Genomic DNA, 72,089 nt, shown 5'->3' on the forward strand with positions numbered 1-72,089 from the left:
GCTCTTGTAGTGTCTGTTGGTGCCCATTGGGACTGGTAGGGCAGAAAGCAGGGAGCTCAACAGTAGGTGGCGCCAAAGCCAATGACAGGCAGAGCCAGCTAATGCTAGTTTAGCCTGCGTCCTCTTTTCTGCTGGGTTCTACAAAGGCATCACTCAGACTAAGGAGCTGAGAGCCAAGGCTGTTGCCGTTGCCACCCACTGGACTGGATTTAAGTAAGAAGGCAGAGAGGTGGGGGTTGGTTAGAAGTTACTGAAGTTGGTGGGACAGTGCCCCATTTTCCTGAATGGACCAGCCACTGCTAGTAGTTCTCTCCTGCTAAGGAGATTTGCTTCTATTCTGCACTCTTTCCCACTTGCAAAGGTTGCATTGCAGAGAAGAAGGGCATGTTACAAGTAACATGCCAGAATATGGGCTGGACAAGAAGAAAACCAGTATTTGTCTGGGAACAAACATACCTGAGTTTGAGTGTTTCTCTGTATGTCACAGCAGAATTCTATTAGTGTTCACTATTATCAAAAGATGAAACCTATTTAAATAGGGGTTTCAAATTGCAGGTGCCAAAAAAGGCGAGAGAGAAGGTGCCCGTTTGCCATCTTAGGGCCTGATTGTGACATTGTGCAGAATGGTTTTCCTGATAGGATGGTATCTGCAAGCCACCCTCTCCTGCATAACAAACTGTTCATGTAATGAGGAATACCCTTTGTTCAGATACCCAGCAAAATCCTTACTGTTTTACAATAAATACAAAGGCTCAGTACCGTATTGTCTTAGTTACAGAACATAAATAAAGCTGTGAGAGTCTGGGACTATGAAACTTCTTGATATATAATGCCATCAAGCTTGAACAAGGGAAATGCCTTGAAGGAACACTATAAAGCAGCACCACTGTCTACCATTGATTTTGTCAGCTATGTTTACTTCAAAAGGGTGCCAGATTTCTATACAATAACCCATTGCCACATAAGACAGGGCTCTCTGTTCAACAAGCAGTCACAGCTTTTCATCCAGAATTTTAAATACCTGACATTCTGAAGTGAAAGAAGAAAATAACTTTGTGTGGCCTTGTAGTACAGGCGACTTCATTGATATGAGCAGGAAAGTGACCCGAAAACGTCATAAGGATGTCACTGAAATGCTGCTAAAAGGGCAGGGTGAGGGCAGGGCAGAATGGGGTGTTTGCAGGCTTTTTCGATGGGTATCCAATTTCACACTATTTCACGCAGTGACCCAGAACCCAACCCTTGCAGATATGGGGAGTTGCCTCCTTTTGGCAAATGACATTTGAGAAATATCAAATGAAACTTTTATGCTGAATCGTATGAATTTTATAACAATAGCTATATACCAGCTACTCTTTGTCCTGTGTGTCATGAGATACAGCTCTTCATCTGGACATTAGAGTAACTGTACAAACCATGGATACTTATGCCCCAGCTTAATATACACATAGTAAAGCCTGGAACAGGCTTAAACTCATTGACATTGTTGGCATACTATAAATAACAACCTATGCATTACATTTACCTGCATGGATGACAACATGATGAGACAGCTGCCCTTCACACTTCTTGTGAACTGGTTAGGTATTTTCAGTACTTGGGAAATTCAGTTCATTCAAGTTCATCCAAATGATTTGGAGGGCGGGGAAAGAATCGGCATTCAGAAAATTACAAGCTGCTAAGCTGAAGTATAAAATATACTTAAGAAGACTAAGAAAACATCAACAACACACAGTCAGGGGAATGTGAACTGTTTAATGTATTTTCCCCAAAACAACATGTTTATTACCTGCCCTTTACCTCCAGGTTCCAGGATGGGCTGCAGCAATTTAAAATTCAATATCTAAAACGTTTGAAACAAATTATAGCCACAGAAACTACGTGTGTCCTGAAAACATATCTCAGGTGTCAAAGGTCAGGGTAAAGAGGGGCATCTTCATCTTTAAGCTTAAAGGCCCAAAGAGTCTAAAGAGATTTTTTAAAAATAAAAAAAACACTTGCAAGAGAATGAACTTGCAAATGAATTGGAAATCATTCAGAGTTCTATCCCAAAATGAACTTAATTCATATTCAATTCACTACCATCTCTGCTGGAGAGCCAGCCCAGGGTGCTCTCGCTTCTTACTTCAGGGGCCAGTAGAACCCACCCATCCAGGAATGGTGTGGTCTGGTGGGGGCACCTCCATCAGCCCCACGGAGCTGACTCAGCTCACTCTGCAGACCTTTCCTCCCTCTGCCCCTGTAGCAGCTGCACCATCAAGGCAGGCGAAGATGTACCTCAACACACTTGCCCAGGTTGGAGGGGAGGGGTGTGGAGTGGTGAGGCCACTTCCGTCACTACCACTGAGCATGCTCAGAATGCTCCCCTGTCTGTAGACTCACCCTCCCTCTCTCAGTCTAGCAGCTGCACCATCAAGGCAGCAGCCAAGGAAGCAGGATGTGCACTGCAGTACAGTGTGTGCACTGCAGCGCAGTGGAGAAGGGTAATTTTGCAATCTTGCCTAACCTGCCACCCAGGGCATGTGCCCATCTCCAAATCCTGGGCCTGGTTTTGGTTTAGAACAAGTTGTGAACATCCAAACGAAGGAGACATGGCTGAAGTGAATTTTTTGTTTTGTTTTTTGTTTGGTCCCCCTAGTCTGAATGGGCATTTTGCATTGAAATTGCAGGTAATGTCGAACTGCTATTAATCACCCACTGCTGTCAGCCAAGATGATTAGCACTTTTGATCTCTATTGCTTTCCTGAGTGCAATTACCACCTAATTACCTCTCTGTCACTTAATCAAGGGCACTTTTTCTTTAATTTTTTTTTTTTATAAAGCTGATTGTGCTGAAAGTTGGCTTTTTCTATAAACTCAGGAACAATACAAGGCATGGCTTGTATTAACACAGAGAGAAAGATGTATACAGATACAGAGTTTCCAAATTTTAGAATGTTTGCAAAAATGAAATTGTAGTAAATGGAATGTTATTAAGAGCAGATCATGCTTCTCAGTGTGGCCACAGGAGATACAGGAAAAAATGCATTATATTGTCTCCTTTACACTTTTTAAATCTACTTTTACAACACTAATAGAACACTCCACACCTCGCTGCCTTAATAGGCCAAGAAACATGGCTACGGGAATCATATATTATACGCAGAGATTTTATAGTAAACTGTAATCCATCGGGAAAAACTGCCTTTAGCTAAACAGTTATTTCTGTGTTTTGTGGTTTAGGAATTAGCTTTTGATCTTCTTGTTTCACCTCATCTCTTTATCCAGGCTGCTTCAGTAGGAAAAGTGTGGGAGGTTTTTTTTTAGCATCTTCCTTTAAGAGAGGGGGAGAAGTGAAGAGGCTGATTCATTCCTTTTATATCCTAGCATTTTAACAGTCATACATGCTAAAAATGGAGCACAGACGCTTTTCTCATGTTTATTTATTTACACAGGCTTGTAGCCCATCCTTTAACAAATGGTCTCAGAGTGGTTTCCAAAAATATTGCAGCTAGGAAGAAGACACACCATCATTAAAACTGTTAACACTAAAATTGCAGGACCGGCGAGGACCCAAAATCAACACAGCAGCAGTAGAGATAGTAAGATTGATCAAGGAAGACCCAATCCTCCTCGAATGGGTCCTGCTCCTCCCCCCACCCCAAAAAGAACAGTCAAGCTCTTAGGGAAAGTATTAATGCTTGCATCAGGGTGCTTCCAGAGGGAATGCTCCTTGTTGTTGTTGTTTAGTCGTTTAGTCGTGTCCGACTCTTCATGACCCCATGGACCAGAGCATGCCAGGCACTCCTGTCTTCCACTGCCTCCCGCAGTTTGGTCAGACTCATGTTAGTAGCTTCAAGAACACTATCCAACCATCTCATCCTCTGTCGTCCCCTTCTCCCTGTGGGAGAAGACCAACATCAGGGTCTTTTCCATGGAGTCTTCTCTTCTCATGAGGTTGCCAAAGTATTGGAGCCTCAGCTTCACGATCTGTCCTTCCAGTGAGCACTCAGGGCTTAAGAATGGATAGGTTTGATCTTCTTGCTCCTAGAGCTTCTAATTACTTCTTTCCCCCTGTAAGCTACAATGCAATTTCAATTGATCATCCATACTTCATGGGTTCTAGCGCCTTTTTAGGTGTGTGCATCTCACTATGTTCTCACCACACAGCATGTTAACAGCATTGTTCCCTTCCATTCCCTGTCCCTCATGATCATCACTTACCCCTTCTCCAGACATTTTGAAGGGGCTGCTTCTCAGGCATTTTAGCACTGTGTGCAAGTGAGAGTCAACAACAACAACAACAACAACAATTTATTATTTATACCCTTCCCATCTGACTAGGTTTCCCCAGCCACTCTGGGCAGCTCTCAACAGAATATATCAAAAAGGAACAAGACATCAAATATTAAAAACTTCCCTAAACAAGGCTGCCTTCAGATGTCTTCTAAAAGTCGGATAGTTGTTTGTTTCCTTGACCTCTGATGGGAGGGCATCCACAGGGTGGGCACCACTCTGCCTGGTTCCCTGTAACCTCACTTCTTGCAGTGAGGGAACCACCAGAAGGCCCTTGGAGCTGGACCTCAGTGTCTGGGCTGAACGATGGGGGTGGAGACGCTCCTTCAGGTATACAGGGCTGAGCTGTTTAGGGCTTTAAAGGTCAGCATCAACACTTTTAATTGTGCTTGGAAACTTACTGGGAGCCAATGTAGATCCTTCAAGGCTGGTGAACTGTGACCTGAGTTGGTGTGTAGGCGTCTGTGGAAATATACCTTTTGCAACCTATGACTTTGGCACCTGTGACACCTTCTCCCCAGACAAGATGTTTAAGTTTGAACTCAGAGGGATAGACCTGCAGGCACCAGTGAGAGAACAGCTCCTCAGAACTGGTTGTTGAAATTCCAATGTGTCTTCTGCATGCAACAATCAATGGGAACAGGGATGGTTTGTATCATTTGGGCTGCTGGGAACAAAATGGCTAGGTTGTGCTCAGCTGAGCAAAGGGTAGAGATGTGGCAATGACCCATACATTGGGTAGGAGGTTAGTTACGCTTGTAGCTAACCACCTACCCAAAGTCATTCCATTAATGAGTTTCCCCACCAGTGGGGACCTCAGATGTATAATGGGCTATTTTTACTTAACAGATTTTTTGTGACAAGATGAAAGCCAGATTAAAAAAAAAGAAATAGGGGCTAGCATTGATGATGACAACATCTTGTAGAAGGTGCAAAAAACTTAAATGCATGAGCAGCACTGATTACACAATAAACCTTTATCAGGAAGCAGCAATGTCTTTGTAAGGACAGTGCCTTTGCATGGATGGTAATGCTGCTGTTTTCAGTGGGAGCGACCCTAACAATACATGCAATCATTTAGAAACACCAACAAAGGCATGGTTGGCTCCCCTAATTAAAGAGCTAATTGAAGTGTGGGGTTAATTTCAGGATGCAATTAGCTGGACAAGGACTGGTGCTGAAGCAGCTTTAGATTAAAGGAAAGGAAACAAAATAGCTCTGTAATGGGCAAGCAACAGAGAAGGAAAGGACATTCCCAATGCATCATCCACATTCCACAGGGACAACTCCTCCCATTGTGCCCCATTCCCATATCCACACCTGCAAACATTGTGTGCTGCTGCCCCACTCCTTGGCTCCGTAATGGAGTTTCTGCAAGTAACAAAATTATGGATGGAGTGATGGCAAATTATGGGAGGGTGGCAATTGGTCGTGATATCATGTGGTCACTGTAAAATTTTGTAGTGGAGTCATGGCAACTGTACATTAAAAGTCTTGTCTAGAAGTACCTTCAGTCTGTCTAATGTTGAAGGGCCAGTGCAAACACTGGTAACTTTAATGCCTGGTGACTTCCCCTTACATGCTGCACTGAGCAGAAAGGGACAAGGAGCACAAATCCTGATCAGTGGATTGTGCTCCAAGGTGCACACTTACTGGAGGCAGCACAACTACTGACAAACTTTCTACATAATAAAGGGTGAATATAGAAAAACAAGAGGCCTGGCGGGATTTGTACCTAATTTCATTTGATGCCATTGCATAAAACTGGAAAATTTCCCTTGAGACATCTATTAGTGCAATTTCCAGATAGCAAATTGAGAACATATTGCTTGTATGGTATACCTACCAGAGAGCATATTTCTCTAGAGGAAAATATTAAAGGGCCAAAGTCCACTGTGGGCTGCCACCTACTGGGTATTCTAAATGCTGCTGCTTGTTATGGGCTATTCTTCAAATTAATGGCCATTAAAAGGTGGCAATAGCTGAAATCCTCTAGGAATAGACTAGAAAATAAGCTGTCTGGCACATAGGGTTATCTCTCTCTCTCTCTCTCTCTCTCTCATATGTTTGTGTGTGTAGTGCTTTATTTTATTAAAAAATGAGATGCTGGTACTTATATTTAGAAAAAAAGTGTTGTGGGTGCAAGCACAAAATGGTGCTTGTACATTGTACTAGTGAGTAGAATCACAAAAAGCAAACATACTGATAGATAGCTGTAGAAAGCTGATAGACAGACAGATAGATAGATAGATAGGGCCATCAATGGATACCAGCCATGATTCCTATTGCTCACCCCCCCCCCCACGATTGGAGGCAATAATGTTTCTGAATACTAGTTGCCAGAAATCACAGAAAGCAGGGGAGAGTCATCTTGTGTTTGGGTGCCACTTGAGGGTTTCTTACAGGCATCTGGTTGGTCACTGTGAGAACAAGGTGCTGGAGGAGATGGGCCACTGGCCTGATCCAGAAGGCACTTATGTTCTTAAAAGAAAATGGCAGAAAACAAAATTACAGGTTACAAGTTACAGTGATCTAAATAAACTGTCCCTCCAATGCGGGGATACCTCATGTTGCATAATCAGATTTGCTTTGCTTCCTGCAACAACCCAGTCTTCCCAATAAGCTCTAAAGAAACTCTAAATCCTTGAAATCAGATTGTTTGGGGGTGAAAACATCTGCAGTAGGGACGCAAGAAAATGAAAAACCCCTTGTGTGAGTAGCAATCACCCATAAACCGACAGAACTGAGAAAGGTGATGGACATGTGTCATCTCTGCTTCCAGCCCACTAATGCATATTACATTCTTCTTAATAATGAACCATTAATATCCTATCCTGCAAGATGTTACTTCTGACGGAAACCCACCTGAAGGCAACACAATCACAGAATGAAACTGTACAATGGAGCATTATACTTAAACGAATGTAGAACAGTGTCATTTGCAATAGAATCACTTTGTGGTTTTGCGTTCCCTGTAGTAATTTGTGCTGACAGAGTAACATGACTCTGAGGCCCAGGGCAAGGTTTTCTGCAGGACTCCTTAGAGCATTCTGCTTTTATATATTTGAAATGTACACAGGTCTGACATAGCTGCCCTCTGCATTTCTCCTAGTAAAGAGCAAGCCAAGGCTTCTGAGCAGTGTTTAATATAGAGCTGCTCTGTTGCTGTGCTATATTTAGAGCCAAGATTCATTGGAAATCAGTACCAGAGACAGCAACCCTGGAACTCCAGACACCTTAAAGACCCATTGGAAACAGCCTCTGGCTCAGAGCAAAGGCAAAGAGAGCAGAGACAGTCCCCAAAGCCTTGTATAACTGCAAGAATTACCTGTAACAAACAAGATCTCATAGTGTGTATGTGTGTGCACAATGGAAAATGGGGGTGGTTTGCGAGTGGTATTACACTCTTATTTAATTTCTGAAGTCCCTGACCAGCCAAAGCTTTTACAAGGACAGAGACAAAAGTAAAAGTGCTTACAATAAATGGATATTACTAAATGTAGTTATAAATATCCATTCTTGAGCTGAATTGAATGCTCTAAGTGGTCTGTTTACATGAGAGCTTGCTGATTTCATTGGGTCACATCAGGAGATGATAGATAGATAGATGATAGGTAGATAGATAGATAGATAGATAGATAGATAGATAGACAGATAGATAAATGATAGATAGAGTATATAGATATAGATACAGTATATAGATGTAGATACATACCTAATGGGATGAAGTGGGGTGGGAGGAACAGTTATATTGATCATTTATAATATAGTTGAAACCCTATACAGACATCTTTGAAAATAAATCCTACTGCATTCAATGAAGTGTGGTTAAGATTAGAAGGGTGCAGCCTAAAACCAACACAGAGAGAAAAAAGTAGTAATGTAGTAGTAATGGGAGAAGAAACAACATATACCATCCATCAAACAAAAAAGTGAAAAGTTGTCCCGAGCCTTTTCATGAGACTTTCCACCTCTTGTTAGGATTGGATTTCCCCTGAAAGGTCTCATTTGGGGTGCCTATTGGAAACATGGTTTTAAAAGCTGGGTTGTGACTCTATTATGTGATCACCTCATTGCTGCAAACTCTATGGAAGGGGTTTCAAGTCCCCTAGCCCTACATGGAACCTTATGTTTGTTTTGGGGTATCATGTATATAACTTATGTTTTTGACTATTTCAGTGTCCCCGACCTGTAGGAAGAGGTTTTGACTTCCTCCAACCTACAGTGTGAGAGATGGAAACGTTTCTTGTGAAATGTGAGTCAGCTCCTTTGCCAATGGATATGTTTTGAGGCCTTAGTGTGCCTCTGGTCCTTCTGAAGCCTTTGCAGTTTCTGCTGATATAAGCTAATGTTATAAGCTAAGTTTCCCAATATGTGTAGCTATTATCCTGACTCCTGTCCCTGTCCCACCAAAGCACAGCTAAAATTCAAGCTCTGACTTGTGTAGCCTTATTGGAGTTCACTGATTGGGTCTGCGTTGCTCCGGGACAGGAGGAAGGAAGTCAAAATGACACCGAGGTTGATTCAAAGAAAGAGTTTATTCTGCTCTCCGGATAGCAGAAGGCACTTGTGTGGTCAAGTCCACAGCAAGTCCAAAGAAATGACAGGTTTCATGCAGTTTATATATCCTCCAGGCACCCTCTCACTCCTCCCCTAGGAGCCCAACCACGTCGGCCTACGTACACAGGTTGACATCACATATGTTCCTGCTCTCGTACTCTCAACCATAAAAGGATCTTCCTTCCTGTACTTCTGACCATAAAAGGATCTTCCTCTTCCTACTCTTATCTGGGACGCAGAGGTCACCATTTCCGAGAACAAACTCTGGCGTTATTCCCAGACGTGGGTCTGCGCGCCTTTGTGGTCAGCACATAAGGTAAAGCACACATGCATCATCCCTGCTGTACTGGAACTTGGCAAGGTCACTCATTGCTGCCACGGACTGATAAGGGAGAGAGCTTTGTTCTTGTTATGGATTTACTCAACGGCTTGAGTTTATGCATTTTAGCTAAGGGAAAATAGGAATTTTGGTGCAGTTTAAAACTGCCTGCACAGTCAGTTTTTGGGTTTCCAACCCATTCCTTCACTTGCAGCTATTCAAAGTCTAGAGTTTCAAAATGCAATTGCATCCTGGAAATTGCATGTGAGCAATTGCCAAATGTATAGGAAACATTTGCACCTTTGCAAGGAACACAGGTCTATCCCTCTGCTGAGATGTATACATCTCTGTTTTGACCTCCTCACAGAGAAGAAACTCTAGTTGTATACTTTGTGCAACAACTGAACCCCTTTCTCTCTCATCTGCTCTCTGCTGAGCAGCTGGTGGTTCTAAGGAGACCCAGAGGGCTGGTGAAATTCATATTTGGACCACATCTACCCTGCAGGTCTGACATTTCCCATCTATACTGTATAATATTGCAACCTAAACAGATTTTCAGTTGTACAGTGGTACTTCTGGTTATGAACTTAATTCGTTCCGGAGGCCCGTTCTTAACCTGAAACCATTCTTAACCTGAGGTACCACTTTAGCTAATGGGGCCTCCTGCTGCTGTCGCACCGCCACCATGCAATTTCTGTTCTCATCCTGTTCTTAACCCAAGGTACTACTTCCGGGTTAGCGGAGTCTGTAACCCGAAGTTTTTGTAACCTGAGGTACCACTGTATATAGAAAGCCGCTGCAAAAAAAGAAGTAAATTACACATGCCCTTTGACTTGCTCACATCACAAAGTTCACACCACAAATTACTATGAAATTAATCATGGTCAGTATGGCAATGATGGAGATCATATATGAACTTGAACTATTTTCCAGAAGTCCAATAAAGAGCCCAATTGGGATTTTAAAGTTTTGGGGTCTAAGCACTGAGCATTTTAGACCTCTGCCTCAGCTGTCATATATCACAGCAATATGTCATCTTCAGGTAGAACAAGGGCAACATATTTTTTATAACTGCCTGTCTTGATTTTGCTCAGCTACTGCTTTTGAAATGGCCTTTATAATGCAGGCTGCAGTAAATGTCATTCTCAATTTGGTTTTTCTTGACCAGAGCTGATCATGCTGAATTTCTATATATGGATTTCAGTGTTACCACCTGCCTACCAATTGGGCTGAATGACTTTTCACTGCTTGCTTGCCTTTCATACTTTGCTGCCTCATTGAAAGTCCTCGAGAGTACTATCTTTGTGGAACATGGAAATCATACCACACTTAGCAACCCACTTTTCAAACCTCTCTCTCTCTTATGCCACATCCCATATAAATCTTCATATCCCATCCCATAAGGGTGAATGAACTATGCCTCACATCCTTAGTTCCATAGACAAATATGGTCACCCTTACCTGTAAATTGCACTTCAACATATAGGCTTTGGTTATGTATTTGTGTCTGTCTATCTATCAAGACAGGAATGACGAAAACCCCTCAGAGATATTCAGGCCCAGGTGGGAAATGCAGAATTATACGATGGGAACAATGATTGTTGCCAGCAGGCCTAACATCTGTGATCTGTCATGCTGCAATAAAGAAAACATGAACAACAGATGCTGTGTGCATGCAACATGAGCAAGACTATTATAAGATGCCATATTGCAGTATACCCAAAGTATACTGTTACCCAGGGGCTTTTATCTTTTCAGGATACATTGCCAAGACTGCTGGGAATCTGGAAAGAACCAATACAAATTTGAGTTGTAGTGTGGATTGCTGTTAGGTTGTCTCTGATGAGTAAGTAGACAATAAGTAAATATATTGCTGAAAAGATTTGGGGGGGGATGGGGGAGGGAAAACTTTACATTCTCATCAAGTTTATTCATATGCCATTTCCCCAAATTATGGTCTCATTCCCTATAAACATTTAGTGAAAGATCTCTACTGTAGTTCACTAACAGAGTAAATGCTTTACATTCATAATGTTCCATTCCCAGCCGCTCCTGTTCCAAGGTAATTTGGATGCAAAAGACTTTTCACCCAGGTCTTGGAGAGTGCTGCCCACCAGAGTGCATAGTAGTGGCAATAGATGTATCCTTTGCCTAATTCTGTATAAGGCAGCTTCATACGTTCACATGCAGGGGCAGCCCACATTTCAGTGAACACAGCAGATCTGCATGCACTGTACAGTGGTACCTCGGGTTACAAACACTTTGGGCTACAGACTCCGCTAACCCAGAAGTAGTACCTCGGGTTAAGAACTTTACCTCAGGATGAGAAAAGAAATTGTGTGGCGGTGGCACAGTGGCAGCAGGAGGCCCCATTAGCTAAAGTGGTACCTCAGGTTTAGAACCGTTTCAGGTTAAAATCGGACCTCTGGAACCAATTAAGTATGTAACCAGAAGTACCACTGTACATTCATTTGCACAAAGGGCCCTGCTCTTCCACTGAAGTGAATGAGACAGCTGTAAAAACAAGAGCTCCTTGGGTACTTGGGAGTAGTAGCGCTCTAGGCCAAGACATAGGAGGAAAAATATCCTGTTTTCTTCCAGAAGCTTTTTGTCTAAGGTCCCATGAATTACACGTATCGCCAGTGTGTGATACACTTCTCCTATATATAACTGCCTGCTATTGTGTTCTGTTGGGGCTTGGTGCCCATAGGGAAAGTGATAATGAATACCAACCGGGAGAACATCAGGCCATGGGTGTCTTCCAGTAGGCCCCAATAGCTGAATTGACAGAAATGCTCCCTCAGCAACAGCTTAGAGGCATCAGAAGCTCCATTCATAGAAGCTGCTTACCACATTTGAAAGATTTGTAGCCTTTTCTGCAGGTGTTTGATCCTGTGTAGCGTGGAGCTAGGCTGCAGGGGAACATGTGCAAAGGGGGGCAACCAAGATGATCAAGGGTCTGGAAAACAAGCTTTATGAGGAACCGTTGAGGGAGTTAGGTATGTTTAGCCTGGTTAAGAGGAGACTGAGAAGAGATAGGATCATCGTCTTACAATATCTAAAGTGTATGTTCACTAAAACGATGGGCTATGTAAAGGTTAAGAGCACCACGACTAGCGTGTTTTTCATTTCAAAGTGGGGAAAAGATGTTATTGATACAGTGAACAAGGGGGTGTACTAAAAGGTTCATTTTCATGCCACATAGGTATTGCTGAAATATGGACTACAGATGCAGCATGTTTGTAAACCCCTCTTGATTTTTCAAGTGCTTTCTTCTAGTCCTTGAAACCTTTTACAGTAAGGATATCTTGTTTTGACATACAGGTATTTTTTTTAGAAATCCTGGGAAGAATAGCAGAAAGCTACATCAGCTGATGGAGAATACTCTGTCCACTCACATTTCTGGAACCATTTTAGTCAGAAATTATGCCTGAAATATACTCAAGAGTAGAGTGTGAATTTCATGCTCTTTATTCAGCTCATAGTAGCAATGAATGAATCTTTCCCCAAAATGTTTAACTATATATACATTATTTACACAATGGGCCCCGCATGATTGGCTAATTCTGGGCTGCTCCTGTAGGCTAATCAGGTTGCAGATTCACCTCCTCCAGAAGCCTGATTTGCTGCTCCTGCAGGCCAGTCAGGTTGCTGATTCATTTCCATCTGGAGCTGGATTGGGTGGCTCCTGTGGACCAATCAGACTGCTGCATTCAGGATCCTATTGTTCTAGGATTCAGCTCAGTACATAACAATGCCTCTCGCTTTTTGAGGGGTATGAATGAGATTTAATCTGTCTTATTGTCTCTGCCTTCTAAAGAAATCCCAGGAATGCCAGGCTCAAAAGCCTGACTTTGCTTATAGCTACAATCCTCTTTTCACCTGTGTTCTGTCCCTGCATTCTTTGGTCATGACAGTGAACTCTTGAACTTTGCTTTAATGCTGGATTAGGTATATTTCCTTTGGAATCCACCTAAAAAACAAACATGTCCATACTATAAGTTTAGGAAAGGTCAGAGAGAAAATACATCAGGTGTGTTTGTTAACTGCTTCTTGACCATCCCTCCTTTTAAATCTTGTTCATGATTTTCCTTCCTGCTTGGACAATCAAGGCAAATTTTTAACTGCTTGCTGTATAAAGACTAACCAAGGAAATGGAAACTTATTGTGGAAAGCAATTGGTCCCCATCCTCCCCCCCCCCCCGAGAAACCCTGCCCCTCTAATGGAATTGGCTCCCTAAAAGGCTTGCTATTCACACAATAGTCATCTAGGCACCAGGGAAGATCTTTTTGTTCTCCCAACCATTTTCACTCTGATGGGTACATCTATTTAGTGCTTTTATATCCTTGTACTGCTTTTCCTTGCTGGCTCTATGGTGGTTTGAAATAGTTTTCAGCTGCTTTGCTTGTGCTCTTTTTCACCGCTTTGATTTATTTATAATTGGTTTTTATTTTTTGAGTTGCAGTTTGGATTCCATTTGATATCTTAATGGGCTTCAAATTGCCAAGAGAATTCCATTACATGGGCAGTTTACACACACACACACACACACACACACACACACTCTTACACACTGTGTGTGTATAAATACACACACAAACAAAAACACACACAATATACTTCCTTAATTAATTATTCCATTTCCTGAAAGTTTAGCCCACATGAAATTACTTTCATGTGCTATTATATTGACTGCTATTACATTCTGTCTTTTATATTTTATGTTTTAAATAAATACAGCAAATATGACAAGCATTATAGGAATAGAAACTATTTCCCTAATTACTCTATTGGAAGATATTAAAACACTGGGGATATGACTCTGGGGAAGATTGCAAAGTTCTTAATGTATATTGTTTTACAGCTGAAAACTATCCTACCAATGTGGGCAAGACTTAGAAACTTATCAATCAGTAGACCAAAAACTTGTTCGGGTGTTTCCATGCACATGTCAATGGTTGAAGCAGGGATGGAGGTAGGATGGGCACACAAGCTGCAACCCCCCATCCCTCAAAACATAATTTGCTCTTGATATTTTTGCATGATTAGTGATTTATTTAGTGCTTGAACATGCTTATTGAACCTCCTGAGGGTAAGGAGAGTACTGAAGCACCTTCCACTGAACGTTCTTAAAAACTTTCTTCAGATCTTTGTGCTAATCCTGCAAAGATCTTGGGAGCAGCCACTACAACAGAGACTATGGGGGCAGGTCTTGAGTGTGTACCCCTGCCCCCATTTAACCCTTCATGTGTTCAGGCAAACACCTGAGCATGGCTACAGTTAACACTTGAACCATGGTTAAACAGCCATTGTCACTTTGTCTACCTAACATAAATAGATACATGGACCAGCCGAACTCATTATTTGAGTGATAAACATCTTTTGAGTGATAAACATTTGTGAAAGCCTTCACAAATGACAGAGTGCCAAGGTGAATGCAACTGTTGAATACAAAGCTGCAACTGACCTTTCCGTCTTGCTGTACGGTATAGATAACACCTATTTTTAGCACATTTAAGTCAGATTTCTATTTTGATTGTCACTTGATACCCAAATTTTATCTGATCTCACCCTGGTGAGATTTCCTTCAGCATCTATATTTCTCATGGCTTAAATTTACTGTATCCCCAAAGAAGGACTTGCTCTGCTTAAGATCCTTTCCCAAACCTTTCTCTCTGGAAAAACATTAATAGGAAGTGTTATGATTTTCTTCAATATGCCTTGAACACTCCCTGTGGAACAAGTGCCACTGAAAACTTGCCTGTGAATATATTTAAATTCGGGTGGAAGCATATGAATTTGAGATCCGCTTGCCTTGAAATAGACATGCCAAAGCCCAAGGTTCCTTGTTAGCACAGTAGTTCTGTGACACATGTGTAGGAATGTAAGAAGTTGCCTAGCATCAAGCCATTTAGCCATCGAGCTCAGTATTGTTTACATTGACTGGCAGGAGCTCTCCAAGATTTCAGACAGGTTCTCTTTAAGCTCTACCTGGGCACCTGAATGCAAAGCAGATGTTCCACTACTGAGCTACAGTCCTTCTGTGCTTTCACTACAAAGCAACATGCAACAGACCTCCTATCCTCCATCTCACCATTGAAGCTAACTGGGATTTCTGCTTGTGCAAGAGTTGCTTGTTCCCAGGAGACTGCAGAGAACACTGCACACTGAAATCAGTAGGACTTAAGTCCAAAACTAATGTTCAGTCTATATTGCCAAACAATGTGCTCAAGTGTCTTGCCAGATTTCAGGGAGCCTGAACGTCACAGAAATAAATTGAGCTCTATGACATTGTGAAGTCGCTCAGTTCTACATGTATTTCACAGAAGGCACCCTGCAAAAGCGAATGTAATCCTCTGAGACGAGAAAATTAGACAGCATGCTGCCAGATGTTCAGAAATGTAACATTAATCCTGATTCAGCAGCTTTCTCTTCAGTGCAACTGCTGACAGAATGATCAATAGAGAGGTGAAATTTGTGGTTGGTGGTAAAGTAATGAGTATTTTATGTTTTGAGCTACGGAGTGACCTTCAGAGATCAGGTTCAGGGCCAATGGAAAGCACAAGTATAATCGTCTAGGGTTTTACATGTGATTTGGACATGATGATTAGCAGGGAAATATTTTCAGCCTCCAGAGTCTGCAATTTCAGGCAATCATGGTTACTGCAGGCAGCAGTAACTGCTGTGTTCTGCCAATGTGTTTATTATTTAATAGCTATGTTTTAAGCAAAATCATATCCAATAAAGAAGGCAAATGCATTGCCCTCAGAATCATCAGTTCGATAGGGTGGAATTTAACAAGCAAAATAAAACAGTTAACGCTTCCAAATCACAGGATTATACCACCTTTACAATTGCTAGTCTTCCACACTGTTGTGTATGCACGCGCACACACATTCACATTCATACACATATGGATATGAGTCTGTGAGGCTAATGATCTGGAAGTTGGAACTAGTACCAAATATGGTGGCCAGGGTGTTTAAGGGAGTAGTGAGCCAGTTCTCAGACAGCTGCATTAGTTTCCAGTTAACTTCTAGGCCCATTTCAAAGTACCTGTGTTAACATTTAAAGCCATGAATAGTCTGGGACTCAAATAGCTGAGAAAAGCTACCTGTTCAACAGAAGCAGCTCTGTATTAAATGAAGCATATAGCGTGCAGGCCTGTGGAAAAATCTTTTTATTGGTGAAATTAACAGAAGCTAAGACTTCGACACTGTTAGCCGCATAATTACCAGGCATTTGCATAGCTGAAATTTCAGCTCCATGGAATTAAAAAGTATCAGTTCATTCCTGGGCTATGACTCTGAACCATTTTTGACTTTTGATCCCGGTCTAATGAGTGCAAACCATTTTCTTTAAGAAGGGATGGCTACATTTCCCTTTTATGTGTGACAGCTTTTGCTTTACTTTGATTTCTTCTTGGTATAGTTGACTTCCTTTCCTTCAACTGCATTTTATGATTTCTGTTTCAGCAGAACTGAAAGCCTGAGAAGGACAGAAAACGCCTTAACATTCCCAGTGCAGAAGACAGCAGTGCAGGTAGAAAGCTCACAATATAGTTCTGAGATCTAAAAGTGCATTGATTGTGCAAATTAGGCATTCACAATAAGAAAGCAGTGGAACTTTGGAATGAGGAAAGGGGAGGAATATGCTATGCGTGGGTTACTTCACAGCTTGCTTGCAGTTGACTGGGCAATCAAATTCAGTATCAAAGACGTAAATGATACTTTTTTAAAAAAATTAAAGGATAATTTAGTTCGCAACATTTTTTTGGAAGTATCTCCATGCTAAATTAGAAAACAACCCCCCCCCCATAACCTAAAGTAATGTATTCATTCTGTGGTTCTGTTACAGTTGCTTGGATAATATTATTTCTTCTTTATTGTACAACTTACATTTATTTTATTAGAGTCATTTCCAGGAATGTTTCTGATGATTCTGTAACAGTCATTTTCAAATTGTTTTCTGGAGAATGAATGAGTTTCTTGGATTCTTGTCTGAGGGTGTTCAGTGAGGAAATCATTAAAAATGGTAGATAGGGTTCTCTGAAAGACAGTTTGTCTTCACAGATCATCAGAGACTTTGTCTAAGTGTGTGTGTGTGTGTGTGTGTGTGTGTGTGATATGAAAGAATCAATTCTATCACAAAACAGAAATAATATTAACCTGTTGATCTACTGAACCAACCTATACACATGTAGTTCTGACACTGGTTCACAACCCAGATGAGACTTCCAGGTTGGCTGCCTGTGAAAATCTGTAATATGCATAAAAGTCACTTACCTAAGAATAGGCCCCATGGAATTCAATTTGCTGCTGAACAGACACACTTAGGATTGTCCTTTCACACAACATAAGAACATAAGAAAAGCCTACTGCATCAGGCCAGTGGCCCATCTAGAAAACCCTCAAGCAAGGCCTAAGCACAAGAGCACACTCCCCTCCTGCAGTTTCTAGCAACTGCTATTCAGTTGACAAAGGTACAGCAATGGGTACACTGTCATTAATGCCAAGCTAAATAAGCACATCATCTTAAACAGCATCTTAAAAAGCAGAGACATCACCTTGCCAACAAGGGTCCGTACAGTTAAAGCCATGGTTTTCCCAGTAGTGATGTATGGAAGTGAGAGCTGGACCATAAAGAAGGCTGATCGCCGAAGAATTGGTGCTTTTGAATTATGGTGCTGGAGGAGACTCTTGAGAGTCCCGTGGACTGCAAGAAGATCAAACCTATCTATTCTTAAGGAAATTAGCCCTGAGTGCTCACTGGAAGGACAGATTGTGAAGCTGAGACTCCAGTACTTTGGCCACCTCATGAGAAGAGAAGACTCCCTGGAAAAGACCCTGATGTTGGGAAAGATGGAGGGCACAAGGAGAAGGAGACGACAGAGGACGAGATGGTTGGACAGTGTTCTCGAAGCTACCAGCATGAGTTTGACCAAACTGCGGGAGGCAGTGGAAGACAGGAGTGCCTGGCGTGCTCTAGTCCATGGGGTCACGAAGAGTCGGACACGACTAAACAATAACAAATAAGCACAGCTCTTTACATTACCTCCACAATTTTAAACAACTTGAAGATGCCTTCTGAAGGCCATTTGCTTATAGCCTTATTAATTACATTTCTATCCCAGCTTTTCCTCCATGAGTTGGCAGAACTAGGTATCTGCTGACCACCCTGCACTTTCAGTTTAATGCCTGAAAGGGGCTTATGGGTTTTCCATTGTTATTTCTCTTAACTCTGAATAAAATACACGACTGCGAGACCAGGTCTTTCATTAATCCTAGCAGTTATCCAAACAGCTTAGGCATTTGCTTTTTGAAATGTCAGCAAAGCATGGAGATTCCTGTGCCTACAAGCCTGACCCAAGCTTCTAAATGTAAGGAAAATGACACTTTCCTTTCTTTGCTATAGCATTAGAATAAAATCTTCCATTCAGACTTTCCCAGCTGAGACCTATTAATACTCACAACAGGGCAACATTTTAATTTTCCTCTCTATTTCCCCTGGAGCAACCAGGTCCTGATTTGTTTGCTTGTTAATTTTATTTTCTGAATCATCTCACTGCTGTATGAGGAAGCCAGAGATTTGAGATGCCATGCTGTGTTTCCATAGCAATGGCTTGAGTCTCTCAGTATGGCTCTGAAGGCCATACCCTAGTCAGCCACGCACTGCACATTTCCATTTATATAAAAACAAAACAAAAATGTATTTTTCTGCATAGACAAGCGATGGCAGAGCTCTCAAGGAGCACCATGATGAACAATGGAAAGGGAGCTTCAGACATTTACTTCTGTCTCATTCTGAAAAGCAGCATTTGAACAGCAGATCCAAATTCAGTAGGACAGTAGATAATTTCGTATCTGGGTACAGAGGGGTGGTTGTTTTAGCTCTTGCATGTATTACAGTACTGATTCAACTGTGTATACGTACAACTATAACCATTTTTCTAATGACACTTAATTGGGATAGCGAATGCTCATACCACATCCATTTAGGTGTGCAGTTCCTCATCTAAGTAAAGATTTGTACATGGAAACCTGCTTTCACATTTAACTACTGTACCTCTCTATCTGGACTAGCGCTTATGAAGTCATTGTGGTTCTATTTTTATTAGGCTGAAGTAATGAAATTCAAATTTGAACTTGACACATTTATTGGACTTAAAAGTGCTGAAACTCTCATCAATATTTAAAGGTACGCTGTATGTCTTGATCAGTTTGTGGCTTCGTAAGTCAAATTCAGTGTTCTGCCATGAAGGATTGAGTATGGCCACTGAAATAATGGGTTTAATATGCTCTCTGTTATTCACAAAGTGAGGGTTTGATCCACCATGTTCCACATAACTGTAGCCTAGACTTGAAGTTATTGAAGCAACTAGGGTTGGCATTGGTTGCAGCTACAGAGGGTTGCAAAGTTCTCCTGAGCAAGGCTTTGAGTGGAACTTCTGGGGCTGGTTAAAGCAAAGTTCAGAAGCAAGGTGAGCTTTACAAGCCTATGTTCTCCTCCAACTTTGATTTTGATCTGAGCTGGAAAATTCCTAGCTCTTCCCCTCTCCACACTCCAGCTCTTGGCTCCCGTATCCTAGCATGGTATTATACATCATAACCTTGGAAAGAACCCAAAGGCAACACAAGGAGAACCTGAGAAAGTTCACCCATCACTGGTTGTGTCAGTCCCATAGTTGGTCATTTTTGGAAAAACCATGTTCCATCCAAAACAAATTGTTCTATATTGAGTTGAAATAGCCTAGGGTCATTTTTATTTGGCAAAGCATTTATTTTAAGCTATTTTTTAAAATCTTGTCCTACATTGCAAAAAATGTTTCTCTTCAATCCTGCCATCTCCAGCTGAAGGACTTCAGACAGTAGGTCTTGGAGAGTCCACAAAACTCAGAGCATCACTGCCAGTCAGAGTAGCCAGTACAGTGGTACCTTGGGTTAAGAACTTAATTTGTTCCAGAGGTCCGTTCTTAACCTGAGGTACCACTTTAGCTAATGGGGCCTCCTGCTGCCGCCGCGCCACCACTGCACGATTTCTGTTCTCATCCTGAAGCAAAGTTCTTAACCCGAGGTAATATTTCTGGGTTAGCAGAGTCTGTAACCTGAAGCATCTGTAACCCGAGGTACCACTCTACAGTGGTACCTTGGGTTAAGTACTTAATTCATTCTGGAGGTCCGTTCTTAACCTGAAACTGTTCTTAACCTGAAGCACCACTTTAGCTAATGGGGCCTCCTGCTACCGCCGCGCCGCCGGAGCACGATTTCTCTTCTCATCCTGAAGCAAATTTCTTAACCCGAGGTACTATTTCTGGGTTGGCGGACTCTGTAACCTGAAGCGTATGTAACCTGAGGTACCAGTGTACTGATATGTGGACCAATTATCTTAATTTGCATAGGACAGTTCCATATGTTTCTGTGAAGCAGGCTCAGCTGAAATATAGTGATTGGCCCAATGTAATCTCCATAGAAGGGGGATGGCTTGAAACCCAATCTCTCCAGTCTCATCCAGAATTCTAACCAATACACATACCTGGTGCCTCGTTTATAGGACAGAAAATTCTTCTTATTTTTTGCTTAAGAAGACCATTTAGTATTCATAAAAGGGAGGAGAGGAGCCACATTTAAAACAACAACAAAAAACCTGTTCAGATACCTCTAGCCCACATGCAGGTTCTTTTCTGTCACCCAATAGGTTTAAAACAGACATTGCCTAGTTGTGAAAAATACACTGGAATCAAAGGATGCAAAATACCTATTTTCAATGTCATTACGTCTAAAAATTGCAGGCTATTCTATTCAGTATGCTAGAGCAGTTTCTTTCTGCTCTTACATTTTACAAACATTTTATCATTTAGTTTTTAAGATTTCAAGCTACAAAGCTTGTCCCTTGGGAAATTATTTTGCACAATAATAGCGCTACCTATCATGATGCCTTCTCTGACATTCAGCCAAGTTCTTCTTTTAATTTCACTTATTAGATTCACATATAATGCTATTTACTTTTGCTCAATAACTCATTGCCATTTAATGTGCTCAGCTATGTGCAGACATGCATTCCTCCTTTATCAGCAGCAAACATAGCCTGCACATATTTAAACTCGTATTTCCTTCTTAAAGCAAGTTTGACCATTTCTAGCTATTTTGTTGCTCAGTCTCACCTCTCATTCCTCTGGTTTTTCACTAGTGAAATCAGCACCACACTTTCACTTTAAAATGTTCTCAGTTACACACATTGTCAAAAATTGTGGCTAACTTTTCACAGTTTAATTTTATGGTGTTTGTGTCTCTTCTTCCCCCGCCACTGCCCCCCAATTGTCCTACCAAGCTTCCTGCTTGCTCCCATCTCAGTGTCTTCTGAACAGCTTATATAAATAGTGGCAAAAACAGAAACGATAAAAAGGTTAAAGACCCACGCAAATCCTCACTGTCAAATGCTATTGAGATATACATCTGTAGGATGATTCATGGACTAGAATCTCTACAGAAGATAGGAAAAAGTCAAGTGGTTTGTAAGAACATTCACCATTTGACCAAGTGTCAAGCCCTGTAGAGCATGGGTGGGGAATCTATGGTCCTCCAGATGTTCTTGGCCTCTCATTGTGTTTGACCATTAACCATGCTGGCTGGAGCTGATGGGAAGCAACAGTATCTGGAAGTCTAGGGTTTCTTCATCCTGGCTTAAACCTTGCAAAGGTATGACATCTAACCCCTGTACCATGGAATATTCATGGAACATGTATGTTGTTTATTTTCATCCTCCACGATGGGGGCCATCAGTACCTCCTATCATGGTTGTGGAAAGGTCTCAGTAGATATCTCATCAAACATCCACAATGCATGAGAGACTGTTTGCTCTTTCTGCTCAGTATGCGTTTGCCCTGGGTTGGCCTCTTCTATATCAAACATGCCAACATTTACATGGATGCCAGGATTAGATACCTTCATTCCCTTTGGTTCTGATGGTGGAGAGGTACAAAGAGCTTCTCTCTGTGAGCAAGTGTGGCAGCGGTTGTTGGGAAGTGCCTTTCTTTCCATCGATGAGGGCACAGCCACACCATTTCCATTAAAACACACACCCTCCTCTTTCTGCAATCCTAACATTTTATATTTGCACTTAATAGCACTAACGTAGGTCTTCAAAACAAAAGTGTGGGAATGGAAGCTTCTTTGGATTCCATGATATGGTCTGCCGATTGTCCTTACCATAATACGATACAAAGTACTGAACACTCTTCAGTGCTCGGAAGGGATGCCCAGTGGCAACTATGTCATAACACAGCATCCGTCTCTCTATTCTAATTAAATTAGCAGTTTAGATGTGTAGACAGTGTGATCAGATCTGCACTGTTTGCTAGAATTTGTAGCCAAGAGGGAAAGAGGTGAATTCAAAATGTGTGGCAGGGACTTGTAAGCCATGGGGAAAGGGAACCGAGACAACAGGAATGCAAGCTGGAAGGGGGCAGCTATTGTGGGCAAGCCTGAGATGATTCTGGAGAGCAAGCTGATCAAACTCCAAAAGGGGCAGGAGTTGGCAAATGGAAGCATTCTCTTGTTGGCTACTAGTTGAGGGAAAACTTTATTAATTTAAGACTGGAAGCAGGACAGCTAATCTCTGAAACTTTGATAACCTTGTATAATGCACTGAAGAATACTGGATATGTGCTAGTTGCAATTCAAAAGGTAGCTATCTGAAATAATGCCCCACTAAGTAGAAAAGTACACATTTTCCAATTACTTCAGTCAAATATTATGAGACTATGCAATAACAGAAACATGGTAATGAAAATTTTATTTGTTAAAACACATAGCCCAGAATTGTTTGCAGTCCTTAGTTCAAGTGATAATTATATTACATACTATTTAACAGGATTTTACAATTTTTGAAGTGCATTTTCTGTAAATTACATTTCCTGAGACATGCATAGTATTTTAGACTTATATATGTTTTACATATCAAAACACTGTACATAATCAGTGGTGCTCAGTGATGCACAAAGTAAAGTACATCAAAAATACATTAACAGTTTAACAGTGATAATGTGCCACAGAAAGAAATGTACACACCTTGCATAATTACATTTTTAAAGCAAGTATTATTTTAACTAAGGATGCAAGTAGTTTATGCTTCTAAATTGTATGAAAACACAAGGGGAAAATAATTATTTTGTTCTCCCTCTGGGTTTACAAACACTTATAGATTACATATTAACAAACTGAATCAAAGAGGAAGACAATCTTCTTTTTTTATAGGAAGCTAGAAGGTGACACTTTGAATTGCCCTTGGTTAAAGTTTTGGAGCCTATAGTTTATTTCAGTAGCTTGTAAGATATATAGGTCTACAAGAGAGTGAACTTCCACTCTACCATAGGAATTCATGAACCTACAAAGTTAAAATAATGTCAACCAACTTAGATTCTTGAGGCTCTTAACTTCAAGCCTTCACAAAAACTCACTAAAGGATCTGGACAAGATTCAGGTAGTTAAATGAGGCTAGCAGATCCCAATGATCTGGTTTTAAAAGTTGGAACACCATATTATTGCATTCCAAGCAGATATACCTCAGATATTTCCTATGCAGAAAATACTTCTACAAATAAATGATGTAATTATTTAGTTATATGGCAATTATTCAATTGTATATACATTCCTTTTTAGCCATGATTGTCCAACGTTTGGCAGTACTATCATATTGTGGGTAGAGTGTGTAACATCTGACGCGGCCCTTAGGGGATATTTTCTGTATAATGCAGAACAGGGCTCATTCACCTTTAGCTCCCATTGTGGGTGTAGTATAATTAAGGAGTTTTATCAGCAAAAGATACTAAGATATTAGAGTCTGCACTATTTTATAGATTGGAAGAAGCTAGAAAATTCTAATCCTCAGGCTCAAATCATACCTCACATTTTCATACCTATTTCTGCCTTTCACAAGTTTGCCAACTCGGTTTTATCAAGCTTCACAAGCATTAATTGCACATATTTAAACCTTTAATAACAGATTGACAATACATTCAATGTGTGTTTATAAAAAAACAAGTCCCACTTTCTTCAATGGGGCTTACTCTTCAGTAGGTATATTTAAAACTGCAGTTTAAGAAATGTGAAGTAATTTCAGCCAGCTGTTACTGGACATAAAGTCCATGTAGAAGAAAATCTGTGGCAGAGTGGGAAGATGCAGGGGAGAAGCTTTTAAAAAACCCAAAGCTTAAGGGAAATGTTTTATTTCACATCATCCATTGGTTCCCCAATGAGCTTTCAAAGATGTATATATTGAAATGTATTCAGCTAAACTATAAATCTTGGAAATAAGAAATGTTGCTGTTATACCCCATTGCCTTTGTTTTTTAGGGCACATAAACTGAAGAGTAGCTATAGAAAATGGATTTCAGTGTAAGTGAATGCTACAAAGCAAGTCAATAAAGCAGGCAACTCGGAAGATTAAACTCCGTTGTGACTGTTTCGTGTGCTTTACTTTTTGTAGTCAGGTACAGGAACTCAAATACAAAATAAAAGCATGCCACATCTATTGTGAATAATGTATAATGTTAAGTTGAAGTAGGAACTCAAGTCTTTCCCCAGGGGCACATGTATACTTTCTGCAGAGGAAGGTGTTTAAATGAAAGTATGAACGTGTCATTGTGAACATGCATGCACCATTTGTAACTGACATGCAACTGTGTGGGCCTTTTACTCAGAAATGCATTGGATGCCCATCGAAAAATTAAACAATGCTTAACAGCACTAAGGGTCAATATCTAGTAAAATGCACACAGTAGTTTAAAAAGGCACTTATTCTCCATAAAAGCCTCTAACAGTCAAGAAACATTTGCAAACATAACAGTACATAAATACAGTTCATAATTATTGTTCATATTTTGGAAAAATGCTGGAAAAAAGTCAAGCAATTAATAGTGATTCAAATTACATATTAAACTAAGAGAGAAACTCCATGTGTGGTGTATTTGTTGCTGGACCGTCACCACTGGAGACTGCTAGTTGGAAACTGAATTTTTGAATATGTCTCCACATAAACACACCAGAACCTCCCTGTACATACCAAAACCAGAACTCTCCCTAAATTCTATTTTTGAATGTGCAAAAGATTTGTTTACTGCAGGTAACTTACTCTCCACCTGCAATATAAAGAGCTACAGTTCTGCAGCAGCTGGATCATACAAGTATGCTCATTGTACTTTAAAAAAAATGGGTGGTGCTTTATGTTGAACAATTAAAGAATAATGTCATATGCTTGAAAATTCCCAACTACTGCAGCTCCAGCTATCATTTTAAAAGAAAGAAATGGTCTAGCATTATCTTGTTTAGCTCTCCTCTCAATCCCACTGCTATAAACTTTCAAAACAAACCCACATATTTATATACCTGTTGATGAGTTAGTGACTTTCCCGCACAATGGAGCATGAACCAAATTTGTTAACTTTAAAATTAAATTGCACAGGAATAACTTCAAAGTTATACAGTTGGCAGGGAAGGTAGACAAGAGAAGGAATGATATGACAGAAAAAAGAAGAGGACTTTTTGAGCTAAGGGCATAATTTGTAGCTCACTTGGGACTTTTGCAATGCTCTTGCATATTATATCTTCATCCCAACTGACAGAAAAAGAAAACACAGTTGACAGATATCCATCAGCGGGCATGAACACTAGAAATTATCTGCAACATTCAAACCCAGGAAAATGATCTTCCACAAAATCCCAACTCACCAATTGAGCTGAGAAAGAATTGCAGCATTCAATACAACAAATTTAATTCAAGGTGGATGTCAAATTGTTGTTAAAGTTCGTGATGCTCATGGAAGCATAACACGTAAGGATTGTTCTGCACTAAGAAAAACTTTGGATCCAAATATCATGGCTTAGACAATGTAATTTTGACTCCAATGCAAGCCATAGCCTATGCTACACATATTTCACTGACTGGTTCTTGAGCAACCTACCAAGCATCAATCTCTTCCATACAAACTCTTCCCTCTAGAGCAGGAGAGAGTGATCTAAATTAGTCCCAGAAAGAAAGAATGGGTTGTTCAATTGGCTCATTAAGGCATACAGTGGGAAAATTAACACAATTTGCTTAAGCCGGAACACAATCAGCCTAATGTTTACAGTATGTATGCACAATATTATTTTTTACGTGGAGGGTTCTTCCAACACATTTCTCCAGAAAAACAAAAGAAAGCAATTGTGCCTTATTTAGCTAAAACAAAGGGGGAAAGGTAAGAGAAACCTATCACAAAACATACCACACTTTTCACTCAAGCATTATTGTACCAATTACAACACATGGGCAGAAAAATCCTATGGTAATGGTTGTGCATGTGTGTGGCTGTGAAGATTCTTTGGGGAAGCTCCAACCACTTCCTAAGCCCCATCAACTTGCTGAAGTCAGGACAGAAGGTGGCTGGCAAGCTTTTCTCTCCCTTTCCCCCCAACCCTTTCAATGGGAATGATTAACCACACCAGCTCCAGGACTGGTATAATTAAAGACTCCTCTGGGGAACCTGTCGGGGAAGGAGTGTCCTGTGGACTCCTAGCTGCCGCACCACATCCTGACCCAGTGTCCCACACCTCTCTGCTTGGTGCCAGAGAACCAGCATAAATTCTATGCCCACAGAGTTTCCCACAGGTGTATCAGGGGTCCTCCGGGAGCATAAGTACCATGCCTCCAGAATGGCACTTACGTCACTTCTGGTGACTCCTCAGCCCTTAATCAGCTGTAGGATCCTTACATAGCTTTTGATGGTTCAGTTTTTTGAAATGTGAGCTGGGCTTCAAAAACAGCTTCAGCATATATTAACAAATGTTTCACCAAAGAAAGTATCTATTAAGCTATTCAGTATGCTTTCCACTGAAGTTCAAAGAAATCCCTGGCAAATAAGAGGCAGAATGAACATTTCAGAAAATACAAATCACATGAACTCTTACTCCAAGAACAGTGTTCCTGCAGTGTTCTTTTTTCATAGCATACAGAGTATGTTTCATATTTTCAATATAGGTGTGTACAAAACACTGTCTAACGTCTCATTCATGTATTCATACTAACACTGTGCACATTAAAAGCCTTACAACTATTTATTTAAAAGTAAATTAGAATAATTTCATTTCTCATAAAGCAGACCTTATTATCGTATAGTTGAAACAACTGTTGACACACACACTTAATTCGGACAGAAGAGAATGGAATTTGCAAGCTAGGTTGCGATTTGTAAAAACCTGTAGCCCTGCAGGTGAGCCCTTTAAGCTCTAAATCAACCACTCTGGAATTCAGATTTTCCTTCCTCATAGTTACCATGTGACAGTGGCTTACTATGGTATGAATCATGCAGTGAGGTCTGTTCCTTAGTCTGCAGACAGTATTATTATCTTAAAAACCCTGGTGCAGGGTTTTAAAAGATTACTGAAGAAGTGTGATTCAAACTTATTTGACTGTACTTGCAACAGTTGTCTGCCTAACTCATTGCAAATCCAAGTGGAACTATACAAGTGACCTGAACCTAAGTATATGAAAATGTCTTGAGTACAAGCTTCCTTTATGTGCTTTCCAAGCCTTGGTGTACTTGGTGAAGCTCTCACTTCTCAGTGGTATTCACTATGTAGCCAATGGACCAAATTGTATTATGTAAGGATACTCCTTGCAAGTTACTTCCCATCACGTATCCTACATGCCCTCTACCCAAATGTCAGATCTCCCTCCTCTGCCCTGTCCCCCCCCCAATCCCCGGTTACAATTTCCAAACACTCTATGCACCCCAACTACATATTTAGCAGTGAAAGCAAGTGTCAGACTAGATCCACATTCAACTCTCCATATTATGTATATGCTAGGTGAATATAACATTCTATGAGATAAGGTGAAGAAATCTCATTGCGACTAGAATTGCAAAAGCAAGTAGAAACCATCTGCTAAGCAGCAGCAGCAGCAGCAGCAGCGAGAAGAACTATGTCTGAAAAAAATATACTTCAAATGAACAAAATACTTCAAAGTTGCCTCCTTTCAAAATTTCAAATTTGGAAAGGAAAATGATTGCCAAAAAATTCTCTAGCTAACACCGGGACCATTTTGCAGATGCCCTGAAGCTCTAGGTGGGAAAATAGTGAAGCTATTAGGGTATCCTGGGGAGAAGTGTGCACACTTAAGCTGGAAGCTCCTTCAGATCCTGAACTGCTCCCACTGCTGTAAAGACAAGCCAGTTTTCACCTTAAACGCAGTTATTTGAGCAGAGCTATAGACTACAAGTTGCAGCTGTGTATGCAGCACTACATCTGTTGCTTTGGATCACAGCCCTTAGCAGAATTATAATGAAATAAATGGAGGAAAATATTTAAAAGCTTATGTTGCGATTTTCTTTTAAGAAACGCAATATGGTTTTTAAACAAAATTGATTAGATGTCTAAAGTGCCTAAGCAGTAGTAGCAAAACTGGTTTCAAACCATTATTACTCCTAAATTTTAACTGATCATGAGAATTTGAAAGCATTACTTTAAACACACCATAAGCGCTGTGTGTTTAAGGCAAAGAAGGGGCCTTCTAGATTTTGCTGCACAACAATACCACATCAACTTTGGACTGCTGGCCATACCGACTAGGGCTGACAAGGGTTCGGGCTGAACAATATCTAGAAGGGTATAGGTTCCCCAGCCCCAGGTTTAAGGACATATAATGATTCTAGGAAATTTGAAGGCATCAACATCGAAATTCTGTGCATGCCTATTCAGCTCCACTGAACTCAGTGGGATTTACTGCTGAGTAAACAAAGACAGGATTGTGCTGTAAGAAAATCAAACTCAATTAATGAGTTGCCATGCACAGAATTTGGGACAAGTTCCAAGTTACTGTCTTACTTTTGAGCTTGATTTTGTTTCATTTTGTTACTATATGGGACTTCATACAACTAATTCAAATAGTAATTAGTAAGTGCCACGATTAACAAACAGCCATCAATTCATCCCCAAAGGTGAAGCCAGTCTTAGTAAAGCTCTTTCACTGATGAACACTGAGTTTCACAACAAATTTTAAAAGTTAATATTGACATATGGGAAGCACAATGCACCCAAGTGGATGTGTGTGCCTTAGCTCTAAACTACGGCCTATTTGTGATGGATAAAGTGCAGCTCACAGTATTTTCCATCGTATTAGCTACTCTTATAAATTGCGTGGATGGATGAATGAACAGAACTTAAGTAATTAATCTTCACATTCTAGCTATACCATCAGTGTATGGATACCCATTCATGGCCCTGCAGTGAAGGTCTGCCAAAAAATCAGTTTCCATGACCTGAAAGGCAGAGAAGTGCATGTACCAGAAGATTTTTAATTTAATTTTGTGCAAATTGTTACAAAAGTGGCAATAAACAATCCATTTCAGTTTGGCTGGTGTCCTTGGTTCAATCTGCTATCTATCTATCTATCTATCTATCATCTATATCAAAAAGCCTTGAAATTGTCAGTATTTGCAAAGTCACTAACAATGGGTGAAATAAACATCTGGATCTCATCTGCATGAACTCCAAAAACCATTTATCAGTAGCTTAAAAAGGGATGGGCCTCACAGAACTGGTTTGGATTATACCTCTACAAGTAGTTTTCCAGCTTCTCCTTCCTTCCCTCTTACTTGGCCTGGCAGCTACAACAACAACGGTACAGAGGTCTTCAGTAGGCTACTCCTATTGAAACTGTAGGATGTTTCCTGGGCACACAATGGCTGTTCAAAGGACTTGGGCTTCTTGAAATAATTACATTTCTTAGCAAGATGCTAGGAAAGAAGGAAAGCATACAGGAAGCCTTCCTATGTTGCAACCACCAAATTACATAGTGGACCAAGCTACAGGGGCTTGTGGAGGAAATTGCTTGAGCTTTGTCACACTCCATGTTACTGGAAGCACAGTAGCTGCAAGCTGGGCTCAGAATTTGCTTCGGAATAAAAACAAATTAAAAACAGAAAATAATTTGGTTTGTTAAGCTCAACTTCCAATAACACCATAGGGATGGGGTTGCCCACCCCTGGGCATAAAAGGGAAGGGCAAATCCTTTCGCCTGCAGCATAATATAGGTTTTTTTTAAAAAAAACAAACAAACTGCAGAACCAAACTCATAAAATAAGACAATGAATCCAGCTTGTGTGTTTGCTATATTAGCTTTGGATAAGTGTCTAGGGAGCACATTAGAGAGGCACTTTCAATTTGGAGATAATAAGGCACTCACTGAAAATCACAACATCCAGTAGCCCATTAGTGAGAAATGATTCAAAGCACAGGTGCTCTCGTGTTATAGTCCGCTCAACCCAGACTGCAGCTGGCAGTGTGTTTGGAAGAACATAGTCTTTGCTATCCAAAGTTGGGTGTCTCCAATTTCACGTGGAATAGATATTAACACCACACTGGGGAAATACAATTCTTTTAAAAGGACATTTTTAAAGCTCCTACAAATGCTCACAACCGACAATTTATACTATTCCAAATTATTGTTTTCTGAGTCTGTACTCTAAAATGTTAAATCCTGCTAAACATTCTAAGCACTCAAAAACATTTTTCTTCTTTGAAAATGATTCCTGTATTTAGGATCTAAAGCAAAGCAAACTGAGTGTTCTGCTCATGCGGCAATGCCAAACAAAATGAGTAAATGTGCCTTTAAAAAACCTAACAAACAATTACTAATTATGATTATCATGATCATTTTAGTTCACTCATTATTTCTACCAAAATAAGTGCAAAAAATAAGGAGAACATGTTTATTTTTCTACAAAATATATAATATACATCACGGGCACCTACCACCAATTCCTGTGGTTTGAATTGCAATGAATGGGAGTAGCATAGGAAAATCAGGCAATGTTCTTCTGCAGCTCCAATACATTTTAAAAAAAGTGATTCTTGTTCTGGAAGGTTCCTTGGTGAGTTCTCTACTTTCCCACTGGAAAAGATGCTTCACATATACAAATTAATATTTAAGAAACTGTTGTAAAAGGTTTTGTTCATGGTTCTTTAAAGGGCCTGACCTAAGGAGCACAGTTAAGTGCACCACAGTGGTTTCCATTTGAGTGCTAGGGTTTATTTTGTTTTTGCACACCTCTTCACCTTGCACTGGAAGTTGTTTCTGAGGTTTTCTCACTTTGAGGGAATTCTTCAGGAAAGGGGAAAGCTCAGAAGTCCAACTGGGTACAGAGACCCTAAACAACTGTTTTAGCTGGAATAAGCTCTGTATCATTCTACTAGTGTTATAAATCAAATATTCTAGACAGTGTACTGGTAATATACAGAACATTAAAAGGGACAGTATTTAGCACTATCAATGTATTATAAGAACCCGAGGGGCTAATATTGCTTGCCATTGTTATCGTTACTCTAAAAGTGAACATTTTCTCTTCGGAAAGCTATAACAATAGTGTAGACGATATCCTCACAAATTAAAATGTTCTTGATTTATCAGTGAGACACAGCGATGGGCCCATCGTGGAACTGCCAAGTGGAAATGCACCTCATGTAAGCCACTGCTCTTTTTCTTTGCTGTACTTTTCAGACCACTTACGAGTGAGCTCTAGATAAATATTTGACTTATGTGGCTGATAGTCGAGGTAAACTGCCTTTCCAGTCCTCTTTGGAATGGCCTTTTCAATCTGAGTTCCTTCATGCCATTCATTGAAAGAGGTGATAGAGATTATTTCAGGGCGTACCAGAAGCGCAGCGCTGAACGCAGTCTCATAGTATTTGCCATTGACGCGGTTCCGTGTGTTGTGGCTGTTCCATGGTCGAATGCTGGTGTCTACATAGCCTGGGCCCACGCTTGGAATAAACAGCAAGTTTTTCGTGTCACAAAAGGCTTTCAAACTTGGCCAGTTGTGATGGCTTGAGCCGTAGGAGAAGCCGTTGGTGGCAAAATATGTATAAATTCCATCAAAGCCACTTCTATGGATTTCATGCTTGTGTTTTTCTTCCACAAGAAGGGCAATGAATAAGCTATCATAGGCTGTATTGCGTATACTCTGGGATCCAGAGACAGTAAGCAGATTTGCCCACATTTCAGGGATTGTTATATAAGAATCGTAGACATAAAACATGGGAAGGGTTCTACCTGTGCTGACTTTATGTCTGTAAAAGCCTGGATGGGCTCCATATCTAGAAAGGAAAGAAAGTAACCAATATAAAGTAAATAACATTCATTTTTATAGCATTGGGTATTAAGCAGTGTTGTTTGCTCTTCCCAAATTTATTTCCATTCAAATGTGTCATCACTATCATTAGATATAGTAAAGGATGTACACTTGCCAATGTAGTTATGCACAATTAATTTTATTTAAATTAGTCATTTCCACACTATGAAGAAAAAATATATTCTATTGCTCTGCTTCTAATTTCATATTTCATGATACTTCAGCTAGTAAAGGCTAACTAAGGGTCTAGCAAGGCAGGAAGTTTGAAAAACAGCCTTAAGACACAGCAATAAATATGAGAAAACTGGCAATTGAACCAAATCTCTCTGACTTGAACAGGCAGAAAAAACTCAGGGGATTTGAACAAGAAGCAGAGCTATTTGTGTGGATTAAGAACGTTAATTGATAGTGTACTGCACAACGAAACAAAATCACATGAAAAACACTGGACAGAGTTAAGTTGTAACATCAACATTCAAATACTTGAGGAAGTGCTTACTTGTCTATGATATACTTGATGTTGCTGTACATACTGCGATCATCTCTATCTTTGTATGGCTCAATATGGAAAGTGACCTAAAAAAATGAAATATTAGATAGGTGTTTTTAAATAACTGAATAATCTCAACATAGTGAAGGTCAAACACTTCTATTTATGAAGTTCAAAGGTGAGTCAAAGGTGAGTCAAAATCACCAGTCAAAACATTACTGTCTATAAACAGAAGGGAGATATCAGCAGGCTTAGGGGAATACCAAGGTTTGCAGAAGTTATTCTTGAAATCTCCATTTTGAGCCTAAATATTCTGAGTTTGAGCCATAGTTGCACAAGCAGAAGCTGTAAGGTTTTCCTGCCTTCTCCTCCCCAGTATAGAACCCCCCGAGGATCAGAAGACTGCAGGAAACCACTGAAGGCTGTTTGCATCAAAAGCTTGCACAAGCCACCAGTTTAGTACATCTTACCACCCACTCCAGAGGTAGTTCTTCGAAACAGCTGAACCACATATAACACAATTATGCATGACAATGCAATTAGCTGGCACTTACAGAGATACCAGTTATGATAAAGTCACTTTAGACAAACTGTGATAAATATAACTTTCAGTCCTATCACTAGGTTGTGGTATTCATTTGGAAACCACATGAATTAAGAATAGGCGATCGGAATTTGGTCAAGATTTGTATCCAAGATTATGAAGTAAGGAGATAAAATGTACAGCCTGCGCAAACCCTTTGGGAACTGTATTTGTTTCAGATGCTGTTTTACTTTAAAGTGCATCATGAGACAGAAACCTAGCAAGGGCAATGCGAGCAAGAATAAAAACTCCAAGCAATTCACCCCAGGAGAGTTATGAACTTAAACAACATGTTCCAAGTGTTAGTGCAACATAGCACTCTATTATAATTCACAATTCAACAGAATAATGTAAAGCCAATAGAAGTGCATGCAAAGTAACACAAATATACTCCTACACAACAACCACAACAAAAATGTAACTGTGATTAATATAAATTGCATTTCTAACAGGTGTGGGGAACCTTTGACCCTCCAAATGTTGCTATTATTTATTAAATTTCTATACCACCTTTCATCTGAAGATCACAATAAAAAAAACAAAAATACACAGTATAGTAGCAAACAAAACAAACAAACAAACAAACAAACAAACAAATGAAAACAATAACTCTAATCATCCTGGCCAATGGTTGTAATTCAGCAACATCTGGAAGGCTAAACGTTCCCCATATCTGAGGTAGAAGTACCAACTAAAGAGTTGCTTTTGTGGTATTGTAAGCCTAGCCAAGAAATATACAGAAAAATGGCTGCACCTCATTTGCCAGGCACTAAAAGCACAATCCTATGAGTGTTTCCAGAAGCACCCAGTGCACCATTGTATGCAATCTGTGCACTGGATTCAGTGGAAGTGACTCACAGGTTAATGGGCATGCATTGTAGCCTATGAATTCAGTGGTACTTCAGAGTAGACATGTATACACAGAAAATTGCTCTTTAGCTACAATAGTGTAAGATACTGTAGCTAAACTGGATACACAACGCTAAACTGTTTCCTAGTTCTATCAATGTAGCACTTCACCAAACATTCCTTAGCTTGGAATTCTCAAGCTGTGGCCTGCAAGCTTTGTTTATGTGGTCTGTGGAATGTCCACATTAAATATTCATATTTATTTTCCATTGTATTTTATTGCTTCTTTTCCTCCTTATATCCCAATTGTAATATAATACAATACAAGAAATAAAAGGAGCAATAAAAACACGATTAAAAATCATACAGCATCCAGTACAGCACATTCTAATTGCTATAACACTCAGGGGGAAAAATCGTTAACTGGTCTGTCAAGACCATCAACAATTTTTGATTGGTTCATTGGTGGGGAGGGAGTTTGGGCAGCAGCACCTTAGCCGCAATGAAATTACATGCAATTAACTCAACTCCTCAAACTCTGATAGGACAACTGTGCAGAGAGTCTAACTTTAGAACAATCAGTTCATCATATCTACAACTTTGACAAGTCTAAAACTTCAAATAGTGTACCTTTAATTTGTACTTATGTGCAATATCCAAAATGGTTGGTACCAGGGCATCAACAGGTTCTCCATTTTCATCACCCATTCCAGGTGGGTACCAAGAAAGGGCCAATACCCCTAAGGAACAAAATATTCATTTTACCTACGGTGATGTTTAACCAGTTTGTATTGGATGTCTTTTTTAAAAAGCAATTTAGCAAACAAAGCATGTACAACTACTTTGAGATTTCAGTATCAAACATTTCAACACATAAGCCAATAAAATTGAGTTTCTTTAGCTATCTTCAAGTATCTCCAAGTCACCAATTAAATCACTACTGTACTAGCTTTATTGTTTGTTTGACTATTTTTAAGAATGGGCAAAAAATAATCCTTACACTATCAGGTGGTAGAACAGGGTAGGTCTATACCCTTTTCATGCCTAATGGTTGGAATAGAACCTTAACAGACAGAGGAAACCAGCCTGTGTGGACAATATGGCTCCTTTTACAGTGGAACCTTGTGTTATGTACCATCCCCCTTGCGAACGCTGCAGGTTATGAGCTCCGCTAACCCAGAAGTAGATGTTCCCGGTTGCGACCTTTGCCTCGGGATGCGAGCGGAAGTTGCGTGCTGGCAACGCGGAAGCAGCGGGAGCCTCCATTACTGAAAGCGTGCCTCATGTTATGAGCTGTTTCGGGTTACAAATGGACCTCCGGAACGGATTAAGTTCGTAACCAGAGGTACCACTGTATACAATTCCAACTCATTTCTTGGCCAGTACGGTATGAATCATGCAACAATCACCTCTGTTTGTATCTGTCTCTAAGAACAGAAATCAAGGGAATGCTGATGGAGAGGAGATGCATAGGTCATATTTAATATTTTTTTTTTGAGAATGAGAGGCAAGGCAAAGCAAAGTGTAAAAAATTGTCTGTTTGCAGGAATAGGGGAAGTGCAACTGTATCTGTTAAACAGCCTTAAAAATGTGTTTTAAGATGAATTAAGTAAACATCATAAAAAATGTGTGGGGAGGTGAACAGTGGATGGGGTGTGGCCAAGCAGACAGAGGACAGAAGTTGAGCTCTGCAAAAGTACCAGCATTAGCCACTGAATACACGGTTGAAGTAGTTTCATTTTTCAGCTGCTCTGCCCTTCTGCCTCTATAATCAGGTGGCCTTCCAAAGGAGTGACTGAACAAACCAGGATGCCCAAGCTGGGATGCAGTAAGAAACCAGTTAGTGCAAACTGCAGCTGAAAAGCCAGCTTCAAACTGTGCTTATGGATCCTCCTTTGTCAACTCACAAAATCCACGATTAGTGAGTAAATTTCAGTACAGCAATTAATCCAGAATGCGGCAGCTAGACTGGTGACTGGGAGTGGCCGCCGGGACCACATAACACCGGTTCTGAGAGATCTGCATTGGCTCCCAGTACGTTTCCGAGCACAATTCAAAGTGTTGGTGCTGACCTTTAAAGCTCTAAACGGCCTCGGTCCTGTATACCTGAAGGAGCATCTCCACCCCCATCGTTCAGCCCATACACTGAGATCCAGTGCCGAGGGCCTTCTGGTGGTTCCCTCATTGCAAGAAGTGAGGCTACAGGGAACCAGACAGAGGGCCTTCTCGGTAGTGGCACCCGCCCTGTGGAACGCCCTCCCATCAGATGTCAAAGAGATAAACATTCAGAAGACATCTTAAGGCAGCCCTGTTCAGGGAAGTTTTTAATATTTAATGTTGTATTGTTTTAAACACTTGATTGGAAGCCGCTGGGGAAACTCAGCCAGATGGGCGGGATATAAATAATAAATTATTATTATTATTACAGGTGTACAAGCAGCCATAGTTTAGCTAAACAGAACAGGTCACAAGTCTAGTAGAAGGCGATAGTCCACGTAGTTACCTTCCAAGTTGCTGGTTTCAATATATTTTTACTCAATCCCCGAAAAAGACATTTGTGATTCATCCTAATTGTCATATCCCATGGAGAAAACAGTTAATAATGGGGAAATTACGTAAGACTTTCTCACACTTCAGTTTCAGTTCAAAGAGGGGGGAAAGTGACTTATCACACCAAAGCTCTGAATTCAAAACGCTTAATGCCATACAGAAAAATAAAATACCATTTACCAATGGAAGCTGAGCTCATCTGCTTCATGTGCTCTTCTATGACAGAAGGGTCTTTGGAGCTGTAAGGTCCAAGTTCAGGATAGAAGCTGGAGCCAATATCCTCCGGAGGACTGTGCCTTCCTTTTGGATAATCACTTGCAATTTTGGGATCCCAATGTGTTAACAATGGGTGGTTCCAGTGAATATATTTTCCATCAAACTGCGGTGTCCCATACCAGCTGTAGTAAAACACATGAAAGTTGTAATTTGGGGAAGGCAGATGTTCTTCTAGTTTCCTTACAGAAACGGTGGGTTTTTTTAAGTTCATTGTTAAAGGGTGAACATTTTTTGCGTGTGTGAAACTTTCTTCCTTAGCTCCGCTCTGCACGTTGAACTTATTTCTTAAATGTGTTGTTCGTTGCTGAAAATCTGGTAACAGGCCAAGGCCAAATGGATCTCCAAACCCAGCTCTTTCAGGTCTCAAAGTTTTCAAGGCCATCATTATGGAGCATATGAATAAAATAAAGAGCACCAGAATGATGCACGTTCTCCTGCGAAATCTTGCCATGATGTCATTGTAGTTCAAGGCACACGTAGGCGGCTTCTAGCTGCCAATGATTAAAAAGCATAATGTTAGGGTTTGAAATGTTGCAAACATTTTTTTAAAAACTATTTAACATTTGTAAAGCACCCTAAAAATTTCTAAGCAGTCCCTTCCTGCAGACTCAACACATAAGAGACAAAAACATGAAATAAAAAAAGGTTAAGACTAGAAAAAGAAAGCAAGGGCCAGATCTGGGTCCCCCTTACCATGATGTTCTTTCTTTGTCTCCTGGTCAGGGTAACATTTCTGGTGGGAAACAATATCCCAAAAGCTGTTCCTCTGGCCTATGGATGAGTCCACTCTGGCCTCTCCCTTGTCTTGTTTTCTTTAGGCAGGCCTTTGGCCCACAAGCTAGCTTCTAAATAAGTTTACATATTTCCCCCCACCGTTTGCCTCTTGCAATCACCCACCACTTAGGCGTGGCTCTCAGAAGGGTTCCTCAGAAGGGAGTATACCGGTAATCCATGGGGTGAAAAAAGTTTGTCCATCCCTGGATTACAGCATTACTTCAGTCACCCAATGACATCAGCCATTCTAACATAGCCTTATGTCAGCTTGGTACAGAATTTTGATTTTCAGTTAAAATGTAGATACAACAATGAATCTTCATTCCATTTTGCTGTATAATAAACATTCTACAATTGTTATTGGATTTATCTATTTGGCAACAAATAACTCAGGAGTTAACAATACTTTTTTTAACATTACTGTTCTTTTATTGTGTTGTTTAGCATTTAATTTTGTATTAGTGTTATGGTGGTTATGTTTTTGCTTTTTGAAAAAATATGTCCCTTGCTAAAGCTATAACAAATAAACTGTGAGGTGAAAGAAAAAGAAAAACTGTAGGGATGAAACTTGATGGACGGAATGTTGAGATAAGAATGAGAGGGAACAATAAATTCTCCGTGCAGAATAAGAAGCTTCACAAATGTTAGGCTGACTTCTAAATATAGTCAATTATCATCCAGGACATGAGATAGCTTGTCACAAAGACACAAGACACAGAGAAGCACAAGACACAAGCAATTTATCACTGGCAAGTCCACCTATTGTCTACCAAAACCCAAGAGAAACCTGGTTAAGTGGGGGGGGGCAGAGAGAGAATGTTCTCTACCTGTGTAAACATTCCAAGCTTTCAAGCATAACAGAGGCAAGGAATGAAACTTGATGTGCATGTTCAGTGCACAATTACACATTTCATGTTCAAACTCTAGCCCCTACACCCATTTTCAGGAAGGTCACAAAACTCCTACACAGTTCCATTACTAGAAAATGAGGTACTTAAAATAAAAGAACAGTGCCACACCTTTTCTCCTTAGTGTAATTTCACATTAGAAATACAATTTTCTCTCTCCTTTGAGTACCAGTTTCCAATAGTTTAAGTTGTGTTATTATTATTGGAAAATAGGGTTGATCAAGACAAGGTTCATAAAGATATCTTGTTTAAGAAGAAAATCAATGCAATAAGATTTATCCTCAACATTAATCAAATAAAAAAATTCCTTCCAGTAGCACCTTAAAGACCAACTAAGTTAGTTCTTGGTATGAGCTTTCGTGTGCATGCACACTTCTTCAGATACCAGGTATCTGAAGAAGTGTGCATGCACACGAAAGCTCATACCAAGAACTAACTTAGTTGGTCTTTAAGGTGCTACTGGAAGGAATTTTTTTATTTTGACTATGGCAGACCAACACGGCTACCTATCTGTAACATTAATCAAATAGACAATGTTCTAGAGTATATTAACATATATTATAGAAGCACAGGAGGTTCTTTCATTGTAAGCCTCAAAATTCTATAGCTTATAAAAATGCCGTCTGATGAGCTAATAACTTGGCTTACGTTGTCTAGGCTGAAGAGGTCTATGAAAGTGCCAAATTTCTAACTGACCTGAAAAAGGTTGCCATAGATAACAGAGTAAGTCGAGAAGTGCTGAAAATTTACACTTTGCCCTGTCCCCTGCTCTTTAGCAACATAGGAAGTTGCCTTCTACTGAGCCAAACCCACTGGTCTATTCAACTCATTCTTGTCTGCACTGACTGACAGGGACTCTCCAGTATTTCAGTCTCTCCCAGTCCTAACTGGAGATGCCATAAAGGACTGAACATGGGGCCTTTTGCATGCAAGGCACTGAGTTGTGGCCTTCTGCTATTAAGACCATATACTGTACAACTGATTTCAATACAGAGTTTTTACATTTTTGTAATCTGCCCTGAGACTTTATTTTAAAGGTCAACTAAGAAATATAATAAATAACGATTCTTTCCAGTTTTGGTGAAACTTGCTGATCTATTTCATTCAGGCTTCTTGTGGAGCCCTCACTTCCACTGGCTTGGTGAAATTCTGAAAAGCTACTCAAAAGTTATTAAGATTTCCTCTCTCATTAAAGTCCATGGTAAACAAGTACAGGCACAGGGCTTATGTTCCACGTCATCACATGCATTGGTGGAGCGTGCATAAGCCTGCCCTATCCCACAGTGAACCCACTTCCACACACTCCACCCCACACTGAAACTGCCCCCACATATCCTTTGCTTCACACTTAAAGCACCACCACAGAAACAGACACAGAATTCCACACACAATCTCGATACACACCCCATACTTAAACCCACCCCTACCCCCTGCCTACCACCTAGTGTTCTCCTCATAGTGGGAGAAAGGCAGGAGCGAAGTAAACAGCAAGTTAACTTTTAAGGTCTCAGGGAGTCAGTCTGCCAGGCAGCAAGATTACTGAGCAAGAGAGGATATTACCACCCTGTGCAGACTTACTCAGAAGCAAACTTTTCTGAACACAGAGGGTAAAACCTATTCATTTGCTTATTTCTACACAGCTACTAGCTTGTTTGTGTTTTGCTTTTGCAGAATCATTCCCCACATTGAAAATACCACAGGGCTACTACAACAATTAACAGTTATGAAACCATTACTTCTCTATTTAGCAGAACCCATTATTTCAATATATTTTATTTTCATAAACTAAGTAATACGGTAATACAAAACCAGTACAATGTTGGGTATTTTTGCTGGCCCCAGGCACTCCATCCTCCCTTGCAGGATTGGGCCTGAAAGACCAAGGAAAAGTGGGGGTGCATGGAGGCAAAGTTGCCAGTAAGCACAATCTGTGACAATGTACAACCTCCTTGCTGATCGCAGGGTATATTTCTTAAGGTTTCATCAGCCTTAACTTCAAATGTTCTGAGTTTGTGGAGTTTGAAACAACATCAGAAAGCCTTAACTCGTATTTTAAAACTAGCAAGTTTTTTGATCATTGAATATATAGCACACACTGTCATCCGTGAATATAATAGTTTGCAAATAAATAATGCATATACAATTTTGTACTGAGCTGTATCTTATGAAATTAAAAGTAAATAGCCATGGCAGCCATTCCACACAATATCAGCTACTTTATCAGCTGAACCCACTTTTTATAATACTGCATACAGAGAGGAATTAAGGATATAGTATACTAGTTGCTCTTCTGTGACATTAGTTATATTACAATGTAACACCTAGTTACATTAGTGTAAGCCCTATTACAACAACTTTTCTTATATCTATTTAATCTAACAAAGTTGTCAAACTTCTGATAACCGGGGGCAAAGTCACAGGCTGGCATGACATCTGTTAGAAACCGTTAACCCCTTCATCAACCTCTCTGAACGGCATGCAAGCAGAGCCCTCCTTCGCATGGGGGAAAATGCACCCCGCGGTTTGCTTCTGGACGAAGTGCCAACCCTTGACCACTTCCACCCCAAACTGAGCTCAACGTCAGTCTGGGTGCTTACTGCAGCTTGGGAATTGGTGAGAGGCAAGGAATAACCCCTTGCAAAGCTCAGACCAAATATCTAGAAGCAATGGATTTAATCGTTGCGTGTATGTGTGTATTTATGAACACGCATAGGCGGGGTGCATGTCTCGCCGACCCTAATTGTATTTTATTTTTGGTCCCCGCGACACCCCTGCGAGGATGGCCTAATTACCACAGCTGGGATTTGAGCGCGAGCCTCCCCAGCAACGGCTGCGCCAGCGCACGTATCCAGGCGCCTTACCTACCCAACCGGGCAAGGCAAGCCCCGCAAGCGCTACTTCACCTGCGCAGCGCCCCCGGCTCTCGCCTTCCGCCGGCCACCTCGCCTCGGGACCCCCATTGCTCGACTCCCGCCCCCCTCGGAGAGTCACGTGAGGCGCCTCGGGCGCGCGGGCAGCCTTTCACCTCCCCCCCCCCACCCACCGGACCGCAGAGAGGACCCTCCCCCATTTTTGTCGCCGCCGCCGCTGTCATTGCCAAAGCACAGAAGGAGAGCAGGCAGGGTGGAAGAAGGAGCCTCCTCCTCCTCCTCCTTCGCCTTCCCTCTTTCCCCGCCTCTCACTTACCCCGAGTTCAGAGCCAGAATCCGCAGGGACTGGAAGATCAAGCGTCCTGCATTGATACTGGGTCCGCGGAGCATGCGTAGTAGCAGAGGGAGAAGCCGCCGCTTGCCCTTAAGCTCGCGGGAAGAGCTACGTAGTAACTAAGCCACTTCCGGCCTGCCCAGGAGGTGGGGTTGCGGGCTTCACGCCCACCCCCCACGTGGGCGGGGGCTGGTTTCAGCCCCCGGCAGAGCAGGGGAATCCCGGCTAGCCCTCACGTTTGTTTCCCGCATATCAGCTGTTCCTGTTGTCGGAGATCTTATCTGCGTTGCCTGGAGCGTTCCTGCCTTGCTTCTTTGTTGCCTTTTGTTTTTGAGCTGCAGGGCACCTCGTGGAATATGCTGTAGCTTCAGAGAAAAAGCTCCCTTTCTTTTACAGAGAATTTCCAGCATTCGCTGCTGGTGTTGCTTGATTTCTAAACTGCTTGATGTTCAGGAGTTGTTATCTCTAGTTTTGGAGCTGAAACCAATTTGGGGCTTTTCTCCTTCTGGGGGTTTCCCCCTTTGCGCTCCATTCCAGCTGCTGCAGTTTAACACCGGAGCTGTAACTGAGCTAAAGTCACTGTGTGTGTGTTTGTGTGCTTTCCTTCCAGCATCTCTTTCACGTCTACAGTTTTACAGGGAGCGCTGTGTGTTTCGGTGCAAGTTCCCTGCCCTCAGGAGCTTCTCGTGCCTGCTGCTGCATGCCCCCTTCAGAGGAATTTATTTAGCTTTGTGGAGCTTTTTCTGCTGTGATCTGTTGCTTGCCCTCGGTTGTTGACTGTCTGTTCTGCAAGGAGCTCAAAGGAAGAACGTTTGGCTCCTCTTCGTTATTTCCACGGAGGACGCAGCGCACCCATCCAATCCGGTTTTGCTGTTGGGGCTTCAGGTTTTAGCTAGGGGTTTGTGTAGGGGAGCGTGGTGCAATTAGGCGGAACGGCAGCTGCGGGAGGAGAGCGGGCTGCGTTTTGTGCTGGTTGTGTTTCATTTTCTTGCCGGGGTGAGGGGCAGAATTTCTTGTTAAATAATCATTTCAGCAGCATTCTTGAGGGGGTGAGTGGCTTCCACAGAGCATCGCTTACTCTACAGGCTGTTTTATTTTCGCGCAGAAGTTTAGACTTGGAAAGCCTTGGAAGCAGCTGCGCCGTTGCCGGGCAACCAGCGCGCCCCGGCCGCCATTTCATCCGCCCACGTGCCCTTCCGGGCGGCCGCCATTTTACTATAGGCATTCCACGTGGGAAGTAACTTTACAAACCCTCCCTTTTAAGCTTAACCGGCGAGAAAACCAGGGGAATAATTAACGTTCATAAGGAGAATGCCTGCAGGTTTTGCTCTTGAGGCTGCGGAATTTTTCAGTGTTAAAGGGCTAGCGTTAAGTGTTTTCGCACGTGTTCATTGTCGCTAGGCAACGGGAACGCATTATGGCCGCCATTTTGATTGCCCATGTGGCCTTGCGGCGGCAGCCATTTTAGGAGAGGCAAAATCACGTGGGAGCTATCTGCTTTTCGAGTGCCCCTCACTTTCTCGTTGGTTATAAATTCAAAAGCAATATAAACAAAGGAAATAAACATAAGCAATATAAACAAAGGATGATGGTGCAATTAAAAGAGCCTAGCTTAAATAAGAGCGCACAAGGGGCTGCAGGGAGCTCTTCCTCTTGGTGCATAAGCTTGTATAGAGCTGGCTACAGCGTCTCTGGCTAGGCTGATCTTAGAACTGATATCCTATAATTAATTTGACTGCTTTTGTTTATACTTACACTCTTGAGAATTTCATTAGTCAATTCATAAGTTATAAGGAAAAAGAGATCCGGGTTTTATATCATTTGATTTATTAAAGGGCTTCTTCGCCTGCAAAATAATCTTTGCATACAGGTTTATAGGGAATCTAAAGTAAATAGCTCATGCCTCTTCTACGTTCATCTCTTTCTGGTATTTCATCTGTTAGTTTATAAGTATATATTTAATCTGGCAATTTAATTCATTTGGTTGATTTTGATAATAGTGCTTAAGGGCTCTTGGGAGCTTTGCTTTGCTTATAGGTTTGTTGCATAAGTCAATTTATCATTTTTCACTGCTGTATTGCTGGGTTACAATTTATAATTCTACCTCTAGCTTGCTGCATAGCTGCTTACATTATCAAAGGTTCTCTTCTGTTTAGTATAGACTCAGTATTCCTCTAAATACATTGCTTTGAGGTGTGGGCTGGTATTTTGGACTGCTATTCAGTGCAGATAATACTGAGCTACGGTGATATTGTTTGCAGCTAAATACAATTTGTTGGAGATTAGTTAGGCATCTTTGGGTCCTTTAAACTTACCAGTGCAGACAATACTGAACTACCGTGATATTGCTCACAGCTCACGCATATAATCCAAACTAGTTGGCTTGATTTTACAGAACCAGGCTAATTAAGGGTATGTCTGCTCAAGAGAACCAGCAACATGCCGCTATATCTGGGGTGGCACAAGGGAACCAGGAGGGGTCCCAGGCCTTCGTACTGCCTAGTAACCCACAGGCTTTGGCACAGTTGTTCAGGAAAGCTGAGATCTATGGGTACATGTGCACATACACCTTTTGTGATGCACCAAGCTTGCACAAAAGGGCAGTCCAAAATAAAAATAAGTGATGCCTCACTCCAAGCTAGGTAAGGAACTGGCTGCCTGTTGCTTCCTTTCAGGATGGAGGCCTGGCCAGGACAGCTTTCCTGTTATAGCTTGTGGGGTTGATGAGGCATGTGACCCTCACCTGTTCTGAGTCTACTCTAGCTGAGGAATTACACAACTCCTTTTCTGAGCTAACGAGGCCCACCTGGGCTGCGGGTCCTTGCCTGCCTTCATTCAGAACTGAGAGCTGTAAGTTTTGGTATCCCGAGGTCAGAAGTAGTACATCCCATATTGCCAGTTGAGGCAAAACAGGAAGTCCCACCCTGCTCTGCCACACCACAACACCATCACCACCAGTGGGACACTCTTCACTACTGCCACACCTGCTAGTGGCAGTGCAGCTGTACCACAAGCTGTATCACCTCCGCCGCTAGTGGAGAAGCAGTGCTGGCATTGGTCCCCAAAAGAGCTTGCAAGATATCTCCCAAATCTCAAGAGATATTTTGCTCTCCTTGACATCTTGCAAGTCTTTGCGGAGATCTCGCAAGATCTTGCAGGAAGCACTCACCTTTAATTTTTTTTTTTAATACAACTTTCTTAATCTACCAGATTTACACAAAACAGCAGCTGTGTTTATGTGTGTTGCCTCAAGCCAAGAAAGCTGAGATCTATGGGTATTTGTCTACATGTGCACATGCACCTTTTGTGATCTACCCTGGTTGGACAAAAGAGCAGTCCCAAAATAAAAATAAGCAATACCTCACTCTAAACTAGGTAAGGATTTTGAGTTGTTCATATGTATGGCTGCCTATTGCTTCATTTCCTCCCTATTTCGTCCCCAGGACACAGGCCTGGCCAGAAATGCAGACCATCTTGCAAGACTTTGATGAGACTTCGCAAGATCTTGCAGGAAATCAGCACCTATCCTGGCACCACTTCTCTGGCAGAGGTGGGGGCGTGGCAGGAGGCGCCCACAAGGGTGCTGCCTTGGGGGCTTCTGCTGCCTGAGGCAGCTACTTCATGCCACTTCATGGGTGGGGTGGCCTTGCCTGAGGTCATTATGGGCATACACACTGGTATCTGTTTGCCTGTAAGCAGATACCTTTATTTTATTTTTAATATGAGTTTCTTAATCTACTAGATTTGCACAAAACAGCAGCTGTGTGTTTGTGTGTGTGTCCCCACGCCAGGAAAGCTGAGATCTATGGGTATCTGTCTACATGTGCACATACACCTTTTGTGATCTACCGTGGTTGCACAAAAAAGCAGTTCCAAAATAAAAATAAGCAATGCCTCACTCCAAACTAGTTAAGTATTTGGAAGGCTGTTTGTGGGTTCATGCCCCTCCCTTTCCTCTCCATCTCTTGTACCCATGGGAATAGCAAAGTGGTGGCTGGGTGGTTGTATCTGAGGATGTGCTTCCCTCCAGCAGTAGCTTTCTGTCCTCAATATTCTATTTATTGGGCATTTTACTTGTGATTTCAACTCTGAATTTCTGAAAAAAAGCTTTCCCCCCAAAGAATTCTGAGAACTATAGTTCGCTATGGGCACCGGGAATTTTAGCTCTGTGAGGGGTTAACTACAGTCCCTGGGATTCTTTGAGGAAAGTCATGGTCTTTAAGTGCCCTGCTTTAACAATTTAAATAAAGATTTTAAATATTTTTATTGTGCTTTTTTAATGGACTTATTTTATTGTACATTTTTATTGGTGGGGTTTGATTTAATGTTTTGATGAAATTCTTTTAATGTGCATTTTAATCATAGGTGTTTATACTATTTGTAACTGGTTTTATACTGCAAGCCACTTAGAAGCCACCTTGAAAAGCCAATTAAGCAGTATATAAAATAATAAGTAATAATGCACTTCCACAAGGGGAAATGTAGATGAGAAATGAGAGAGACGTCTGCTTCTTCCATGATCAGTACTCTCCCCTGCATCACCCACAGAGCAAGCAGAGAGGGCTTGATATTATTTCTCTCTTGGCAGCACTATGAGCTCAGTCTTCTCTTCAGTAGTTCCCAGGGAAGATGAGAAGAGAGAGGAGCAGCTACAGCTTTTTCTTGGAGAATTACAAGGACACACTGGGAAGAACGGGTGTGTCTTAGCTTGGAGGGTCCTCCCAGTTCCCTGCTGCTTCTGATGGGAAGAAAGGATAGGTTGCCCATTAGTGACCAGTCATTACTAATTAATCACCTCTACTTATCAAGAAACAGTGGCTGTTCGGCTACTTTTCTTTCAAAGGAGAAGCTGCACCGACTTTGTGCAAATGCACCTATGCATATCTGCTAAAGATTGACTGATTGCAAAATGCAGCCTGATCTGTGCCAGATCCCTGCACTGTTCCTATAAAGGATTATTCAGTAGCAGATGGTGCAGTGGGATATGGTGGGGTAGCAGTGCTCACCTGACTTCTTGACAGCAATTTCTGCTAGTGCATTTACACCACACACCTCCCTGCCACCTTGCTCCCCCCCCCAATATACAGCAGTGACTCAATAGTTGGGTGGTCAGGGAAGAACCACATTGCCACTACCACCACCACATTGTCCACAACTAGGGTGGTGAGCCGTTGTCTATTATCTTTGAGAGTACTTGGAGAACAGGTGAAGTCCCTACAGACTGGAGGTGGGCAGATGATGTCCCCATCTTCAAAATGGAGGGAAAGGAAGACCCAGGTAACTACCGACCAGTGATCTTGATATCAATACCAGGGAAGTATAGATAATTCAACAGTTGGTCTGTGAGCATTTAGAAAAGGATGCTGTGATTACTAAGACCCAGTATGGGTTTCTCAAAAATAAGTCATGCCAGACCAATCTGGTTTCGTTTCTTTTCTTTTTTTGGTGGAATTACAAACTCAGGAACCTAAATAAAGTTAGGGATTATTTATTTCTGCTGTAACTTACATGAAGAAGTGGCAAATGAAATGCATGGTACTGGCAAGAAAGAGATCCTGCGCACAAAAAAATAAAAGAAATGACAAAACTTACCTAAACGCAATTAGTGTATATGTGAATTTTAATGACATATCAATTTACTTTTATGGTATTTCAATACTGCATAATCATCATTTTCTAATTGATTGAGTATTAACATCAAAGAAAATTAACTGAATGCTGTTTCATCACATTTCCAGAAGCCATCAAACATTTTCAATTACTGTTTCAAGCAATATGCATAAACAATCTTTTGCAAGAAATAGCGCACACTATTTATTTATATACACTTATTGGGTAAGACAACATTAGAATGCAAATGACAGGAGCAGCCCTGCAGGTATACAAAGCCTCCCTCTGCCAATATATGAAAATCCAAGGGGCATGTTAAGCCATCTCCTGTTTAACTTAGCCCCACTTCTGTTGGCCCAAAAGTCTCCACCCACTAACCCACATTGACACTCTGAGTTAAACAGACAGTTCTTAACTGTACTTCTATGTCGCCCGAGTTCTCTAGGCTGCTTATAATAAAGGTTAAAATTGTAGAAGAAGAAGAAGAAGAGAAGGATACACCACTCTATTTGCAAAGTACACAGGCAGAGTAAAACGGAAACATTTCTGAAAGGTCATGAAGCTGTAAAATCCAATTTATGTAAATGTTGCTCTGATCAGCCTCTGGTGGCCTCTAAACATAGCATCAAGTGAGTGCCACAGAATGGCATTCATCTGAAGGATACCATAGTCAGCCTCTGGCAGACTGTCTGTGCTCCTGCCAAATGGTCCCCCATCACCAAGACATCCTGCTTTCACAGCCACCCTCAGCTGTCAAACCTATGACCTCCCCTCCAGTAAGGAGACACTTACCAGGCTCTGGATTTGAAGCTCCACTGTTTGATAGCCCAGCAAAGACTCCCCAGGTAACAATATTATTTTTAACTGCCTTTTTATAGTGATTTTAATTGTATTATTATTAATTGGGGTATAGTGCAAATTAATAAAATAAATACTAAATAATATCTCCTCAGGCTATGAGGTTTGTTATTCTCCTCATATCTGATAATATTCAAATATACTTATATCCCACCAGAGTTCAGAAAATGTTTTTTTCTCCATATACTGGTAATGAAACACTGCCCTTAGCTAAGCCCTTGCAGTGTGTACAAAACTGTTAACACGAGGAAGGCTGTTAATGAGATACTGCACCATATTAAGATATGCAGCCATATGAGAGCACAGATCCATCCAGCACAGTATTGTCTACTGTCAGTAGCGCTCTAGAGCAGCCTTTGCTATTTTTGTTCCATTCCAGACATTTTACACTACAACTCCCATCATGCCCTCCACGGACCTGCTACTTGAGGCCCTTTTTAAAAGAGGAATTCATGCAAATGTTCTTTATGGAAGAATGTTATTATAGTGATAATTAGTTACCATCATAGAACTGATTTGGAAACTGCAGAGCCAGGTGCTAAAATCTAGAGCTGGGAATCAGGGAAGAGAAAGAGGCCTCTTCTGAGCTGCACTCAGTCCAGTCCTGTGTGTAGTATTTAGCTTCTAATAGGCAATCTATAGTTTACTTTGCTTAGGCTGCAGTCATATGTGCATTTGCATGGGACTAGGGCTCATTGAACTATGAGGAGACATACATAATTTACCACAGTCAGCTCATTTAGATCTTCCCTTTCCCATACATGTATCCTGAATACTAACAATTCTATAAAATCAAACTCTAGTATAATTTACAGCTGAACCAAGTAATCCAAATACTTTAAGAAATCTATTATACAGAAATGTAAAACAGAAACTGACATAGACCAGTCCTAAAATTATTATTTTTTAAATTGCTGGAGGTCTTCTTAAAAAGGAAGCCCTTGCAAAGCTTCCAAACTTCCTGCAGATTAGCACTTAGGTAGAACTCTCTAGCTGAGGCATGTATAAATTGTGGCCAACCAAGCCTAGCAAATACCAACAACCATAAGACTTCACATAATGTGAACTAATTGGTTGCCACACTGCTACACATAAAATGTAAGATGCAACCTGCTACATCAAATGAAAGGTCAATTTAGACCAACATCCTGTCCCCAAACTGGCCAGCCAGGAGTCTCTGGAAAGTCTGAAAGAGGAAAGCCTTCTTCCTTGTTGCTCCCACTGTTACTCCCTCTGAATCTCGAGATTCCACATTTACCATAACTAATACTCACTTATAGACCTATCCTCCACAAATATATCCAACTTCTCCTTTAAAGTCTTCTGAACCAGCAGCCAACACCACATCTTGCTGTACTAATTTCCATAAATGAATTAGGCATTGTGTGAGAGTTGCATTTGTGCCTGAGGGAGGAGAGAAGAGAAACTCCAGGTGGTCCAAAATCTACAAAATAGTATTTATTGTGAGCTCAGTGTATTTCAGAAAAATTGCTTACTCGATAGCATTTTTAGCACCAATTCTGACATGCCAGATACTGACACTACAGTACCAGATGACTGCAGAAATGTGCCAATCCTGAGGTAAAAATTGGGATGGGGTTCACGGGCCAAACAGAACTGTACACAGAATTCCAAAAAAAGCTGCACCGTAAATTAATATAAAAACAATGTGTCGAATTTGTGGTAGGGTTTGGCTAATTTTTGAGGGAGATATGTCAGAGCAAACATAGTCTTATTTCTTTTTTCACCACCTTATCTATAAATCCATTTTGAGAAGGTCCTAATTTCCTTCGAACAAAAACAAAAGCAAGTGTTTCAATTGCTACAGTATTAGAAAACAAACAAGACAGTATCAGGCACTTCTTTTTTGTTTTGGGTAATTTAAGACCTAAGGGTTAATTAGCACAGTGTTTCACAGCTTCAGCATTGTATAAATCAGCAAAGTGCTGAAAGAAGTGAGAATACAGGCTACAGTTTTATATTGGAGTCCATTAGCCTAAAGAATAATGTCAGGACTTTCTTTACTCAAGTCAATGAACTGGAAAATCATTATCAAGCCCCATTATGGTATATCTTTTCTGCTGCAGGGTACTGAAAGTTTTCATGGGGCCATGACTTCATTATACTATTTGATGTTACTTATGTCGTTCTGAAATGCCTATCCTGCATAAATGTGGATTTGAAGTGTTGCTTTTTCTCTCTCCCTTAGGCAGATTATCATCTTGAGTATGTTATTACTGTAATTCATGGGAGATTGAAGTAAATGGAAGGGCTAGAACAAATGTGTGCAAAAGATCTTCAAGATCCTGCACACGTGTGATTTTTCCCACCACCACTTCCAAATGAGGAGAAAAACTACTATTGCCTATTATAGCCTTGCTTCCAAGTATGGTAACAATATGACTGTACCAGCTCAATTTTGGGGCATGGTGTGTAGAAATTTGTCACCAAAAGCATTATGGGGAACTAGTGTAGTTTGGACTTAACTGCATGTCATCTTTGTTTGTTGTTTTAGAGGGGGGGTTGTTTTTTTTACCTCCATCTTCATTCAGCCAGTGTGGTATAGTGGTTAAGAGTGGTAGACTCATAATCTGGGGAACTGGATTCGCGTCTCCGCTCCTTCACATGCAGCTGCTGGATGACCTTGGGCTAGTCACACTTCTCTGAAGTCTCTCAGCCTCACTCACCTCACAGAGTGTTTTTTGTGGGGGAGGAAGGGAAAGGAGATTGTTAGCTGCTTTGAGACTCCTTAGGGTAGTGATAAAGTGGGCTATCAAATCCAAACTCCTCCTCTTCCTCTTCCTCCTCCTCTTCTTCTTCAGTGAAGTTCTCAGTATGCACTCAAAATATTTGATGCAGCAGGTTGCATCTTACATTTTATGTGTACCAGTGTGGCAACCAATTAGTTCACATTATGTGAAGTCTTATGGTTGTTGGTATTTGCTAGGCTTGGTTGGCCACAATTTATACATGCCTCAGCTAGAGAGTTCTACCTAAGTGCTAATCTGCAGAGTATTATTGTTGACAGGATGTGGGTAAGCAGCCTCTGTGCAGCAACTGTTCTCTGGATGGTGGCTGAAGCTAGGCTGGTCTCCCCTTAAGCTCCTTAGAGTCAGTGGGGTGTAAAAGCTAGAAAGTTGAATTTGGAAGTGCTGAGTCATGAAGACCTCTGGTAGCCTTGGGCCAGTCACCCCTTTTCAGTCTAGCCTACCTCACATAGTTACTGCATGGATATAAAATTGGCTGCTTATAAATTGCATAGAACCGTTGCTGAATAGGCGAGATATGCAAGGAATAGACATATTGTCAGACTAGGGACAGATGAAGTTCCAGTACTAATGCTGTGGACAGCTACTAAGTGCTGAAATGTTTTTTTTAGCTTCCAGTTCCCCAACTCAAATTATTTGAGAGCATTTCTATATATTCTTGATGGTATGTGTGAATGATGATTCTGTCCCCAGTTTGGTTCTCTTTGTTTCCTTCTGTTTTCTCCTCTACATTTATTAAAAATTGCATGTATGTGTCTGACGATTTTAGGTCCATCCAATTCACAAGGCAATTGTGGAGGTTGAAAAGTTACCAGGCAATTTACTTTATTTATGTTCTTTAGTACATTTCTACTCCATTCTCCCCAGAAAGTATCCCAACAAAGTGCTACTTCATAATTTCTACAAGAGATTGACTCAAAAATTATCATAAAATTACCAGTCATTTCTGCATCAACAGATGTGTTCGATGATTGTTGGTAGTTTTATTGTTATCCTGTCATGGGGATCTATACCTTGGATCAATATTTCTGTGGTACTGGAAAGCACGATTAGTGATTTGCACTGCAGTCTACCAATTTTTTATTTTATTTTATTTGATGGAGTGTTGTTTCGGAGACTGTGTAAAATGATGCAGGTTCAACAGAATCCATTTTAATTATCCTGAATCTGACTCTTATTCAGACCTCATGGAAAAGCATAATTTACATGTACACTTTCTTTCTATTTGTTTGGAGTAGGGAGAGTGTCCTCAGGGGAGGGCAAGAGAAGTAACCGGAGAAGGTAGCACCCATGGTGCTCTCGGAATTCTAAATGCATCCTTGAGCCTCCCACCCACCCCACCCCCCCGGACTGGCCACCCTGCTTGGTACAATCCCTTGAAATAATAGTTGGCTTTATAACAATTTCAAGATGAAAGATTTTAAAATTAAAATGTGTGGTATTCTTGTTACATTTTAATTTGTTCATTCTTTTTTTTAAAGAATTGTTTGATTGATTTTTGCTTTGCTTGTTGTGAGATAGGGAATTTCCACTACTGTTGGAACCTCTTTCTGTCTTGCCATAAAATGAAATGTCTTATGGCCCTTTCCTGCACCTTTTAAATGATCACATTCTCTTTTATTTACTGGGGAATTGCCCACTTGTGTCTCTTTCTACACACAGAGGTTCCAAAGGCCTTTTAGACCAAAAGTATCAGAGCAGACCTTTTATAAATTTCAGCAGAATTAAATGGATAAATATTATACCCAAAACACAACAGTCTCCTTTTTCTTGTTGGTTACTGCTGCTCTTCAGCTATCTAGCCTCTCTTCTGTTCTTTTTCATTTCACTTTTCATTGATGCATTTTCTTTCTTCACAATAAAACAATTTCTACAAAGCAGCCCATCAATCCCCTTCTTTGCTGCAAATCAACCACTATCCTACCCTGTGCTAACCATAAAAACATAAGAGCAGTCGAGCTGGTGAATAAAAAGTTGAAAAACAAAGGTGGAAATGTGAAGTAGTAAACTGAAGTGGTGCAGTAAACAATCCTAGAATATTCCTAATCATGATATGTTCCCCTTGTCAGCAATTAGATATGATCAAACTTTCATTTAGGAAAATGTCATTAAGGATTTGTAGACTTTGCCTTTGTGTAAATTGCATTCTTCTGGACTACTGACTATACATAACCCATTTACCCTCAACACATTTAAGATTTGGAAGTGTTGGCAACAATACCTTTTTCTAGCCTACTTGCCACTGTTCCCACTTGGTTATCATCCTCAGGTTGATGATTCATATGTGGCTTGACTCTCAAGCACAGCTGCCTTTCTAGAACACTAACAGTATATTAGCGGGGGTGGTGTTGGTGGTATGGGAGAGATCGTCAGCTGTACGGTCCAATAAATCTGGTGATGCTTCCAGACTGTTGCTATTTTGGGGGGTGGGATTCATTCTCATACCTGCAAGTTAAAGTGGATCTGGTGGTATTGTGCAATAAATGCCTTTAGACATGTTGAACAAAAGAGGAATCTAGGCATTGCATACTGCTCTGCTATTTAATGTTATAAAAATTGAAATAAATATATAAAAAGGTTTTAGGACTCTATAAGCAACAGTGCAGTAGCAAGAGATAACAACAATTTCCCTTTGGGATCCACGTCTCTCACTTTCTTTGAACTTCGTCCTTCGCTGATGACAAAACATGGCTCCCTTCTGCCTCCAAGGGAAGGGAGATGGATGGTAAATCTTTCTACAGTCCCTAATACGTTTCCTTGATTTGTTCATATAAGCACTGATTGACAAAGCAAATATAATCTCTAAAATGTCTGTGGCACTGGGTAGTTCTTTACACCATTTACACAAGGCATATGTATGTCACATATACTAGAGCAGTGTTTCCCAACCACTGTTCCGCGGCACACTAGTGTGCCGCGAGATGTTGCCTGGTGTGCCGCGGGAAAAATTAAAAAATTCGAAAGATTTTTATTTTTTAAAAAAAGTCAAATTTTCGATTGGGGTGCCGTCACTAGATGACCCCTAGGGTTCCCTCCCTCCCTCCCGCTCTGCGCCTCCCTCCTCCTCCTCCTCCTCCGGGGAGGCCCTTCCTGGCTCTCGGCCAAGGCTTGGCGGCTGCCACTCACTCACTCGCTCGCCCACCTGTCCCTCCATCCCTGCACCCGGCCTCTCCCCCTCCGTCCCCGGCGCGGGGGCTGCCGGGATCCGTAGTCCCCTCACCCTTGGGCTCTGCGCCTGCGCGGGGTGCACGAACTACGTTTCCCAGCGTGGCCTGGCGGGTCGGGCGTTTTGTTTGAAGCGCTCTTCTCCCGGCCATGGAATGAGCGCAGCGGCGGCGGCCGGGCGGGCAGGGGCTCTTCCACGCAGACCCCACGCAGCCTGCCTGCGCCCCCGTGGAGATCGGGCAGCAGGATGGAGCCCGGGGATCCCCGCGAAGGCGGAGCGGCGGAGGCTGCCCCCCAGGTAGGGCTGCGTCGGGGTTTTTTTTAATTTTTGCAATGCTGCATCTGCGCCGGAGGGGACGCATCGGACCGCGGGGAGACCCCTTGGCGGGCGTGCAAGGCAATGCATGCGTGCAGGCGTTGCATGGAGTGCAGTGCAATGCAATGGCAACGCGGCGCCCTGCATGCATGCATGCAACTTCCACCGGCGCTCCGGACTTGGCAGGTGAGGGGGTTCCCCAGTGGGCGGCAGAGAGAGCCGGGAGGGCGAAGGGGAGCCGGGGGGGAGCAGCGCTGCTCCCCGAGCCGAGCCTGGGGGGAAACCCGTCGTTGCGCCGGGTGTTGGAAGCGGAGGCTGGCGGGGGCCCCTCACCTGCAAAACCTGGTCGCCTCTCATATATTTCGTGCATTGCATTCATCGCCCGCTTTCTCCTCCAAGGAGCTCCTGGGGGTGCGCGTGGTTCTCCCCGTGTTATCCTCGCAATAACAGCCCTGCGAGGTGGGTCAGGCGAGTGGCCCAAGGGAGCACCCAGGGATTGTCCTGGCCAGGTGGGGTGATTTGAACCCTGCTCTCTGCCCGGTCTTCGTCCTCATTTAGCCCCCACATGTGCATGACTGTGCATGACTGAGGTTTTCCCCCCTCGTCTTGGCTATGGTGTGAGTCTGTCCTGTTAATTAATGGGGTTCTGCCTTCGGAGAAGATGAGCCAGCCCTCAAGGAGGTGATTATGTAATTTGCTAGCAATTCATGTCCCTCCCGGCGTGACGCTGCGCGCTGACGTCACGGGGCTGTAATGGTGGTGTGCCTCGAGATTTTTTTCATGAAACAAGTGTGCCTTTGCCCAAAAAAGGTTGGGAAACACTGTACTAGAGAGATAGAAGACTTTAATGGATAGCAGTGAAATATTCCCTCAGTAGTTCTTATTCAGTCCCATGCACTTCACTTAACTTTGGCATGTCAGAGTCCTCATCTGGTGAATGTAGCAGAGACAAACATTTTTAACACCAGCCTGTATTGTCATCCTCATGGGGAATTCAACAATATGATTCTTTTAATCTAATGGATTAAATTGACTCAATGTATTTTAATCCTCCCTAAATCACAGAAGCTTCTGCATATTTGATTTACACATTAGTACCAGGCGGCTTAATTCTACACATGCATTATTCCATAACCAATCTGCAGTAGCTACTAAACTGTATGCACTGTGAATCAGTCACAGTATATTTATGAAATGCGATGTGAGGATGTATTCATTTTTCATGCCTTCTTTTGTCTTAACGCTCTTACACTGAAAATGAAATGGATGATTCATAAAGGGAAGCTACTTTTACTATGGTGGTGAATCTTTTAAGGGGGGAGCCTTTGGGGAGCAGATCAAAATAGATAGAAACTGATCCATTGAAATCTATGTCACGCTTCATGTGGCTGCCCAGCTATACGGTGTTCTACTGATGTAGGCTGTAAAAGTATGTTGGTGGGGGGTGAGATGCATACATCTAGAGAAGCAGAGGCCATGTGAAGGTTCAATGCTCCCAAGTGACTATTCAGGCAACTACTAGAGTCCCAACACTCTAGCAGGGTCCACCACAGATGCATGCCCTTCCACACCTATCTTTTTTTCCCCTCTGGCATTCCATGGATGGAGAAGCTTGCCAGATGCCATCTTAACTCCCTCCAGTACTCTGGATCAATGCTGTTGCCCAGCTGAGCTCCAGTGCTTGGAGGACCATCACCATTACTGTTGCCCCTGCAGTGTTTCATGGAGCTCTACCACCATAAATGCTGACCATTCACAGCCAGGTAAATTTGGGGGAGGGCACTGTGAAATGCTAGGGTCAGGCAGCCTACTAAAGCTTCCTCCCAATGAACTTATAATTGGCACTGTATCCCTGCAGTGTGTTTTCCCTTAATTATACTGGTATTCTTGGGGTGCTGACTAACTTTTGAAGGTCTCCCCAAATAAATGTGTTTTTAAAACAAGTCCATGCCACTCAATATGCTGTCTAGATGCCCTGGAAGAAGGTGAGAATAGGATGCTAGACTAGATGGGTCTTTGGTCTTTTCAATGTGTGTAAAGGTAAAGGAAGGGTACTAAGATCTCAAGGAAGACTGCTGATTGATGCTGCTGTCCTGATGGTGGCAGGAGGTAGCTTTTAGTAACACCACAACTGGATTGCACCTATTCTTACTTAGGCAGAATACAGTGGACCCTTTTAGTGGGTATACATTGCTCTGGTACAATGGCGTGTTCTTAGTGTTCAATATTGGCATAGAAAACAACCATATAAATTACCTGCATACAATGGTTTTGTTATGGCATCTGTATGGTACAAACTTGGGTATATTTGTATCAGGGGAAAACGTAACATGATTAAAGTTCTTATAGATTGCAATCCAGTTTGGTGGCCTTAATAAGGAAACTGAAGACGAACCAGGCGATTGCCATGTATCCAATGGCAAGGCTCAATGTTTGTCCTATTTTTCACATGTTTATTCCAATAAACATTGTGGAAATCAAGGGGACTTTTATGCCTAGCTCTGTACTGGGTTGTGGACAGAAGCTGCCAAACTTCACATCAGTAGTGGACATGGTTTTTTTTGTATTAAGTTGTATTAGCAAATGCTGAATATTAAATGTTGCTAATCTTACTGCTCTAAAAGTTTTCAAGAAAAACATGGCAGGTGTTAATGTAAATTAAAATAAGCCTGCTCTACATGTGAAATATAAGACAGCACTCACTGCAAACTGTGCCTTCTGAGTTACATAGAACATGACGAAAATGAAATTGTCAGTGACTAGCTTGATTTGCAACAAGAAAAGGAAACAAGAAATTCCAGCTATACTTTCTGTAGAGCCCTTCTGCATGAACTATAATTTAGCTTGCCGAATCAAAAGAAAGAAGAAAATGGGCACTGATGTAGGGTGTAGCTATTAAAAAATGTATAGCATTCAAAAGGCATGGGACTTTCATCTGTCCACCTGCCAGTCCAGTCTTAACACAGTACTCCCATATTTAACCATCCAAGGTGTGACCCCAAATGCACTTACTGGATATATCAATGTGATAGCTCTGCATGCTAAATACTAATAAGCAGTGGAAGCATAGGGCTTGCCGATCAGAAGGTTGGCGGTTCGAATCCCCACGACGAGGTGAGCTCCCGTTGCTTGGTCCCTGCTCCTGCCAGCCTAGCAGTTCGAAAGCACATCAAAAGTGCAAGTAGATAAATAGGTACTGCTCTGGCGGGAAGGTAAACGGCGTTTCCGTGTGCTGCTCTGGTTTGCCAGAAGCGGCTTAGTCATACTGGCCACATGACTCGGAAGCTGTATGCCGGCTCCCTCGGCCAATAAAGCGAGATGAGTGCCGCAACCCCAGAGTCGGCCATGACTGGACCTAATGGTCAGGGGTCCCTTTACCTTTACCTAAGGGTATGCAGTAGTGGCACCTCTTTTGCTGTTGTTAAAAAGTATGACACTTACTGTAACAACTTTATAGCGAGTACCGGCACCTATTTTTTCTAGAAAAAAGCACTGCTGATAAGCATGAAGATACTGATAAACTTAGCTTACCCATTTATTTATTTTTTAATAACATATCCTTATTCAGAGGAATTACAAACTGAGATGTCAGTGCTGGTAAGTCAAGGTGCATAGTCTCACTACCCCTCAGCACTGCTACTCCCACCCTCGCTGAAGTTCCCTCTGCCTGCATGCAAGGTGTCTGCAGTTGCACTATATGGGCAGCAGTGCCAAGTAGAGCTCAGTGTGCCAGAATTCTCTGACCCCATCCTATTGACCCACTTTGTGTTGTGGGTGGGACCACGATGGCGTTGGTGAGTCCAGCACCAGAGTGCCAATGTCAAGTTGCCTTGTCAATCACCACCACTGTCATGGGCAGCAGTAAGGAATGGGAGAGGCCATGACATTGAAATTAGCACAGAACAATATAAAAGTAAATGCCTTGAGTATAAACAAGGGAGTGATAGTCTTCTGCATTTTCAGAACAATTCTAACAATGTCTCCTCGGAAGTAAGTTCTGTTGAGTACAACAGGGCTTACTGCCAGGACTGCAGCCTTGATATTCTGCACAAGACACGGTTTTCTTTCTCTTAGGCCCAGAGGTTATGGCTAAATAAATAAAAAAAAGAGAGGGAGAATCTATTTCCCATTTGTCATTCAACTTCTTCCTGACACAGGAACACTCTTCTTTGGATAGCAAAATCTGTGGAGGTTCATTTTCAGGTCATCACTTTCATGGGGAAAAGATTTTTTCCCCACCCATAAATAATGTATGTTTTGATGAAAAAAATGTCATCAGAGTGGAAAACTGTCTGAGCTACTTTAAGTCAGTGTTTTTTGCCTGGCAGCTGTCATTGTACATTTTTCTAAAAAAGCAATGCTGTAAAAATAAAGAATATGGACAGTAGCCTTTGTGCTATAAACATTAAATAACTTTAATTTGACTGTTCCCCCCACATTTTCTGCCATTTTGCTTCCGGTCCTTTAGGAAAAGATGTGGCGATATCTGAAGGTGACATAGATGAAACTTTATCATTAAATCTGGTGAGGCTCAACTAAACAAGAACAGAACTGATAGTTTGCCTCTCCTAAATGCAATTCCTATTATTATTATTATTATTATTATTATTATTATTATTATTATACCACTTTAAGGGAAAAAAAACAATCTCAAAGTGGTTTACAACCTACATTAAAGCATCAAATAAAACAATCCAGAATAAAACACCACTGAAGAAAATCAAGTCTACGTTCAAAGCAACATAATTAACAGAAAACTAAAATACTATCTTAAAGATTTCAAAATAAACATTACTAAAGGAAGTCAAATATAAAATGCACGTTTAAAACAGCATAAATGGCAAGAGAATAAAATATCGTCATAAGCATAGAACATACCTGCTGCTGTTGCTGTCAGTCTTGCTAATGGTGGTTCATGATGGTTGGTGGCTATGGAAACTCAGACTCAATGACCTGGCTTTGCACTAGGAGACATCCAAGATGTTCTCTGGTCTCTTTGCCAGTCTCAGCTTTTGTAGCGGGAATCAATCAGGGCTCTACCCTCCCAGGCCAGGTGGGAAAAGGCCTACATGACAGGGAACAGGTCTTTTGGGTTTCCTGTAATGCAAGTGACTCTTCTTCCTTGGCATAGACTAGGCATAGCCAACCTGGTTCCTCATGAGATGTTATTAGTTATCAACTACCATCAGGCCCAGCCAGTATGGCCAATGGTCAAGGATGATGGGAGTTGTAGTTCAGCTACATCTGGATGGTACCATATTGGCTACTCCTCACAAAGACATCGTAGTTTGGGGGAATCTAAGGCTAGGAAGCCCTGAACCTTCTTACAGCCATTTTGGTTATATTTCAGCTGTAAACCTTCTAACTGTCAATTTTCTTAACCACCTTAGTCCCATGCAGGCATTCTGATCACATGCAAAACCTTTGAAATGATAAATAAATAAATGATTAATTAATATATCATTCCGCACACTTTTTAAAAGCTGTTTGGATCAGAACTCTTTAAGAAAGTGACAACCCTAAAATAAAAGGAAGTTAAAATATACATTTCCCGCAACTTTTTTGTCAGGATATCCCATATTAGTAGCATATGCTATATTTGAGGCTGCCCCATGAAAGGAGCTGCTGCTCTCCCTAAGCTACAGAGATGTCATCATTATTTAGACAGCATAAAGTGCTGTAAAGCTGTGGAATAGTGAGGAATAATTCTTGACCAGCAAAGTCTCTTTCCCTCAGGGATCTGCTAGGGAGAAAATGAGAATTCAGCAGGATCTGAAAACGAACAGTTTTCAAAGCAACCCAGTGCCTTTTAATAGTACGCGGTGTAAATGGGCCTTGCTGCTGAACAAGATGGATGAAAACAGCTTCAAATGGCTGATCGTTAAAGCAGGAAAACTCATCTTACTTCAGCTCAGAAATTGCTGGGGAAGTGTACAATCCTATTAATGTTCTCTCACCTATTACAAAGGGAGAAGGAGAGAAACACTTTTTTTTTAAAAAAAGAGCCATTGACTTCTTTTGTATGCGAGGATGAAAGGAGAAAGCCCTTACTAGAAATTCAGCGTTTGTACAAAATGTGCCTATTCTACTCAATGTGACCTATGTATGCATTTTATTTAATACATCAGGTGCATACAATGACTTAGGCCAGCCAGCTCACTTTGTGTTTCATGTCTTCAATAGTCACTATTGCTTAGAAGTATCAGGGTTCAGCCTGGCCTGGACCACAGGAAGGCCTCATCTGAGAAGGAGGCATGGGGCACTGTGAAAAGCCCTAGCATAGTGGGGCTTCTGATGAACCACTGTGCTTTCAAGTCCCAAGGACATATTACTGCCCCCTCCCAACAACCTCATACTCCCACCTTAACCAACAAATCCAATTTTCATCCCCCTGAGGATCAGAAACAGACAACTGTGGACCCAGTGAGATTTCCAGAGTCTAACTGCTAGGATCAGCAGAAGAGGAAAAGGTTTATTTGGGAGTTTGGAGAAGTCATAGAACAGGGTTGAGGAACCTTTGCCCCTCCAGATACTGCTGAACTACAACTCCCATAAACTCCAGCAAGCATGGTCAACAGCAAGAGGTGATGGGGATTGTAGTTTAGCAATATCCAAAAGTACAAAGTTTCCTCACACCAGTCATAGAGGGACCAAGTGTACATTGTCACCCAGTAAGTGAACAGAAAGAAGAGATCCAGGCTGTGGAGGTATAAAACACCTGGTCCTGTTAGGGCCTGTGATGGGAGGTCAACTCTCAGTTGCTCTCTTTTGGGCATCTCTTGAGGACTTCTGTCTTGGCTTCAGTGCCCTCCCAGCTTCATTGACATATGTGCCTCCCTTGGCTTTGTGGCTGCTCTAACATCTATGCCTCTGTTGTGTATTTTGCTACTGGACCAGTTGCATGCTTACCGTACTTCTGCATCAGCCTAGAATTGCTTGGCCACCAGGTATGAGGAATAGAGAGAAAGATGATGACCGTCCAGTTGGAGCTACTACAATAAATGTCTGTTAGAGACTGCACACACTTAGTGGTGGTTCAATGTTAAATCAATTTTAGGTTCTACTAGAAGATCTAGCTCTGAAGAGAACCAGCATTAGAAGAGGAATGGAGACAGGCTTGATAAAGATAAGAACTTTCCATTGAAGAGGAATAGTTGAATACAGAGTTTTCACTGTATGCAATGCAATACAGTTACTGGGAAAGCAAGTGAGGAGAGTACTGCTCTCCTGCCAGTGGGCTTCCTACAGGCATTAGATTAGCTACTGTTAGATCAGGACTAGGTGGGCCTTTGACCAGGACTCTTCTTATCTTCTTAATTTAATATTTCACCAAGGGTAGGCAGCGAGTGAAAGAGAGAAGAGCAGATGATTTAGGAGGGAAGGATTGGTTGGCAGTTTTGTTTAGGTAAGTCAGGGCCAGCCTGTTTTGTTTCACCACCTGAGGTGAAACTGGAAGGTGCTGCCCTCCATGCGTGCTGCCAGCCCCCCCCCATCACTCCTGCCAAAGCCATGCTTACTGGGTTTGTGTGGTTGCGGTTTTCTGGATTTCAGTGAGGCCTTGCAGGAGCCCTGCACAATCTCATGGGGCTCTTACACATTCTGCCCAGAACCTGAAAGCTGCTGTAGCCACTTTTCCATCAGTGGTGGCTTGGGGGGCACATTTGCAGAGTGGATTCTGCTACCTGAAGCAGCTGCCTCAGTCTGCCTCATGGATGGGCCAGCCCTGAGGTAAGTAAAGCAAGTAGAGACCTATTTGTGAAAACGAGGTTCTGGGTCCAAGTGTGTCTGAGGCAAAGAAAGAGAAGGAAAGACAGATAAATGCATGTTGCATACAGTGAGCCTACATTTTCAAATAAAGTGAGCCTACATTTTCAAATAAAGTGCTCATTCCAAACAGCACTGCATTTTATGACACATAATAAAAAAATTCCTGCACTCACATTGACACTTAACAATTTTCTAGTGAACACTACTACAATGAATGTGAGGTTCATTTATAGAATATTTGAGGCTGCTAGCATTACTGAAAAAGTTAATAGCACTGCTTCTGTATTATAGATGTGAAATCTGTGATTGAGTCAGAAATGCCCGGGATTGCTTATGTTGTGAGGTTCCTGATATTTATTCACTGATATCAACGAGGTTTTTAAAAGCATCGGCTTCAAATCAAATTTCTAAAAGTTTGACTAAATGACATTTTTTATTTGCTTACTTACTATGAGCTAGATTCAACTACCCAGTTCCATTAGCAGAATATTCCCACTAATCAGTGGGGAATGCCCTCTCTCTCTCCTCCACTGTCTCGCTGCCAAATCTGCTCTAGAGGTTTGGGAGAACGTGCAGAAAAACACATTGGAAAGGAAAGGGGCAAGCAGAAATGCTTGAGCTGACAGAACAATCTCCTTAGTGCTGCCTTGTGTTAACAGAGCTGTTTGATAACAGGAGTTCCCTAGGTGGCTCACAAGCAAACCATTAATATACAGCATTAAAACAATAAAAATATAACTATTTTTTTTTAAAAAAGGTAAAACTCTGCCAGTTGACACAGACAGTACTGAACTAGATCGAGTGGGGACCTTTTTGATTCCTCAGTGACTTGGAAGAGGGAAGAATTGCAAAAGGCTCCTCCCCGCCATTTAAGATCGGAGCCCATGCAATTTTCCTGGGAGTGGCAGAGTGGGATAGGGGAGAGCAATCGGCCAATGCTGCCCCCTACCTCAGCCCACCAGCTTGCCAGAGAAGTGCATGAGCTGCTTCAAACAGTGCTTTTGAGAAGTGCTTGAAGGGAGCTCCCATTGTCCAATTTTTGCAGAAACAGCACTGCAGAGGGTGTCTCAAAGTGCTTTTTTGTATCCTCCCCTACTTGCTTCAAACAGTACTTTTGAGAGGGGTTTCAAGACAAACATGTGATCATCATGCACTGTACCAATGTAGTACTGTATATTATGGTTTGAACTCTGTCATGGTTTGAAATAACACCTGGGCATTTGATGGCTGAAACATGCTGTTCCTGGCAGCCCTCAGATCACTAGTTCAGTAAGTGTTCTTAAAGTTTTTTAAAAAATGTTTTAAAACTGTTTTTAGTTGTTGTTTCTTTTTAGAAAGTTTTATCACTGCTGTGTCGGCTATCCTATGTGTTTTGGGAGGAAGGGGAAGATATGAATTGACTAAATATAATAACAACAATGATAAATTTCTTATGGTCCTGGTCAGGGAGTAACAAAAGGAAGTTTGCTGAGACTGTATGTAGAAAAATTCTATGTTCTGCTTGATGGGCCACAGGTTTCACAGACCTGGGCTAATAGTTCATAGTGATTTTTTGTTCTAGCAAAGTACCATATCTACGCTCATGTAGTTACCCATTAACTCAAATTGACTATACTCCCTAGTTTAATCCACTATACTTCCCCTGTTTCCTCTGGCTCATTAATCTCAGTCTCCATTCCACTGCAGAGATAATAGTGCACCATTAAAAGGTAATAGTGTCTAATGTAGACATAGCTCACACGTCTGAAAAATGCACAGAGAGATACAGTTGCTGGCCCCATCACCAGCAATGCTGAGCGGCTGCATAACATTTTGTAAATACCAATGATTCAGCTAGAGACTCTCAAAGTGTAATATGCTATTCTGAGATAATTAGGAAGCAGAGTGAAGGCTAGAAACTTGCTCAAGATGTAAAAGGTTTGGGACAATCTGTTCTTAGCTGACGTGATTCCAACCAAGCACAAATGTCATGCCCCCAGTGGCATAGCGTGGGGGGTGCAGGGGGGCCCGGCCGCACCGGGCGCAACATGGGGGGGGTGCGCGCTCGTACTTGCAGCTCTCTGCCCCCTGCTAAAATCCATGGGTTAGGGGGCGCAAATTACTTGCCTTGCCCCGGGTGCTGACAACCCATGCTACGCCACTGCATGCCCCCAAAACATGGGGTATAGATCAGCCTTCCCTAACCAGGTGCCCTCCAGATATTTCAGACTACAGTTCCCATCAGCCGCAGTCAACATGGCCAATGAGCAAGACAGATGGTGGTTGTCGTCCAACAATATCAAGAGGCATCAGACTGGGGAAGCCTGATCTGTCGTGTGTGCCTTTTGTTTGTAGCATTAATCTCTTAAACTACCTTAGCATATGTATTGGTTCTTGAACGCAGCAAGGGTGAGTTATAGTTGGAATACCTGGTTTTAAATTTTGCCCTATTCAATTATTTGGACAAATCAAATCAAATTCCTACTTTTCATATCCTTGTGAATCTACTTAGTTACTTATAAGAATAAGAGATTGACAATAAGAATTAGAAAGGTTAGTCTAAAAACTGGGGCCAAACATGATGCTTGATCTGGAGAAGTTTGACCCATGACTTCTTTTTTTAACAATTGTAGATGTGGCTCAGGACACTAATACCTCAAGGACTGTCTCTCTTCATAAGAACTGACCTGGACCCTATGATCATCATCTGAGGCTCTTCTTCACGTGCTCTCAGTGGCGTAGCGTGGGGGGTGCAGGGGGGGCCAGCCGCACCGGGCGCAACATCTGGGGGGTGGCGCTCGCACTCGCAGCTCTCTGCCCCTACCTGGCTCACTCACTCTAGGGGGCACAAATTACTTGCCTTGCCCCGGGTGCTGACAACCCACGCTATGCCACTGCGTGCTCTCTCCACAGGAATATAGCAACACGAGAACAGGTCTTTTCAGTGGTGGCACCCCACTTGTGGAATGCTCTGCCAAGGAAGGCTCATCTGGCATCATCATTACATATCTTTAGATGCTAGGCATGAAACACTCTTTTTCCATCAGGGTTTTGGTTTTTAATTATCTGTAGCCATTTTGCATGGGTGGGATATTTTAGCCTAGTTTTTTTTAAAAAAATAATAATTTTATATTCTTTTTAAAATGCTGGTTTTAATGTATGTATGTGTTTGTTTTTTTGCTGAAAATATTGTGGATTGCTTTGAGTTGCTATGGCAAAAAACAACAAATATATTTAATAAATAAACAATAATTGCCCATGGGCAGTGTGTGTTTGTTTTCTTTTCATTAAACAGTGTCCTGGTAATCTGCAGTCCCAGTTGCCACCTGAGCATGCTGATCTGAAAAAGCCTGATGGGAGAAGTTACCTCATGACATCTTCCCTTGAGCATTGATGCATGTGAAACCACGGAGACTGACTACAGAGGTTGCCTCTAGATTGTCAGTGTTTTGCAAGAGGGATTTGGGCCCACACTGGAACTTTAGGTTGCATAGTTAAAGTGCTCTATCACCCATATGCATCAAATCCACTTTAAAAAGTCCCAGACTTTTTCTGGTTTGGACAGTGACCAGGAAATGCATTGAAAACTGTGAGATGAATGAATGATTTGCTGGGGAAATTTACTGCAAGCAAATCAGGATGAATGCTCATCCTATCATATAACTGCTCCATAAATAAATCAGAGTGAATATGCAATACAGACTGGCTGGTCTAACCAACATGCAAGTCCTGTGCAAGCATATCAGGATGAATGAATGCTCTTTTGGAGGAGCCATGAGCTAATATCATGGGGTTTTCTGTAAACAGCCAGGAAGGCTGTAGATTGCAGAACACCAGAGACATGATTTGAAGAATGAGCAGAAGGACACCCCCAAAATGTGGTACGTACAAACAAAACCCTGCACCCCGCCTATGAGAATTTCTCCAAACATTTCTTTCTAATTCGATAATTTTAAAATGCAATTTATTTTCTCATCAATTGATGGAGAACATTTTTTTTAAGGGAGACTTTTTTGGCACAGCATTAATCCAAGCCTATAAGCCTAAAGTATCCTGATGGTGCTGAGCAGTACTTCTTATGTGTCTGCTCCTTCGTCTCTATGTTGATAATTCTTTTTACAGCTTCAGCTTGTGCTAAAACTCAATCTCTGCTTCACTGAGACCACGCCAGAGCTATTTTAAAAATAATAATGTGTCACTAACCTCTTAATAACTTGATACCTCTGAAATATAAGATGGTGCCTCTTAAACTAGCTAAGAAGCAAAATATTGGAGAAAACATCATTAGAATTTGATTGCTTCACTGCACATCGGTCTACATCATTTTTTTATTTATTTTTTGCTTTTAACAATGTGCAAGGACAGAGCAAACCTTAATAATCAGCTCTCCAAGTAATTGAATAGCCTGGAGCTTCAGTTAATAGGTGTCTGTCAATTTCATTTCTGTTTTTCATTCACCCCCATATATTATTCCAAAGGATGGCATAACCTGTACAGTAATAATAATAAAAAGTTGCTTCTTTTAAACTCAGGCACGTACTTTTTAGTCAGACAGCTCTTCAGGCTAGCAAGTTTGCAGTTCAAATGCGTATTTTTGTGAACTCTGAAAATTCCAGCCAATCACTGACCAGTAAATTTAACTGAGTGCAAAAGAAATATGTGCACAATTGTCCCCAAAAGGAAGTGGCAAACAGACAAAGTGGGAACGGTTGTCCTTGAAAAAGACATGAGCCAGGCCCAAGCCAGTGGCTGTTCTGCCCAACTTGGAACACTGGCTTGCGCTACATAGCCATTTTTCAAAAGTGATGGCTGCCCTTTCCCTTTGAGTGGCAGTGGGAATTAATTCCAGAGAGAACAAGAGAGCAATGGTTGTGAGAAAGATGAGACACAAGTGAAGCCCTCTTGTTCATGGGACACCCCCCCCATAAAAACCTAGAGTCAGCCCTCTGCGTCACTTCTATGTACTTTATAATATAGCACATGTTTGGCCTAAACAAAATGTGACATAGCAGTACTGCACAAGTTGCTGTGATTTTATGACTATGTGAACAGCTCTTATGAGATACAGATAAAAAACTCCCGGCAACAACAAGGAGCAATCTGAAGTGGAATATGAGACGTGAACTGGTGTATTGTTTGCACTGTTGAAGCCTTGCTGGCTTTCCCTGCCCTAGGCAAAATGTGAAAATGACGTTTTTTGCCTTATTTTGGCCCAGCAGATTTTGTCAAATTGTACGCCTGGGAAACGTTTATTAGCAGATCATGCACCTGTTCCTGGGGCCCTCCAGTGGTACGAAGGAGCTCTGTATCAAGTGGATGCAAAGCTGCCTTTGCTCCATCCCTGGAATGCCCCAGGCTAATCCCAGCCAATCATGGTGAAAAACATGACCACCAGCGGCAGATCCACCAAGATGTACTCATCTATGCTGTTGGCATAGGGAGACCTCTACCTTGTTTGGCAAGCCAGTGAATCTGGAGATTAGGGTTGTTTTGTAAATCACACTCCAGCATAGCCCAAAGATGGGAAAGGCCATGCTGATAGACGGGGCCGGCTAGTGGTGCGGGCTCTCAGGGGCACCAGGCCAAGAGGCCCAGACAGAGATTTGGCGTCCAGGGATTGAAGAGCCAGGCTAGCCGCTGCCAAGTGGAGCAGAACCCGTTGGAGCGCCGCAGGCTTTTTTGCTGCAGGCGCTGAGGCAGCCGGGCGGCTCTGCCCTCCTACACGCCTGGGACTGGCAGGCTGTCCAGAGGCCCACCCAGCGCATGCACGCTGCTCACGCGAGGCGCGCTCCCTCCCAAACCTCTGCAGGGATTGCTCTCCTCCCTCCACCCACAGCGGCATGGGAGAGAGTTGCATGCCACCCCAAAAAGCTCAACAACTTTGGTGGCCTGCCCCCCCCAAACATTGGGTGCGTTGGGCAGTTTTTTGCACCCTGGCGCCACATATGCTAAAGACCGCCCTGCTGATAGGCATGGGGGATACAGCAAGCACAGTGAGGTTTTTGTTAGCTATTCATAGAATGTGGATGACTTTACATGGTTTACAAAAGACACCATTTCCCCAACAGCAGCGTTTCTGCACAGAGGCTCTACGGGATTGAAAGATGGATTAGATGCTGAAATAGAAATAAACAGGATAGGAAAATAATGGTTCCCCCACTTATAAACTGCACAAAGCATGAAAGCCGTGTGCCGAGGCTAGCTAGCTGCTGAGTCTGTAAAGAGGGTTTGGAAGTAAGCAATGCAATTTTTTAAAAAGTAGGCCACGAGAATTTCAAACTTATTTCATAAATAGGCTCATCAGCAGCCACACATTTCTTGGAAGTAAATCTCTCATAGATTCTTCTGACAGCATCATTTCAAGCACTAGTTAGCAGCCTGGCAGCAGTTCTATTTTAATCTCCAATTCTCTGGTATTCATGACTTGACCATAAACCCCCCTGCTGTGATAAGGAGCTAGCCTTACAGCAAATTAACTGTGGGACTGTTGGTGAGGCTGGGAGGATTTGATGCATATATAGCTAAAATTGGAGGAGGTTCAGAAGCAATGAGCTTCTCTGGGTTTGATCCTATGAGATTTTGAACTCCTTCTTAAGATGCTCTTTGATGCCTTAACTTGGCAGGCTTTGGGGAGCCAAGGATATACATGGAGTTATTTCTATTATATTTGTGGGATGCATCAGGCTTTTTAAAGCCTTTTAAAGGGATGTTATCATCCCAGACCTAAGAAGGAGGTTTACAAATGAATTTAACAAATGGCCCATTTATATGTAAAACCACAAGCCAAACTATCAAGATGCTATGCACTGCTGTGTGTTTAGAGGATGAAGCAGAAATAAGTATTCTGCACCATTTGCATCTGCTAAGCTACCCTTCTTGGGCAAGATCTGCCTGCATAGTTATTCGTAATTAATTTGCAAAGTACCTGAAATCTTGCAAAGTATTTGGTTTTGGTCTTCCAGTGCAGTTGCTGCAAAACATTGACTGCTGCAAGAACTGACCATGCTAGATAAAAGCAAATCGCTTTGTAATGCACTATGCAAAAGTGCTAGCTAATTAGTTCGTGGATGGATTTCACACTGCATAAAGAGCTTTGCAAAGTGCTGATTATTTCACAGAGCATCCAAGCAGTATTTTACAATATTTTGTTTTGAACTAGTAAGCTAGGTAGTTGTTCATACAATTTCTTTGACCATGGAGGAAAAAAAGTTAAAATACAGAGGAACTGTTAAGTAAAAAGGTTTTTTTAAAATGGGACACTAGATTCTTTGTGGGATGGAAGGAAAGAGGCTAAGTTCACAATGTTCAAATTCTCAACTTCAAAGTGTGTGTGTTGTTAAGCATGTTATTATTAGGGTTGCACATTGGCTGAGATGGTACACAGCAAAGCAGGCTGGACATTTTAACTCTTTCTGAGACTTAGAAGGATATTTTACTTTGCTGTTCAGCAGCAGGGTCTCCCACAAGTCTTTCCTTCAGTAGATTTCCACCTAGCAATATTAGCTAAAAGATTCCGACAAGTACTTTGTTCCTGAGATTACAGGGTATTAATAAAACTTAGAAGTCTTATTGAAATCTGTGAGACTTACCTTTGGGTAAACAGGCCCCCAGAGCTCAATCCAATTCATCTACATAAATCTCATTGTGGCCTGGCCACAATGGCCTGGAGATGGCCTACAATGGCCTGACTGCAACAGCCACATTGGGATGGCCACATTGGCATGGCCGCAATAGCCTGGCAACAATTGACACAATGACCTCACCACAATTGCACTGCAACAATTGACACAATGGCCTGGCCACTATAGAAACAATGGCCATAATGGCTTGGCCACAAATGGACACAATGGAGACAATGACCACAATGGGTAAAATGGACACAATCGCTTGCCACAATGCTCAGAATGGACACCATGGAAACCATGGGCACAATGGTCATGCCTCAATGGACACAATTGACACAATGGCCCGGAAACAATAGAAACAATGGAGAAAATGGACACAATGGCCTCACCCAGTGGCCACAATGAAGAAAATGGCCTTGTCACAGTGGCCACAATGGCCTTGCTACAATGACCACAATGGAAACAATGGCCACAATGGCCTGGCCACATTGGAAACAATGGGAAAAAATGACACAATGGTCTCGCTGCAATCAACATAATGGAAATAATGGCCTGGCCACAATGGAAACCATGGATACAATGACCTGACCATGATGGACACAATGGACACAGTGCCTACAATGTACACAATGGCCTGGACACAATGGACTCAATGGCCACAATGACCATAATTGCCACAATGGCTTGACCACAATGGCCATAATGGACAAATTGGCCTGACCACAATGGCCACAATGGCATGGCCAGTGTGGTCACAATGGGCTGGACACAATCAAAACAATGGACACAATGTCCTGACCACAATGGACACAATCGAAACAATGGACACAATGGCCTGGCAGCAATGACCACAAGGCCCAGCCACAGTGGCCACAATAGCCACAATGTACACGATGGCTTGGACACAATGGGCACATGAGACACATTGGCCCTGTCACAATGGCCACAATAGCCACATTGGCCACAGTAGCCATTCTGGAAGTTGGGCAATAGGGGCAGTACAAGATTCCCACTAGTATACCAACCTACCCACTGTACCAAGGATTCCCTGCCTGAGCTTCCCAAGCTCCTTCAGGTTTTTGGCCCTTTTCTTGTTACTCCAGTTTGACTGTTGGTTGCTCATTTTGGGGGGCTGTTCAGAAGGCAGTGTTTATGACACAAAACAGCACGCCTCTATGGTACCAGTTTGGAGACAATCGCACAAGGTTGGGTTTGAGGGTGTCCCTATGGCCCCAGGGTTGAGTGTCAATTACTCAGTTTGGGGGGTGGCATAGAAAGCAGGGTCTATGGCACAAAATGACACAAAACTAGCACAAAGCTTTGGCACTTGTTTGGAGTCAATTGGACAAGGTTGCATTTTTTGACATTAACTCGTGACCCCGATTTGCTAAGTCAATTGCTTGCTTGGGGGGACAGCAGCACAAAATGTGGGGTTCACAGCTCAAAACAGAACAGAACTAGCACAAAAAATTGGCATCAGTTGGCGGGGGAATCCAGAATTGTGGCTGTCAGAAGGGGGGCAGGTAGTGCTTTGTTGTTTTTATTTTAATTATTTACTTGTGTATTTACCTTGTATTTTATTCTGTGAACTGTCCTGAGGTCTTGTGAGGAAGGGTAGTATATAAATAAATAAAACCAATTGGAAAATGCAATAATGTCAACAATATGGTAAGAGAGATAGATAGATAGAGGCGGGGGGTGTTCAGAAGACAGAGCAAAGACATTACCTGGGAAAATAAGGCATCAGATAGGCGCGTGCACATTTTAGATCAGATGCCTGTTTCATTTACACTGGATTACTTTAAAATGTAAAAACAAAGATGGGCTGCATCTGGTAAAATTTGGGGATGTTTGAGAGGCAATGAATGGTGTTTAAATCTAATCTGATTAGGCAAACTGAAGGATAAAATAAAGCTGAAGAATCTTTCACATACCAGTGCCAGATGTTTTATGAGCTTATAATTGCTCTTCGCACCTGGCGCCGTCAGACAGGTTCCAGATCATGCAGGGTGAACAATTAGAGAGAATCATGAACAGAGAATTCATGT

At 41.8% G+C, this 72,089-nt stretch overlaps 1 protein-coding gene and 1 long non-coding RNA gene across 3 annotated transcripts; both read right to left on the reverse strand.

The window, feature by feature from the left end:
* Positions 1-22,929: 22,929 nt before the first annotated feature.
* On the reverse strand, positions 22,930-42,023 carry MANEA (mannosidase endo-alpha). 2 transcript variants are annotated; one of them, XM_082216853.1, is made up of 5 exons: positions 41,936-42,023; positions 36,972-37,558; positions 34,872-34,981; positions 32,819-32,895; positions 22,930-32,284 (listed from the first exon to the last, which is right to left on the reverse strand). In XM_082216853.1, exons 2-5 carry the CDS (start codon positions 37,516-37,518, stop codon positions 31,648-31,650), a joined length of 1,371 nt encoding a protein of 456 aa, XP_082072979.1. In that variant the 5' UTR covers positions 37,519-37,558; positions 41,936-42,023; the 3' UTR covers positions 22,930-31,647. The 2 variants fall into 2 exon arrangements, with proteins under 2 accessions (XP_082072979.1, XP_082072980.1); XM_082216854.1 differs by having other exon boundaries at positions 36,972-37,554; positions 41,936-42,017.
* Positions 42,024-62,324: 20,301 nt separating this feature from the next.
* On the reverse strand, positions 62,325-70,140 carry LOC309529026. Its single transcript, XR_014218042.1, has 3 exons — positions 70,006-70,140; positions 66,620-66,670; positions 62,325-62,455 (listed from the first exon to the last, which is right to left on the reverse strand). It is a non-coding gene; the product is annotated as an uncharacterized lncRNA (long non-coding RNA).
* Between the last annotated feature and the right edge of the window lie 1,949 nt (positions 70,141-72,089).

Source organism: Podarcis vaucheri (assembly GCF_965113315.1).
Source record: "Podarcis vaucheri genome assembly, chromosome: 3".
Taxonomy (NCBI): Eukaryota; Metazoa; Chordata; class Lepidosauria; order Squamata; family Lacertidae; genus Podarcis; species Podarcis vaucheri.

Excerpts from the sequence above, each read along its gene's own strand:
- MANEA (XM_082216853.1), bottom strand. The coding sequence starts at position 37,518 with ATGGCAAGATTTCGCAGGAGAACGTGCATCATTCTGGTGCTCTTTATT. Across the intron at positions 34,982-36,971 it reads GATGAGCTCAGCTTCCATTG|GGGTATTGGCCCTTTCTTGG; the intron begins GTAAATGGTATT and ends TTTGTTCCTTAG. Across the intron at positions 32,896-34,871 it reads CACATAAGTACAAATTAAAG|GTCACTTTCCATATTGAGCC; the intron begins GTACACTATTTG and ends TCATTTTTTTAG.